Source organism: Glycine max, chromosome 7, assembly GCF_000004515.6.
Source record: "Glycine max cultivar Williams 82 chromosome 7, Glycine_max_v4.0, whole genome shotgun sequence".
Classification (NCBI taxonomy): Eukaryota; Viridiplantae; Streptophyta; class Magnoliopsida; order Fabales; family Fabaceae; genus Glycine; species Glycine max.
The window spans coordinates 35,760,749-35,832,653 of NC_038243.2; the positions used below are offsets into that span (position 1 = coordinate 35,760,749).

At 32.3% G+C, this 71,905-nt stretch overlaps 8 protein-coding genes across 11 annotated transcripts in view; 6 read left to right on the forward strand and 2 right to left on the reverse strand.

Moving 5' to 3' along the window:
• Positions 1–2,256: 2,256 nt before the first annotated feature.
• On the forward strand, positions 2,257–5,391 carry LOC100803518 (YfcA domain-containing protein). The gene is made up of 4 exons (NM_001255720.3): positions 2,257–3,157; positions 3,905–4,039; positions 4,122–4,268; positions 4,943–5,391. The coding sequence occupies exons 1-4, from the start codon at positions 2,327–2,329 to the stop codon at positions 5,249–5,251; spliced, it is 1,422 nt and encodes a 473-aa protein (NP_001242649.2). The 5' UTR covers positions 2,257–2,326; the 3' UTR covers positions 5,252–5,391.
• A 1,356-nt stretch (positions 5,392–6,747) lies between these two features.
• On the reverse strand, positions 6,748–23,443 carry LOC100780319 (kinesin-like protein KIN-14C). The gene is made up of 17 exons (XM_003528365.5): positions 23,244–23,443; positions 22,931–23,158; positions 22,696–22,840; positions 22,074–22,183; positions 21,863–21,982; positions 21,462–21,665; positions 20,809–21,018; positions 20,643–20,717; positions 20,334–20,480; positions 20,081–20,216; positions 19,861–19,970; positions 18,891–19,052; positions 18,603–18,808; positions 9,520–9,601; positions 9,324–9,428; positions 9,123–9,227; positions 6,748–7,247 (listed from the first exon to the last, which is right to left on the reverse strand). The coding sequence occupies exons 1-17, from the start codon at positions 23,271–23,273 to the stop codon at positions 7,062–7,064; spliced, it is 2,361 nt and encodes a 786-aa protein (XP_003528413.1). The 5' UTR covers positions 23,274–23,443; the 3' UTR covers positions 6,748–7,061.
• Positions 23,444–38,773: 15,330 nt separating this feature from the next.
• On the reverse strand, positions 38,774–40,339 carry LOC100780858 (uncharacterized). The gene is made up of 3 exons (XM_003528366.5): positions 40,172–40,339; positions 39,863–40,068; positions 38,774–39,189 (listed from the first exon to the last, which is right to left on the reverse strand). The coding sequence occupies exons 1-3, from the start codon at positions 40,268–40,270 to the stop codon at positions 38,973–38,975; spliced, it is 522 nt and encodes a 173-aa protein (XP_003528414.1). The 5' UTR covers positions 40,271–40,339; the 3' UTR covers positions 38,774–38,972.
• Positions 40,340–42,899: 2,560 nt separating this feature from the next.
• On the forward strand, positions 42,900–45,451 carry LOC100781391 (protein HEAT-STRESS-ASSOCIATED 32; the record flags this gene model as incomplete). Its single annotated transcript, XM_026129302.2, has 5 exons — positions 42,900–43,028; positions 43,563–43,754; positions 43,984–44,160; positions 44,828–45,091; positions 45,185–45,451. Coding segments are annotated over 5 exons (873 nt in total), but the record flags the coding sequence as incomplete, so codon positions are not given.
• A 1,968-nt stretch (positions 45,452–47,419) lies between these two features.
• On the forward strand, positions 47,420–50,122 carry LOC100306234 (uncharacterized). 2 transcript variants are annotated; one of them, XM_006582776.4, is made up of 2 exons: positions 47,420–47,577; positions 49,491–50,122. In XM_006582776.4, the coding sequence occupies exon 2, from the start codon at positions 49,531–49,533 to the stop codon at positions 49,816–49,818; it is 288 nt and encodes a 95-aa protein (XP_006582839.1). In that variant the 5' UTR covers positions 47,420–47,577; positions 49,491–49,530; the 3' UTR covers positions 49,819–50,122. The 2 variants fall into 2 exon arrangements, with proteins under 2 accessions (XP_006582839.1, NP_001235788.1); NM_001248859.1 differs by lacking the exon at positions 47,420–47,577 and adding an exon at positions 47,735–47,814 and having other exon boundaries at positions 49,491–50,057.
• Positions 50,123–51,053: 931 nt separating this feature from the next.
• LOC100305779 (uncharacterized) lies at positions 51,054–53,547 on the forward strand. Of its 2 annotated transcripts, XM_006582768.4 has the most exons (4): positions 51,054–51,408; positions 51,595–51,716; positions 51,812–51,930; positions 53,178–53,547. In XM_006582768.4, the coding sequence occupies exons 2-4, from the start codon at positions 51,626–51,628 to the stop codon at positions 53,298–53,300; spliced, it is 333 nt and encodes a 110-aa protein (XP_006582831.1). In that variant the 5' UTR covers positions 51,054–51,408; positions 51,595–51,625; the 3' UTR covers positions 53,301–53,547.
• A 7,872-nt stretch (positions 53,548–61,419) lies between these two features.
• LOC102664265 (F-box protein CPR1) lies at positions 61,420–62,232 on the forward strand. Its single transcript, XM_006584331.1, has one exon. It carries the CDS (start codon positions 61,420–61,422, stop codon positions 62,230–62,232), a length of 813 nt encoding a protein of 270 aa, XP_006584394.1.
• Positions 62,233–70,485: 8,253 nt separating this feature from the next.
• Positions 70,486–71,905, forward strand: part of LOC100804052 (uncharacterized) — a 4,589-nt gene continuing 3,169 nt past the window's right edge. Inside the window, exons 1-2 of one of the 2 annotated variants that reach the window (XM_006583725.4) lie at positions 70,486–70,879; positions 71,167–71,905. The exon at positions 71,167–71,905 is cut by the window's right edge and continues 273 nt beyond it. In XM_006583725.4, the coding sequence (XP_006583788.1) occupies positions 70,782–70,879; positions 71,167–71,905 (837 nt within the window). In that variant the 5' untranslated portion in view covers positions 70,486–70,781. The remainder of the gene's footprint in view (positions 70,880–71,166) is intronic. The other variant, XM_003529234.5, reaches the window with a different exon arrangement.

Consider the following 71,905-nt stretch of genomic DNA (forward strand, 5'->3'; position numbering starts at 1 on the left):
AAATATATTATGACAAATATGCTCCTATGCTAGCAATCCATGTTGGCAATCATTTCAGCAACAAATTTATTCTTTATGTCACGTAGACTATTTTACTAACGGCAACGGCAAGACATATTTGTCGCACTTTTTACACTTTGAGAGAATAAATTTTGTATTTTTATCTTTAAGGGACACATTTGTCAACGAATTATACATTAAGGGACAAAAGTGACTATTTATCCTATTTAAAATGTCAAGTAATAAATGAGATCAATAAAAACATATAAGAAAAGTATGAATAATATTTATGTAATTTGATAAATTAATTGTTTTTCTTAATATGTATATCTTGAATTGATAAACAAAAAATGCATAACAGTAGAAAGTATTTCGTGCCTTACAATAATTAATAGTATTTAAGAAAGTATATTTAATTTTACTTAATTTATACAGTTATTGAAAATATAGAATAAAAATTAATATTTAATATATTTAAAACTTGTGATAAATATGATCTGTTATCATTTTTTTTAAAGAATCTACTATGTATCATCAGCTTTTTACACACACGTTCAATATAATTGTATAATTTTACCTTACCATTTTATTCATTAATAATTGAATATGATATAGCAATGGAGTAAATTCTTATTAGACAATTACATTGACTTTGCACATAAATTAAACTTTTCAAAAATGCATCTAATTAGAAATCATGTTGGATATTATTTTTAAAGTGATTATTATAAAATTAACAAGTTTATCGTTTATCATAATTAACATTAGATAATAATGTAAAAAGAATTTAGATTGTAAGTGCATGTAAATTAAATTTTAAAATTATTAATTAAATTCTAAAACTAATAATAGCAGTGCTTCCTCTTTTTCGGTCTCTGGTTAACGCTTTCTTGTCTCCTATCATTTGCTTTATTTAATTCAACTCTTCATCTATATCAAATTATTTGTCTCGTATTGTGACGTTCTTTGTCTTGTATTTGTCTCTTAGATTCCCTTCTACTGTATTTGTCTGCACAATAAAGGAGAAAAAACATTTATTTATGTCAGGACCAAAAAAAAAAAAAATCACTTCTATTTTCTTTGTTTTACCCTTTTTTCTCCGGAGTCAAAAGGCAGCATCCGGTGGTAACTCGTATTTATTATTAGCTACATTTTCATGCAAAATGTTAAATTAGACAATTTGGATCTTAAATACCCAGAGATATAGAAAGAAATTAAAAATAAACAAGTAATACATCTCATAAGTGATTTAATGTACACTAAATTGATTATTTTGATCCTTTATTTTATTTAAAATAAATTTTATCTTTTCAAAAGTTTACTTTTAATCTTTTATCTTATTAACATATTCAAAATAATTTTTATCTTTTAAAAAATTAGCTTTGATACCTTATATTATTTAAAATGTTCAAAATATTCATCTAACTATTTAAATTTATTTAGTTTTATCCTTCGAATATCACTTAAATAAAGAATTATTTTGATTATATTTAAATAGTTGAATGATGATTTTAAAATTTTAAATCAAATAAGATACCAAAATGAATAATTTAAAAATAAAGGATAATTTTAAATAAGATAAATGATAAAAATAATTTTTTTATAAGATGAAGAATCAATTTGAAAAAAAAAATAATCAAAATGATTATTTAACGTTTAATTTAAGAGAAAAAGTGAGAAATAGAAAATGATGGAGTACATCAAAATTGCATCTTCAAACTCGTGCGGGCAGACATCCTACACCACATGTGTACATTGTCTTTTCGGTGCAACCATTGTTTTTATAGTTTATGGTTTTAGGATATACTCATATATTCAGTGCAAGAAGTTGTACTATAGGAGATCAAACGGGCAAAGTTAATTATTACTAAATTTTATGATATTACTTTGTTGAAATATTCATAATTTTTTGTTATTAATTTTATAAAAAAAAACCCTTAATTAGTGTAACTGTAACTGATTTAGTCATAAGAGAAATATTAACAATAAATTCTTTTTGTACACACTATTAATTATTGAAGAAAAATTATTAAAAATTACATAATTTTATAATTAATAGTAAAAATATATTTTAATATAATTACAATATAAGAGAAGCCAACACCCCCCTGCCTACCCTTAACATGTCATTGTTATCCCTTAAGAATCTCAATTTTCTTTTGTTCAACTTTTTCCCTACCATTGTTTTGCTTGTGCATGTGACCCTATTTGTTTTTTGCTCATCAAAAGGCTTGTTACCATTCCCTCTTTATCCCTATATAAAGGCATTAAGCCATTCATCTATTCACAGATACTCTTTACAATTGCTTGAACCTCTCAGAAGCAAATGAGGATTATTCACAGCCTCGCATGTTTGGTTCTCACCTTCATCTCCTTCAATCCTTGTAAAGCAGAACAAGCACAAACTATTTTGAATTCCCTCAGCATTGACCAAATCCTACAGAAAATATATGAATGGGGAAATGGTGCACAAGGGTTCCAAGAAGGCCAGATTCAAATTTCAGGCCCTATAGTGGTGGCAGGAGTGCTGTGTTTCATAGCTTCTTCAATATCTAGTGCTGGTGGAATTGGTGGTGGTGGACTTTTCTTACCAATATTAACTATTGTGGCTGGCCTAGACCTCAAAACAGCTTCAAGTTTGTCAGCTTTCATGGTCACAGGAGGGTCAATTGCAAATGTCTTATGCAATCTTTGTGCCACAAGTCCTAAATTTGGTGGCAAGTCATTGATTGACTATGACATAGCACTTTTGTCAGAACCATGTATGCTGCTGGGAGTGAGTGTTGGAGTCATATGCAACCTTGTCTTCCCAGAATGGTTGATTACTATGCTGTTTGCTGTTTTCCTCACTTGGTCTACCTCAAAGACCTGCAACAGTGGAGTGCTGTTTTGGAAGATTGAGTCAGAAGAGAGAAGGAAAAATGATGGATTTGAAGGGCTTGAAAAAGGACTATTGGAAGATGGGAGCTCTGAAGAAAGGGAAGAGAGAGTTCAGGTGAACAATGAAAAGGCAGGGATGAAAAGTATTGAAGAACAAGTTATGGTTCCTGAAGAAAATATTAGGATGAGGATACCTTGGTTGAAATTGGTGGTCTTACTCTTGGTCTGGCTCTCTTTCTTCTCCCTCTATCTTCTTCGTGGAAACAAATATGGACAGGTTAGATTTTGGTCTTTCTTGTTCATGGTTATATAGTGATGTTATAGATTTATTAAACCACATGCTTAGTTTACTTGACATGTTGTGGTTTGTGATACTGATATTAGAATTGGACTCACAAAAATATGGAACAGTCAAGTTCTAGATTGGCATGAAGAAACGAGTATAGGAGTACAAGATTAGTTCCCCTGAGTTGACCAAATTCAAGATTGAAGGGGGGGTATTTTTATTTTTAATTTTAATTTTTAGTTTTCAAAATGCAAGATTGCTCAGAAAGTTGGTGAAGGGTGGTGTAAGGTACAAAGAAAGGTTTACAATTGAGGGAGAGGTTAGACAGATGAAAACATAAGAAGAATATGAGAAAACATCTCCCAGTTGTTTTTTTGTTTTATTTTTAAAATAGCTATTTTGAAAATAAATTTTAAAACTTAATAGGTTTTGGAGGAAAATTTGTGTTTTTTAAAATCAAAAAGTGAGAAAGAGAATCAGTTTGTGTTTTTTCCCCCTCTTTTGTTGTGATTTTAAGTCCTTTTCATTGTGGTGGAATTTAGTGGAACACTAGTTGCAGAAAATCTAGTGGCGTAGACCATTGTTTTCTTATAGCTGCTAGATGTAATCTCTGAAAAGTTTCAGTCTTTCAGATGTTAATTAATTTTTCTTGTTTGTTTGACTCATAATATATATATATATATATATGCATTTGATGAACGATCTTATGACCATGTATTGCAATTGTTGAAATTATAGAGTATCATTCCAATGGAGCCATGTGGTGTGGGATACTGGATTCTTTCATCAGCTCAAGTCCCTCTTGCTTTATTTTTCACTGCTTGGATTGTATATAGAAAAGAAAGCCATCAAGACCAAAATCTCATGCAAGAGGTTCGTAAAACATTTTACACCGGAAACTAGTTCTTGAATGTTGCTTAAGAGTTAGAAACGCATTCAATCAAATTCAATGCAGGATCCATGCCTATCCTCAAATGGACCATCAAACAAGCTTATTTTTCCAATGATGGCACTGCTAGCAGGGATATTGGGTGGTGTCTTTGGAATTGGAGGTGGAATGCTGATAAGTCCACTTCTTCTACATGTTGGAATAGCTCCAGAGGTAAGTTCCATTATCATAATCCCTTCAGTCTCTTATATAAGCGCACACAAAATAAATCATGATGATTAAGAATATTAATTAACTTTATTTAATTTTCTTAATCTCTTTTTAAAAATGAATTTCATTTTCTAAAGAAGAAAACTTAGATACAATACCTTAGGTGTTTTTTTGTTGTTCTCCCATCAGAATTGGAGGAGTTTCACCTTTATAATCCACATAATCCTTTAATGTAAATCTTTATTTTGCATATTACCGAAATAAAACTCTAAATCTAGTCGGAGAACAACACAAACAACCCCTAAAGTATTGTATCTAAGTTTTTTCCTTTCCAAAACCGCCCTTTATGCTAATGGATGGAAAACTTCAATTTTTGGGAACTTGATTCATTTTGAAGGTTGTGTAGTTGATATCATGAGAATCTGAGTTATTGGAAATAAAATCTGATTTAAATAAAGGATAGTTTAAGAATGATTTCATTAATAAGGTGAAATTAGTTGAGATTTGCTTATATTCTGCACGATTATACTTATTTTTTTTCTTAGACTAGAGAGGGTGAATATCATTAGCTAATTAGGCATTAGTGGCTAGTGTAATCCATCAACTCAGTAATCATTGTAGTGCTTGAGGCTGATAAACTGGTATTGACCAAGCAATCAAATTATTTTGTTGTATAGGTGACAGCAGCAACATGTTCTTTCATGGTTTTCTTCTCATCCACCATGTCAGCCTTGCAATACCTATTATTGGGCATGGATCACATAGAGACTGCCCTCATCTTGGCCCTAATATGTTTTGTTGCATCACTTATTGGGTTATTAGTGGTGCAGAGAGCAATTCAAAGCTATGGAAGACCATCCTTAATAGTATTTTCGGTTAGCATAGTGATGACTTTAAGTATTGTTCTAATGACTAGCTTCGGAGTCATTCGAACTTGGAAAGACTATACATCAGGTAGATACATGGGATTCAAACTACCCTGCTGAAAAACAATTTTGCTGAATTATTATCTGATAGTATTCTAGTCCTTTATCTCGCTAAATTCGCGTGTCAACATCAGAGTATAGTTATCAATGGAGTAAAATTTTTGGACCTTTTGGATTTCATGCAAAACTTGTTACTAAGGAAGCCTGGCATTTTTTGGCTGTTATGATATTCTTAGATTTATGTCGTGTGCAAGAACACATAACAACTTCCAGAAAAAGAGATAAATAAAAAGTGACATCGTTGTTGAAAGAAATTCTCTTGACATGTTTTGTCAAAATAAGAAGAAATGTAACTTAACAAGTGTTAGTTGAAGAAGGGATTCTAATCCCTTACACATGTGGTCTTGGTTCCATTACTAGAGAGTATTATGTCTACAAGGAAAAAATACAGTTGAAAAGGGCCTCACTTTCGTGCCAAACCATCCAAAAAATAAGAAAAACGAGCAAATTGAAGAGGTTATACATGAACCAGCATCCAAATCCAAATTGAAGAACTACGTTTTCAGTCTTTCAATTCAATGCTCTGCACTCTGCAGTATGTTACCGGAAATATCAAAAAGTAAAATACTCTTCCAAAGCCTCTATTGTTATTCAATTATTACAAGATGAGACAAAAGAAAGAAAATCCCGGTAAAACAAAATTTTTGATTTTTTTGTTTTGGTCCATAAATAATTAAATATGCAATCCTTCACATTTTGGACTGTTAGAGAATTATTGTATAGACCTAAATTGCAAATAGTTTTACCTAATTGCAACTAGTTAATCAGTTCCTAGACACTTTCTCAAAAAAAAAAAAAGTGGCCCTATACACTAGAGGATATATGCCATAAAAGAAGAATTAAACCTTTAAAGAGTTAACTCTAAATCCTTAACTACTTGTGTCAACTTATATTAACGTACAATCCTAAAGGGGGGCAGTTTAGAAGAGAGTTACTAAGTAATGTGTTTTGCGGTAATTTAATCTTTACAATCCTAAAAATTATTCATAAATTTAGACTCAATATACACAGGTTTCTTTTATTTACCAATTATTTTATGTTGAACACGGTCTGGACAGCATAAATTATCTATACACCCTTATATATGTATGAAACAATCGTTCATCCATGTCAAATTAAATAATTCCTCATTAGAAAATAGACTAGTCACAGGTCAGATTTTGGGCTCCGTTATACATGTCAAAATTTAGGCAAATTAACCACTCTAATGTGTCTACATTGATATTCTCAAAGATAGCCAAGATCGAGTCCCAACTGCCCCATCCTCAGTGTCCTGTTAGCTTTTTTCAAGTGTCCCTTTTGTTGTCTAGTTATTTTGCTGCTGTCGTTTGTAAATGATGCTGAAAACAAAGTTTCAGCCCAAAATAATGAGGGAAGAACCAGGAATTTGTTAACATTCTGGGAAGAGCTTTGTGAGAAAAGAATCCACTAAACGGTGAAGAGTTTCATTTCATTTAGAATCAACAAGTGCTGAAAGAGAAGGAACAGGAATTTGTTAACATTTTGAGAAGAGCATTGTGAGCAAAGAATCCACCAAATGGTGAAGTTTCATTTCATTTAGAATCAACAAGCTGCTAGCATTACATTGAATGTCACATCTAAATGGTACAAATTATTGGCAGTACCCTTGGAGGCTAAAGCCAAGCCTCTAAAAACCAATTTACACAAGCTTGATTCTCTAAAATTTTACACTCATACAATTGTCACAGCAGCAAAAAGAATATTTTCACTCTGCCGCTAAAGCAGGACAAATAAAACAATTAATGTTGGTCATGGATGAGCGTATGGCCAGGCAAAGCTCTGTTCCCTTTTAACCATAGCTCAACCGGGACTCTGAGGAGCGTGTTGATGTCTGAGTCTGACGCCGTGGAATCCCAATTTCACAGGCATTGACTCTGGCTGCAAAGCGTAGAGAGCATAGTGATTCGCCAGCTGAAGATTGATCAGGTGAGATGTTGACAAACATCAACGTTTTGGAGTCCCCACCAAGATATGGCTGCCATGCATACAATATAAGTTAAAGAGCATTAGAAGAACAAGTAAATGCAAATTGTAAACTAAGATCTTCGGTGATCAACAAATATAATAGTTTAAGCATAGAAGAATCCATAAAGTTGAGTAGAATATGTACAGCAGCATTTTCCATCACTTCATTACCAAAAATAGAAATGATAGGACACTGCCATTGTAGGTTACGTTAAAATAATTGGTTTTATCCTCGATTCCTAAATGAAACTTTTTTAAAAGTACAGGATATTGTACCACCGGGACAAGACTGTTACAAGTGTCATCCGTTACCCAGACACTCAGATTCTTAGATTATGAATTTATGCTTTATTCTGTTGCATTTTGTGCCTGTAAAGAGGAGACAATCAAACTTCAAGCCTGCAATGTATTCATCACCTTAGTTGTTTTCTTATACAAAGAGTTTTTGTGTGTACATGATACTCACAAATAATATAAGGGAGTTTAGCTAAATATATGATCCAATTTAATCAAATTTAAACAGATTGATTTAGGTCAGTTTTTAAAAAAATTAAAAATACAACACAACCCAAACCAACTCGTTTGTAAGCCGTTTGGGTTAAATTGGATCAACGGGTTAAACATTTAAATTTGTTTACTATTTTTTAAAATCCAATATTTTTTATAAGTTAAAATAGATGGAATACCAAATACATTACTTATAATTGTTATGTGTAGTCAAATAGTGGAAAAAAGAATCAGGAGAGAATTTGCATTATCATCATCACCACATAGGCTAACATACTATGTTAAACTTGAAATATAATAAACAAGTATGACATTCATTAAGTAAAAAAAATCCAAAAAAAAGAAACTATTACGGTATAGTTTAACAATTCCAATATTCTCAATTAGCCAAATGAGTAGTGTCAATAGAAATTCAACTAAATCTAAAATAGTTTGAAATAAATTAAAAAGCAAAATAGATGTCCTACAACCAACCTTGCTATAATAAATTTGAACTACAAATTTGAAGCATAATTGATTTTTAAAATTTAAAAATATACTATATATTATATATAAAAATAAAAATCATAATAATAATTTAATACAAATTAACATGTCAATGGACTGCATCAATGAAATCAGGTATTAAAATCCATGACCCATCTCAAAACTCAACAAATTTGAATGTGTTGGATCAAGTTTGATCCAAAAACAAAAAATACCCAATTCAAACTATTTTGGATTAATTTGAATCAATTCAAATCCATAAATGATCCATACATGAACACCCTCATAAATATGCACCAGGACTCAAATGTTGAACACTGCGGGAGATGATATAATGTTGAACACTGCTGGAGATGATGGCCAAGTAGCTAACTATGGCCATAGTTACGATATTTGGGTAAATTATTATGCACTTCTTTAAGGAGAATTTGCCAAACACAATTCTACAAAAGCTCTAAAAAATAAAAAGTTTTTTAATTAAAAAACAGAAAAAGTGCTTTAAATAAGATAACTTTACTCTTCAAAAAAAAATAAAGAGAACTTTAGAAGCTGCTTATTATTATTACCCAAAAAACAAAACAGAATCTTCTCATTCTATTTCTCTATTCTCAATCTTTATGATTCAAGAATACACTACCCAAAAACTTTTAAAAAATCTTCAACTTAAAAAGTAAAAAAAGAAAAGTCCAACAATGCCACCATATCAATCTTTATGCCTGTTTCTGATTATTCAATTGATATAAACACTGGATCAAGCATATTAATGCCACCATATCAAGACATGCGCCATTACATTTTTTAGGAGTGTAACACATTTTTACTTTTTCATATGAGTGACAAGAACCCCACCTGCTAAATTCATCAATATTGAAAATTTTAACAATAAGCATACCTGGAGAAAGTGTGTCAGCTTTGAATTCCTAAAAGGAACATGCTCCTCTTTCTTTGCCAAAGCAAATATGACATCGCTCAAGGATGAGAGACTTTTGTTGATAGCCTGAATGTGACAGCAAAGCAAATTACTGTTATTAAAAGAAAATTAGAATTGTTGACAGAGAGCTCAAATTCATAGCAACGCAAATTAAATAGATACCTGAGTTTCCTTTAACCGGTCCCCAGTTGCCCCACTCCTTGACAGTCTTTCACTTCCAGCCAGATCAATCAGGTTTAGCACACCTTGCACTTGTTGTTCAGTTTTCTACAAAATAGAGAGAAGTGCATCAAGAAATAATGTCAGGAGGAAAAAAGAACAATAACAAAATATGCTAATGTATTACGAAAGCATGTACCTCATTTCTCCCGCTTATACGCAATTTAAAGACAAAGTGGCTTCTGGATGACCGTTCGTTCATCTGTGTTCTTCCCACTGACCTGAAAAAACATAAGTGCCACAATTTCTTATTTTCTTTGTTTATTAATATGATATGATCAAGTTATTGTTGGAGTAAGTAAAATTCTTCACACATACTCACACTATGTACTCACTCACTCTATGTTAGAGAATAAGAGAAGATGAAAGAATTGATTGAGAAAATAGAGGAAATTTAGAATTCTGAATTAAAACTTTTGTACTCTCATCTTTTCTCATTCATGATCATTATTATTTTTATACACACTGCACATGTAACTACAACAACCTTCATAGCTGTCAAACTAACTAACTCCTAACTACTAACTAACTGAATTACAACATACATCAACATCCCTCCTTAATTTAAATTTGTCAAGGATGTCACTCCTAACTTGTCTCTCAATTCCTTGAACTTGATAGACTTCAATGGCTTAGTTAGTATGTCTGCAACTTGATCTTCAGACCTACAAAACTTCAATTCAAGCTTCTCCTTACTCACTTGATCACGCAGAAAATGAAACTTGATTTCAATATATTTACTCCTGCCATGTGCCACAGGATGCTTACCTAAATCAATTGCTGATTTGTTATCCATCAACAACCTCATAGGACTGCAATTTCTCAAGTTTAGTTCTTCCACTAAAGCTTCCAGCCATAGAGCTTGACAGGCTGCCCCATAGCAGCAGCAATATATTCTGCTTCACATGTTGACAAAGCAACTACACTCTGCTTCTTTGAGCAAAGAGATTGGTGATATTCCAAATTTGAAAACATACCCAGTAGCTTTTCCTATCATCCTTATCACCACACCAATCTGAATCACTATAATCAAACACTTCTCCTTTAATATTCTTCTGATTGTAAGGATATAAAATGCCAAGATCCAATGTTCCTTTCACATACCTCGGAATCCTCTTTGCTGCCAGGAAGTGAGGTGTCTTTGGTTTCTCCATAAACCTGCTTATCAACCCATCACAATAGACAATATCAGGTATGGTGTTACATAGGTACCTCAATGAGCCTACAATTTGTTTGTACAAGGTAGGATCAACTTCTTTCTCATCCCCATCTATTTGCAGCTTAATTCCACTTTCAGTTGGTGTGATAACAGAATTGCAATCCATCATATTGAACCTCTTTAGGATGTCTTCTGCATACTTCTTTTGATGCATGAAAATCCCTTTACTGGTAGAAACAAATTCAATACCCAGGAAGTATGATAGTTCACCAAGATCAGACATCTCAAATTCATCCATTATTCTTCCTTTGAACACTCTTATATCTTCTTTACTACTGTCAGTCACTAGCAAATCATCTACATAGAGACATATTATCAAAAACTCACCAGAATCTGTGTTTCTGACATAAACTCCATGCTCAGTAGTGCACTTGGTGAAATTCTGCTGGACTAGGAAGCTATCAACTTTCATATTCCAGGCTCTAAGAGCCTGTTTGAGGCCATATAGTGCCTTATTCAACTTATAGACTTTATCCTCTTGTCCTGCAACTACATAACCAGGTGGTTGAGTTATGTAGACTTCTTCTTCAAGTGGCCCATTCAAAAATGCTGACTTCACATCTAGTTGATATAGAGAGACCAGTTTTTGTTGCAAGCCGCTGCCACAATGAGCTTAACAGTTTCAAGTCTTGCAACTGGAGCGAACACCTCATTATAATCCAAGCCATGTTTTTGCAAAAATCTCATTGCTACTAATCTTGCCTTATACTTGAACACATCTCCATTAGGCTTTACTTTAGTCTTATAGACCCACTTCACATCAATTGGTCTTTTTCCTTGAGGTAAAAGGACTAACTCCCAAGTCTAATTCTTCTCAATTGATCTCAATTCTTCTTTCATAGCTGCTCTCCAATGTGAACTTTGTGAGGCTTCATCATGACTCATTGGTTCTGATTCAGCAAGTAGAGCAAAGTGCACAAAATCCCCTTATGCAGTGATTGCTGTATCAGGATACAATTCATATTCTCTGAGTGTTTGTGGTATTTGTCTCTCTCTTTGTGACCTTCTGAGTTGCTCTCCACATGATGGTACATCCTCTTCACTTTGTTTGTCTTCAAGGTTCACAATCACCTTTCTTTCACCATTGTCAACAATATTTATTTTCCAATTCCAGCCCTTTGTTTCATCTATCAAGACATCTCTGCTAATCACAACCTTCCTCATTCTAGGATCATACAGCTTGTAGGCACCAGTTGGATGATATCCAATGTGTATCATTGGTTCAGCCTTGTCATCAAGTTTCTTTTTGTTCTGCTCAGACACATGCTTAAAACACAGTGAACCAAATATTCTGAAATGACTCACACTAGGCTTCTTTTCTGACCATGCTTCTTCAGGTGTGTATCCCTGCAATCTCTTAGTGGGACACCTGTTCAGAATATACACAGCAGTAGAAGTTGCCTCTCCCAAAAAGTAATGAGGCATTTTCTTCCCTTTCATCATGTTCCTGGCCATGTTCAGAATGGTTCTGTTTCTTTTCTCAGCAATACCATTATGCTGAGGTGTATAGGGAGATGTCACTTCATGAATTATCCCCTCTTCATCACAAAATACTTGAAATCCATGTGAGTTATACTCATCACCTCCATCTGTTCTAAGCACTTTGATTACCGATAAGATTATGGGTGGCTTAAATGATGCTTCTTCTGAAGGCCAAAATACCACTAAGTTACAGGTTGTTGAGGGGACTATTAACAAAGAAGGAAATCATCTTGAAGACTGCGAAGAGGCCAAGCAGCAATGGATTCTTGCGAAGTCCATGGGCCTGAACCATGAACTAGATTCTGAAGGTATACACTCTTTCTCAGCTATGGAGTCTCGGGACAGGAAAGAAGCTTTGAAGATGAGAAATACATATATTCAGAGATGAATATCTTGACCTACAACATTAGGGGGCTAGGTAGAGGCCTTAAATGGGCTTCTATTAGGAATTTGGTGGATAAATATAACATAGATCTTCTGTGTCTGCAAGAAACTAAAAAGGATGTGTTAGACAAAGCTTCGTGTCAATTCCTATGGGGGCAATCTGATTTAGACTGGGAATGGCAGCCTGCCTTAAATGCTGCAGGGGGTCTGTTATGTATTTGGGACAACAACAAATTCCATGTTGATTTAAGGATTTCAGATAAAGACTTCATTATGCTGGGTGGAATATGGCTACCTCAAATGCAAAGAGTTGCAGTCATTAATATATATGCCCCTTGTGATCATGCTGGGAAGAGACAGCTTTGGCAGAATCTTAGCTCCAGAAAATTACAATTCCAAGACTCCTGTTGGTGTTTGGCTGGTGACTTTAACTGTATTAGGCACCCTCTAGAAAGACAGGGAACTAACAACACTACTTCAGATTCTCAAATCATTCAAGACTTTAATGAATGGCTTGCTGATATGGAGGTGGAGGATGTCCCTTGCCTGGGTAAGCCTTTTACTTGGGTGAGGCCTAATGGAACTTGTAAAAGCAAGCTTGATAGAGTGTTGGTTTCAGATGGGTGGCTTGAACTATGGCCTGATAGCTCTCAACATAACCTTGAGAGGAACTATTCTGACCATTGCCCTATTATCCTCAAATCGAAGATTTCTAACTGGGGCCCCAAGCCTTTCAAGGTTTTTGATGGCTGGTTGCAGATAAAGGAGTACAATCAAGTAGTCAAAGATTGTTGGTCTGTTTATCGACCCATGGGATGGGGGGGTCTTGTCTTAAAGAACAAGCTTAAGAACCTTAAACAAAGGCTGAAATTGTGGAGTAAGGAGAACTCAGCAGACATTTGCACTCAAATAAAGCAGCTCCAGCAGCATATGAATGAGCTGGAAAACTCTATGCCTTCTCAACCTTCGGAGCAACAAATCAAACAGCTGAGGGAAGTTCAATCTAAGCTTTGGGAGAAGGCTAATCTCCATGAGTCCATCTTGAGACAGAAAGCTAGAAGTAGATGGGTTAAAGAAGGGGACAGCAGCAGCTCATATTTCCACAAACTAATCAATTACAGCAGGAGGAGAAATGCAATTAGGGGTTTGATGATTGATGGTTCATGGGTTGAAGACCCTCTCTTGGTCAAGGCTGAGATCTTACAGCACTTTCAAAACAGATTCCATGAACCCCAGCTGCAAAGACCTAACTTAGATGGAGTTCAATTCAGTGTACTGAATGCTTCTCAAAGGGACAGAATGGTAGAGCCTTTTTCTGAAGAGGAGATTACTCGAGCTGTGTGGAGCTGTGGCAATGGGCCTGACGGGTTTAATTTCACTTTTATCAAGCAGTTTTGGCAACAGCTCAAACCTGATTTTCTTAGGTTTCTTGATGAGTTCTTTGTTAATGCCTCCTTCCCCAAAGGCAGCAATTCCTCCTTTATCGCTCTCATTCCTAAGCTGAAAGATCCCCAAGCTATCAATTATTTCAGACCTATATCTCTCATAGGCTGCATCTATAAAATTCTAGCTAAAGTGCTGGCTAATCGGCTGAGAAAGGTCATGCCTTATCTTGTAGATGAAAGGCAGACAGCATTTATAAAAGGCAGACATTTGCTTCATGGAGTATTGGTGGCTAATGAGGTGATTGAGGAGGCTCGAAGATCCAAGAAGTCTTGTATGGTTTTTAAGGTGGACTTTGAGAAGGCTTATGATTCTGTTTCGTGGCAATTTCTCATTTATATGTTGAAGAGAATGGGGTTTCATGAGAGATGGATTAGATAAAGACATGCCTCTCTTCAGCTTCCATCTCTATTCTCATTAATGGAAGCCCTACTTCAAAGTTCATACCTCAAAGAGGGCTGAGACAAGGAGACCCCTTGGCTCCTTTACTCTTTGATTTAGTGGCTGAAGGCCTGACAGGGATAATGAGGCAAGCAGTAGCTCAAAACTGCTTCAAAAGCTTCCTGGTGGGGAAGAACAAGGTTCCTGTGGATATACTGCAGTACGCTGATGATACGGTGTTCTTTGGAGAAGCTTCCATGGAGAATGTCAGGGCTGTGAAGGTCATTCTCAGAAGTTTTGAGATGGTATCTGGTTTGAGAATTAATTTCTCAAAAAGTCAGTTTGGTGCCATAGGTCAAGCTGATGGGTGGTGCAATTCTGCTGCTGCTTATCTTAACTGTGCTATGTTACAGCTTCCTTTCTGTTACTTAGGGATTCCTATTGGTGTTAATCCAAGAAGAAGGGTGGTTTGAAATCCAATTATTAACAAGATTGAGGCAAAGCTGAGCAAATGGAACCAGAGGAATATTTCTATGGCTGGAAGAATCACTCTTATTAATGCTGTTCTAACAGCATTACCTCTGTTTTTTATGTCCTTTTTCAGGGTCCCCTCAGCTGTTATTAATAGGATCTCTGTCATTCAAAGGCAATTCCTTTGGGGAGGTAATCCAGAAGGGAGGAAGATTGCTTGGATATCTTGGAGTCTTTGCTGCACTCCTAAAGATAAGGGAGGTCTGGGGATTAAAGATATTAAAACCCTCAATAAAGCCCTCCTTTTCAAATGGAAATGGTTGTTGTTCCACCAAGCTGATCAACTCTGGAACAGAATTCTGGTATCTAAATACAATGGCTGGAGGGGATTGGGCCGGGGACCTCCAAAGCATTCATTTTCTTCTTGGTGGGCTGACTTAAGGGCCACTACTCAACATCAGAGTATGTCTGCTGCTGCTAATCAAATCTGTTGGAAGTTGGGTAGAGGTGATCAATTTCTCTTTTGGGAAGATCCTTGGGGTGATGAGGGAATCCCTCTTAAAGATCAATTTCCTGAGCTATTTAGAGTTTCTTCCCAAAGTAATTTCAGGGTGGCTGAGATGGGATCTTGGACTGAGAATGGTTGGGTCTGGAACTTGTCTTGGAGAAGAAATCTCTTCGATAATGAGCTACAGTTAGCGTCTAAATTCATTGATCAAATCCATGCTTGGAGTCTAAATATCTACCTGAAGGACACCTGGACTTGGAGAGCTGAAGCTAATGGAGAGTTCACAACTAAATCTACTTACCAAGTTCTTCAATCTCAGTTGGATGATCAAGGTCAGTTCGAGGGGTTCCAGCAACTCTGGAAGCTAAAAATTCCTCCTAGGGCTCTTTCTTTCGCTTGGAGGTTGCTTTGGGATAGACTCCCTACCAAGGATAACCTGGTCAAGAGACAAAGTCAGGTTGAAAATGACCTTTGCCCTTTCTGCCACAGTCAACCTGAATCTGCACCTCACCTTTTTTTCAAATGTGATAAGATTATGCCTATATGGTGGGAATTCTTCTCTTGGGTCAAGGAAGACAAGGTTATCCACTGCAGACCAATGGATAATTTCCTTCGACACTATTCTGCAGCAGCTTCAAAGGCTTCTAACAAAAGATGGAAAATGTGGTGGGTAGCAGCTACAAACTCAATTTAGAGACTCAGGAACGACATGATATTCCATAATCTATCCTTTGACATCTCTAAGTTGACAGATAGCATCTTATTCCTTTTATGGACTTGGCTGAGGGGTTTGGAAAAAGATTTCAAGACTCCTTTCCATTGCTGGTCTTCAGGAATGTCTATAGCTTTTACCTAGTGTGACATCTAGTAGGGTGTTGTTTTTGTAGGGTGGTTTTTCTTTCCTGTTTTATAGGTCCTATATGTATCTTGTAGTACCTCTGGTACTTTTTCAATCAATATATATATATCTTTGCTTTCCAAAAAAAAACTTTATTTTTCACTCAACAACTTAAACTTCTTAAAAATGTTAAACACTTCACTTTTTTGCTTAATGAGATAGATCCACATTTTTCTAATAAATTCATCAATGAATGACACAAAGTAACTGTTACATCCTAGGGATTTCACTTCAAAAGGACCACACACATCAAAATAAATCACTTCAAGCTTTCTTTTGGATTTGATTGGAATTTCTGACTTGAAAGAATTCCTTGGTTGCTTTGACACACAACACTCAACACACAATTGTTTTGGTATCTCAATTTGGGGAAGACCATGAGCCATTTTCTTACTTTTCAATTCACTTAAACTCCTGAAATTTAGATGACCAAACCTGTGATGCTACATCCAGCTTTCATCACTTATAGAAGCAGCCAAGCATTGAAATTCTGCAATCTGAATTCCAATCTTGAATGTTCTATTTCTTGACAAAGGGGCCTCTAGAATCAACCTCCTATTTCTATCAAATATCTTTATTTGATTGTCCTCCATCTGCATTGAGTAGCCCTTTTCTAGCAACTGTCTCAAACTCAGCAAATTATTCTTCATATTGGGAACATATAGCACATCATTGATAAATGAGTGTTGTCCATCCTTCCTCTGAATCATCACCTTTCCAATGCCTTCTGTAGTTACAGAGCTGTTATCTGCAAACTTGATCTTGCTCTTCACCTTATCATCAATGTTTACAAACCACTCTCTATGTCTAGTCATGTGATTGGAACAGCCTGTATCAAGATACCACAGATTAACATTGTCTTCTTCTGAGTTTATTGTTGCCATTAGTAACACTTTATCAGAGTCAAAATCCTCATCTTATGCTAATTGAACCTCATCTGCATTTCTTGGAACCCTTTTATTTCTGCATTCATCTGCAAAATGTCCCCATTTCTGACAGTTATAACACTGAATCCCTTTCTTGTTGAATTTCTTCTTGCCCGCTTTGTGATTCCCTCCACTTTTCTTGTCAATTTCTTCATTCTGGTTATGATTTCCAGAACTGCTGGAGCCCTCACCTGACACCTTCCACTTATTGTTCTTCCACTTTCCCTTTCCCTTCTTATTCTTGCCACCATCATAGTTGTTCCCTTTGGTTGTTTGGGCTTGCATAGCTTGCTCAGCTGATCTTTGTGAATTTCTTTCATTGAGCCTCATCTCTTGAGTTTTAAGTATTCCTTGCAGTTCTTCAATCTTCATTTCTTCAAGATTCTGGCCTTGCTCAATTGCCACCACTATATGATCGAATCTTGGTGTCAAGGTTCTTAATACCTTGTCAATGATCCCCAAGTCTGATTGCTTGTCACCATAAGCATTCATTTGATTTGTAATTGCCAAGATTCAAGAGAAGAACTCACCAATGCTTTCTTGATCACTCATTTGTAGAAGTTCATACTGCCTTCTCAAGGTCTGCAACTTCACCTTCTTGAGTTTGCTATCCCCTGCATAGGATTTCTCTAGAGTATCCCATGCCTTCTTTGCAGTATCAACAGATCTAATTTTCTGAAAATTGTCTGCATCTACACACTGATGAATAATGAAAATTGTCTTTCATCAAATCACGGTGAGCCACCTTCTGTGCATCAGTCGGGTTCCTGTCAAGTTCTTGAACCCCTTCTTGCACCACTTCTGTCACATCTTGAAATCAAAAGATTACCTTCATCTGAGTACACCAATCATCATAGTTCTTGCCTTTGAGAACAAGCATAAATGCTGAAAAATTTCCATTCGAGGAAGCCATCTCAATTTCGGTATCCAAGGATCTTGAACCTCAGCTCTGAATACCAGTTTGTTGAAGCAAGTAAAGTTCTTCACACACACTCACACTATGCACTCACTCACTCTATGTTAGAGAATAAGAGAAGATGAAAGAATTGATTGAAAAAATAGAGGGAACTTATAATTCTGAATTAAAACTTCTGCACTCTCATCCTTTCTCATTCATGATCACTATTATTTTTATACACACTGCACATGTAACTACAACAACCTTCATAGCTGTCAAACTAACTAACTCCTAACTACTAACTAACTAACTGAATTACAGCATACATCAACAATTATATTACATAAGGACGGTAGACCAATAACAAGGGCACATTGTCTATCATAAACATTAAATTTCCAGCTGAATCGAGTACACTAATATTATTCCAGTTATATCATAGACAGAAACTTGGAAGGTTAAACTGATTAGTTGAAAAGCAATAATAAGTCATCTAAAATTCATGTGGAAGAAAACATGCATTCTTGCACATATTCATCCTGAAAGTTCATTCAAAGCATTAACTTCAAGCGAGAAAGGATTAGCAGGATCCAAATTCCTAAGACCATATACCTGCTTTGTGCAGCCTGTTGTAGAAGAGAGGAAATCTCCTCCGCACTACAAACTTCCAGTGTTGCGAGGTCCGATTCATGTTTAATAGTGTGCTGCTTGCTAGGAGTGGGAGCACTATTTTCTGTTCGTGTATGATCATTCCCACTTGACCGATTTGATGATAACAAATCTCTGATGGTCTCATTATATATTTCATATATTGATACCTGAAAACATTTAATTAAATTTCAGTTTCCATTTGTAGATGTGGCCACATGAAAATTGAAAATCAGGATGAAGTATACTAACATGCATTGTGTACTTCCACCCTTGGTCTTTTAGAGACTGGCTAGTCTGGAATATCTGTTCTAAAGAGCGTGGTATCAATCCTTTCAGATCTGGCGCATCAGGCCTACCCATCATAGTATAGGTTTTGCCTGAACCCGTCTGTCCATATGCAAAGATGCACACCTGCCATAACAAACAATTGCCCTCTGTGTCAAGACATGATTTAAACCCAAATCAACACAAACAAAAGCAAGAAAAATATGAAACAAAAAGATAAACCCCCAGCAACCGATGTTTATAATGGTATAATCTATTTCATTTCTGTTCTGCATCTCAAGACTGAAACTACTTTTCATGGTATAAAAAGTATAAACACAACTTTGAGTTGTCTTAAGCCACAAAAACATCCAAGATATTAAGCATGATAAAGTCAGAAGTAGTCAGACAAAACCACCTATTTGAACAAAATACTAGGCTAGATTTCATAACAAATAACAAATTTAAAGAATATGAACTTCAAGCATTGATAGTTGAATTTCTAAAGATATGGCTATACTTAATAAAGAAACAAAAAAAGAGGACAGTGGATACTTAACGACAACCAAAATAATTATTAATTAATGATCATTTCCTATAATAAAGGGCTAAAACAGATAATCATACACTACATACAACAAAAATAACAACATTAACCTTGTCCCACATGGACTGCATACATTTAAATCAAAAACAAGTATTCCAAAGCTACTAATCACATAATTTTGACTTTACCACAATTGCACCCAAGAAATTTGGTAGGAAAGCAAATGCAAGAATTATCAATGGTATTTTACAAATGAAACTCATTGTCCAACACACCAATGGCAAGTGTTTGTTCTATCTTTTGGGTTACAATATTATCTTGTTGCTAACCATTTTGATACCTATTTTCCTGTTTACCGTTTTCTGCCAGGCACATACTGAACCAAAAGGAGGCAAAGTAGAAATTTACCTTGTAGCCATCAAGTGCACTTTGAACCAGCTGTGATATCTCTATGAAAATGTCCTGCTGAGAAGCCTCATGATTAAACACCTTGTCAAATGTGAAATTGTACTTCTGCCCTGCTGAACATTAAAGGATGGGATTATGATACTTGACATAGCATGCAAACTACACGAAACTCACAAGATAAAATAGCAACGGAGAGGTTCAAAGAAGTTTGTCAATATACCGCTTTGTACCAAATCAATGCCCCGATCAAGCACTTCTGTTGACGTAGGGAAAGAAACAGTCATGTCTGTTCCCAGACTGTCCTCTGCTAGGAGAGGACGCACACGGCAGAACACACGAATATTTCCTTTTAGCTCCTGGAAATAGAAATTAATTGGATACCATTGAACTGTAATGCCTTACATCAAAGTGTAAGTGGAGATTTATGTTATAACCACCAAATATATGTGTGTGTGTAAAGCAAGCAGCAATACCAGGATAGTGTTGTGCAGTTTTTTCCTTAGCCTCTCTCCTTCAATAACTTGAAATTCTTTATCTGCCAATCGATCCTGTAGTTCACGTATAATTATCTTTTGCTCTTCAAACATTGTTCTTGTTTCTGAAGCAGATAAATCAGCATTCTAACAGAAAGAAAATAAAGTTTTGTGTCAACTCTAGTTGTCAAAAACATTAAATCACCGCAAGAAAAAATCACCAAATAGCATTTCGACATTTATTTCTAAAAAAAATTTAATAATGGTAAGCAACTGCTCCATGTTAAGAATAAAAGTCAACTGCATTACCTTTAACTTTTCCTTTTCAGCAAACAACTGCTGCTGCATGATATGTATTTGCTCCTTCTGTGATGAACAAGTCTCCTATAAAGAAACCCCACATTACATAAATCAGTGGATTTATGTAATAAAAGAACAAAATTATAAAAGGTAGCAACAAAACAAAACAACAAACCTCAAGAGCATTTGTTTTAATCATCAACGTATCCAATTGTGTACATGTTTTCCCTGTATATTCTTTGTACTTTGCTATTTCTCCAGTTAAAGCATTTACTTGACCCAATTGGTGATCACGATCATCTCTAATTTGTTTTAACTCTTCACGAAGGCATTTGAGCTCATTTCCTAAAATTTCTTTCTGCTTTATAGCCTCGTCTTGTGAAACCTGAAAACAGATATAAAAAAAAAAGGTAAAAAAAGAGGCAACAAACACAAAAAAGATAGACTATCAAGATACTTTCAATAACAACAGGGAGTTAATGCTAATAATGATAGTTTTAGTAAAATAAAACAGTCTTTTCACAACAAGGTTACTTGTGACATTTTAAGAATTAAAAACAAGTTAAAATTAAAGTGCTAGCTTGAAGAAGAATGCCAGCACATTGGCATCAAAAGACTGCAAGGTAAGCTACCAATATCCGGTTATTCACTTCCATTCCACACCTATTGTAGCAAAACAATTTTCAAAATGTTCACATATTTCACTTAATTTTAAATATTTCTTAAAATTAACAGAAAAATTCATGAAACAACACTCTCCATAGACAAAACATCATTAAACACTTCATAGCATGAGAAAAAAAATATTGATAGTTTGATACAACTTACTTTAAGAGATACCAATTGATCCTGCAATGCCTTATTGTGGCCTCTTACATTGCTAAGGCTCTCAACAATGGTTGCTTTCTCTGATTCAAGTCGTTTATGGGCCTCATTAGCAGTTTCAAGATCTGACTGAAGACGACTATTGTACTGCTGCAGGCTCACATTATACTCTTGTGATCGCTTGTACAAGTCCTCATTTGAAATGGCCTGCAAAACACAACAGTTTCAAAAGCAAAAGATAATGAGGAAATCTGCAGGAATCAAATAACAGAAAACGTGAACATCTTTTAAGTATAGTGCAAAATTCACCCAAGAGGGCAATAGATAGTTTCAGATAACTCGGTGGTAAAGCTCAATAGTTTGATATTTTACCAATAACTATACAGAATATAACATAGTATCACCTTCTTCACAGCAACTGATTTCTCATCCCGAACTTTCTCAAGCTCAGCTGATTTCTCATCCAGAACTTTCTCAGCTTCAGTTCTGGCTTCCTTTTCTTTACCATAAGAATTAATTGCTTCCTAGTTGTGGTGCCACAAGGAAATGGGGCCATCAGACAATAAAGTAACATCTCTTTAGATATTCAATCACAAAGCTAGCAGGCAACCTTACCAACTTATCTGATTCTTCCTTCACAATTCTCTCTTCTAGAGAAGAAATTGTCTTCCTCAAATCAGATACAGTCTCTTCCAACTCCTCAATCTTACTCTTCATCTCAGTCTCTGAGAAAACAAAAAAGCATGTTGATACAATAAAATAATTGTTCTTTCAAATTCGACATGAATTTTTTTAACTGTCCACCAAAAACAATAGATACTATGTGGGTATATAGAGACAACAGAGTCGAACAAGATAGTTTAAAATGAAAACTATAGGGTCATTCATCAAATAGAGCAATTTCTTCTACAAAGCTCTTAACACAAAAACATAAAACTCAACTAGCTTTCTACATCACCAAATCACTACAATCACCAGACTATTATTACACTGAGGAACAAAGTCAATGAACATCCCTACTTACGAGTAAACTACTTCACCTAAATCCCTACCTGCTAGCTATGCAGCATACGATACAACAATACACAAATAGCTTTTCCTGCTCAACACAATAAGTACAACACAAATCATTGCAAACAAGCTTCTAAACACATTTTTAAGATATTTATATTTTCAATAGCATATTAGCGTATCCACCCAAGTTATTCTAAAAAATCTCCAAAGAGAGAAAACGCACCAGTATCAGTGCACTTCTTCTCAGCAGCCTCCAGCTCAAACCGAAGTTTTTCCTTTTCTTGCACATACCCTTCTTCAATCCTCTTAAACCACCGAACGCAGAGCTTAAGGCGCTTAATAAGATCCGTCATCTGCTCAATCTTTTTCTGCAAAAGCAAACAATCACCTTTTAAGAATGCCTAAAAAGGGTGATATTTTTATTCACTAATTGATTAAGTGAAGAACATCTCAAATACCTTATTATCATAAGTATTCCCCTTCTTCTCATTGAGCAACGTCTCCACCTCATCCTTCGTGAAATCGACGACGACGGCGGCGCCTTCGGCGGCGTCACTCGTTGCTGCGTTGTTGGTGACAACGGAAAACGGCGTTCTGACCCTACCACCCTGCTGTCGGTCCATCTTGTCAGCTCCGAGGATCCGGCGACGCTTGTCGAGAGAAGCTTCTTCGGGACCCACTTTTTTCTGAAACCGAAGAAAACGAAGTCGTTGTTGAGAGGGTAAAGCTCCGTTTGGATTGTGAGAAAAAATGAATAAAAGAATTACTTACGTTGGTGCTGCTGTGGTAGCGAGAAGCCATTATGTGTGGCTTCGGAATTTGAAGAGTGGAATTTGGACTGATTAGGTAGGTTAGGGTTGACGAGAGTGAGGTTCGTGGAGCGTGAGATTTTGAATTTGGATCTGGCGGACCCAGGTTCTCTTCCGTTCCTCTGGTTATGGAAGTTCTGTCTCGTTTTTTCAAATTAACAATTTTGAAACCAACGGTCACATTCGATTGTGCATAAGGATAAGGAAATGTACTTATTTTTAATTCTTAATTAACCCGTATTTTTATTTATTTATTTTATTTACCATATGATATTGGTATCTTTGTGAATAAGCCTGCACGCACAAGTTGCATATTTTCATTTTGACACGTTTTATTTTATATTCAAGAATCAAAATTCAAATCATAAATTACATAATTAAAGAACATGATTCTCATAAATACTTTTGAATCTTTTACATGTGAAAGACTTTTTTTCTTCTTATAATCTTTATAAATTTTAACGTTTTTAGAAATAGTTTTTATTATCATTCATCAATTTCAATATAGTTGTTAATAACACCACATGTTTAAACCATATGTTTAAATGCATGTTACTACAAAATATTGTTAGGTACTAATTAAAACTTTTTTAAGAATTACAAGAATCAAAATTAATAAATAAGAGCTTATCATTAAAGTTAATAATTTGTATAATGACTAAAAGTTTACTTAGACCTAAAATAAAATAACACCCCATTGATTTGTAATTTATTAAAGTAAAAATTAAAATAATAAAAATATATAATTTATCATTAATTGTTAAATTATTTACATTTCCAAAACAATTTAATGATATATAATTTATAATTTTCTTGCTCAAATACATTAAAATACTTTTTATCTTTATTTGTATATTTGGTCTTAATTATTTTTTAATCTATCTTCTTCTAAATCAATACCAAATTTCAATTTCAATAGCTTTTTTTTAATAAAAAAATATCAATGGTAAAAATTATTTTATATCACAACATAAATTATTTATTATAAATTTAAAAAAATTTATATATTCAAGAGTTTTTATTTATTATAAATTTTAATCATATAAAATAAATATACATACTATGCAACATAAGTATTAAAACAATACAACAGAATCGTAATTTTATCATGGTTGTGGAAAACAATACAACGAAATCATGATTTCGTTGTGTGTTTCATCAAAAAGCACAACTGAATGGTGATTTGATTATGTTTTTTCCACAATTGATTCCATTATGCATTTTGATGAAACACACAACGAAATCATGATTTCATTATATTTTTTATTTTTTATTACTTTTAGACAAATATAATGTTTTTTATTGTCTTATTTAAATATAATTATTTATTATGATGACTTATTTTTTCTTTTTTTTTTCAGACGACTCGCATGAAGTAGACGTCACATGTTATTAGACATGACCCCTTTCCATGAAGGTCCATCACAGCAAAGGAAAGGTGTTGCAAAGAGTCATCGTAGAATGACTGTGTCGACGCGTCAACACTATGATGACATTTCTTGACAGCATAACTAGAGCCACAGTCAGGGCCACCTACTGGTAGGATCATTGGACCTCCATTAGGAAGAGGTTCAATTGATTTGTCCTTTTTTCAGTCGCAAAGGGACCACTGTGTTAGACAAGTGGCCTCAGATATCTTAAGAAGGGGGGGTTGAATTAAGATATTCCAAACTTTTCTCCTAATTAAAAATCTATCTTACTTTTTACTTAAGTTATGAATTCCCTTAATGACAATCTTCTTAAATATTAATTCAAATGAAGCAACTTGAATTATGAATATAAAGCAATAATAAATAAAGGAGATTAAGGGAAGAGAAAATGCAAACTCAGTTTTATACTGGTTCGGCCACACCCTTGTGCCTACGTCCAGTCCCCAAGCAACCCGCTTGAGAGTTCCACTAACTTGTAAATTCCTTTTACAAGTTCTAAACACACAAGGACAACCCTTCCTTTGTGTTTAGAGATTCTTTACAACAAGAGACTCACAGTCTCTTAATCCCTTAGAGAATGAGAAGAAGAAGAGGAACAAATCTCTCTTGAAAGAGATGGATTTTACAAATTGAGCACTCAATTAATTCCTTAATGAATTGCAATTGAATTGGCCAAGGAATTCTTTAAGAGGATAAAATGAAATTGCTTTTTGAGAGGATAAACACTTTGTTGTTCTGAAAATCTCTAAGCAATTTCGTGTTTAAGTCACATATATATAGACCATTGGTGGTCATGAGTAAAGCCTTTGAAAAGTTGTGACTCTTGAAATTATTTTTCTGAAATTCCTGTCTGGTAATCGATTACAGTAATTGTGTAATCGATTACAGCTTTTAAAATTTGAATTAAAACGTTTACTAACTGCTGGTAATCGATTACCCATATTGTGTAATCGATTACAGCTTTTAAAATTTCGAATTCAAATTTTTATAGCTGTTATAAAATGTATTTGGCCACTGGTAATCGATTACATCCTCTGGTAATCGATTACCAGAGAGTAAAACCTTTGAAAAACACTTTTTATTTTAAATCAATTGGCCAAACCTTTGCTAATTCAATTAGGAATTCCCTTCCTAATATTCTAGTGATCATCTTCATGTTGTGCCTTGTAATCTTGAAGTATTGTCTTGAATTTTAATCTTGAAAAGCCCATTTGCATCAATTGCAACACATCATCATGATCATCATCAAAACATCAAAGTCAATTGCATCTACAATCTCCCCCTTTTTGATGATGACAATACAATACCTGAAATCAAGATTCAAGCAAGCAACAAACAATTGTTTATAGATAAAATGTGCATCCGTTTTCTCCCCCTATATTTCGGAATACATGATCACTTGATTTCTAAGCTTGTTAAGCTTTTTCTTAAGCTTTTGCTACAACCTTTTTCTCCCCCTTTGGCAACATCAAAAAGCCAAAGAACTCGGAAATCAACACAGTTATAACAATGGAGTAGCAAGATATAAGTATCAGAGTATTAAATACAATAAGCCAAACTCATAATCAAGAAATAATCAAACCAGAATTCAAATAACATAAAATGTCAACAACCACAAAATATCCAAGACTGAAATTTAAAAACACAAGATAAATAAGCAAAGTACTTAGCATAATAATGTAAATTCTAAGAAACTAAAAGCCAAAATACACGGCTTATAAAAGATAAATAATCAGAATCTAAAAGCTAAGAAGACGGAGGAGGTGGTGGAAGATCGAAACTCTGACGAATGTATCCGACATCCTCTTCAAGCTGTGTAAGACGAATGTCCATACCGGCAAAGCGTGAATCTAACGAGTCAAAGCGGTCACCAACATACGAACGAAGACCCCGTAATTCGGAGAGGACTTCATTCATGAGAGCGGAATCCTCACGTTGAGGAGGAGGTGAAGGAGTACGTTCATCTTGAGGAGGGAGTGCATCCTTCTTCAGCCATTGTCCATTCCGATCTTTACGATACCCAAAGGAGGTCACTGCACCAGCACCAATTGCAAAGGAACGCTTGACTTGAACAAAGGGTTCATCGTCAAGCGGAATTTGAAAATGACGCAAAAACAGAGTAATCAAGTGTGGATAAGGAAGAGGTGCATTGGCCCGTAATGCCTTATGCATTCGGTACCGAACCAAATGGGCCCAGTCGATCTGACGACAGGTTAGAAAAGCCCACATAAGAATCAAATCCTCCTCAGAGGCTTGTGCTAAATTTGAAGACTGAGGAAGCAAAATTCTAACAATGATATAATGCATGATGCGATTATCAAAAGTTAATGACCCGGCCAACAATCTACCGGTCATGTCAGCTTGATCATTGCAGACCATGCGACGAGCATCATGACTCGAATAATCGAATTTCCAGTCATCAACAATGGTGCCCTCAAAAGGTGCACCTTGACTGGGTAAATGAGTCAAAGAAAAGAAAAGTGACTGATCAATGACCATAGAAGTACCATGCACCTCAGACATAATAATACCATCCTGAATTTTTAAATTGCAGTAGAAGACCTTTACAAGTTCAGGATAATATGGCAATTTAAATGACATGAAATCAACAAGACCAGAATTTTGAAACACTTGATAGCAATCAAACGTTTCATCATTAAAGAACTCTACGTCTAGGTACTTAGGGTCTAAGATTATTCTAGAAGAAAACTGAGAAAGGTACCGTAGACGTTGATCATCGGATGAAAACAATGTTGATGATCTTGGAGATGACAAAGAAGGAGGAATAGGTGCTGTGGGTGCTCCGGATGGGCCGTGACGGCGATGGGCAGCAGCGGTGGTGGTGGAAGATGATCCCTTTCTCTTCTTTGATGGCTCTGCCATTTGATGAAGTTTTTCTGGATTTTGATCGGTGGAAGTGAAAGAGGAGTGAAAAAGAGGAAGATTGGGCTTTACGGGACGTGATTTGGTGAAGAATCGAGTGAGAATCGAAGGTTTGAAGTTCTAGGTATGGAGGAAAACGTGGAGGAAGCTTTGGCTGCGCACGAGCTCCGATTTCGTGAGTATTTATAGAAGATGACGCATTGTAATCGATTACAGGTATTGGTAATCGATTACAGGCCCAATAAGCCTTCTGGTAATCGATTACAGGATGTTGTAATCGATTACAGGCTGCCTGTTCATGTGTAATCGATTACACTGATTGGTAATCGATTACCAGAGCCTATCCTAGGCTAGTTTCTAAGAGAATATCTATATTTATGCTCAAATACATCCTATATGTCTAATTTTCACTACTAATACACTAAATTCAATCATTCAATTACTATATACACAAGAAATCATAAATTCTATCATAAAAACAAGAATTCAAACAAGATCAACCAAAATAATCTACAATCAAAAGGTAAAAAGTAAATCAACCAATCAATCAACCAATCAATCAACCAATCAATCAACCAATCAATTCCTATTTTTCTAAATCTCTTACATCTAAGAGACCTAATTCTCTTCTAATAGAGAAAAACACTTCCTTGGGGAGAGGTTTAGTGAAAATATCAGCAAGTTGATTCTTAGTATCAACAAATTCTAATACACAATCTCCCTTTAAGACATGATCTCTAAGAAAGTGGTGTCTAATCTCTATGTGTTTAGTTCTTGAATGTTGAACTGGGTTTTTGGATAGATTTATGGCACTAGTATTATCACACTTAATAGGTATGCGATCAAGAATGATGCCATAGTCAGATAATTGTTGCTTCATCCATAAAATTTGTGCACAACAACTACCGGCAGAGATATACTCCGCTTCAGCAGTAGATAAAGCAACACTGTTTTGTTTCTTACTATGCCATGAGACAAGAGCCGATCCAATAAATTGACAAGTTCCACTTGTACTTTTTCTATCAGTTTTAGACCCGGCAAAATCAGAATCAGAATATCCTATTAAGTTACATGTTGAATTCTTAGGATACCATAATCCTAAATTGATTGTTCCTAATAGATATCTCATGATTCTCTTTACTGCACTTAGATGTGATTGTTTGGGGTTGGATTGAAACCTAGCACACATGCATACACTAAACATAATATCAGGTCTACTAGCAGATAAATAAAGAAGAGATCCGATCATACCTCGATATTGTTTTATGTCTATAGACTGACCAGATTCATCTTTATCTAAGTAACAATTAGTGCTCATCGGTGTAGACATGTGTTTTGCACTATCCATCCCAAATCTTTTGATCAATTCCTTGCAGTATTTGGATTGATTGATGAATATACCTTCTTGAGTTTGCTTGATTTGTAATCCCAGAAAGTACTTTAGTTCTCCCATCATTGACATTTCAAATTCACTTTGCATATCAAGGGAAAACTCCTTGCACAATGAATCATTAGTGGATCCAAAAATTATATCATCAACATATATTTGAACCAACAAAATATCATTATGCCTTCTCTTTATGAATAATGTGGTATCCACTTTACCTCTGGAGAATTCTTTTTCAAGAAGAAAATTACTTAATCGTTCATACCATGCCCTAGGGGCTTGTTTCAAACCATAAAGAGCCTTTTGTAATTTATAAACATGGTTTGGTTTATCAGAAATTTCAAAACCAGGGGGTTGTTCAACATATACCTCTTCTTGAATTAAGCCATTTAAAAAGGCACTCTTAACATCCATTTGATAAAGTTTAAAGTTCATTATGGATGCATATGCCAAAAGCATTCTAATGGCTTCTAATCTTGCAACAGGAGCATATGTTTCTTCATAGTCTATCCCCTCTTCTTGATTATACCCTTTTGCTACTAATCTAGCTTTATTTCTAATAATTATCCCATGTTCATCTAATTTATTTCTAAAAACCCATTTTGTTCCAATGACAGGATAATTTTCAGGTTTTTCTACTAATTTCCATACATTGTTTCTTTCAAATTGGTTTAGTTCTTCTTGCATGGCAATGATCCAATTATCATCTACTATGGCTTCTTTTATATTTTTAGGTTCAATCATAGATACAAAAGCCATATTATTGCATAAATCTTTAAGAGAATGTCTAGTTGTTACCCCTTTTGAGATATCACCAATAATATTGTCGAGGGGATGATCTCTTGAAGTTTTCCATTCTCTTGGGAGTGCATCATTGGATTTGCCTTCTTCTGGAGGATCTTCATTGTTTCCTTTGTCATTTCCTTTAGAATCTTGTTCATGAATGTTCATATGTTCTAAAGAATCTGCAATGTCATCTAGCATATTCTTTGTTGACAATATAGCATTAGATTCATCAAAGGTAACATGAATGGATTCCTCTATATTCATAGTTCTCTTATTATATATTCTATATGCTTTGCTTTGTAAAGAATATCCAAGAAAAATGCCTTCATCAGATTTTGCATCGAATTTTCCTAGATTATCTTTACCATTATTAAGTACAAAGCACTTGCACCCAAAAACATGTAGATGAGAAATATTAGGTTTTCTACCGTTAAATAACTCATATGGGGTTTTCTTTAAAATAGGTCTTATCAAGGCTCTATTCATGATGTAACATGCAGTATTGACAGCTTCAGCCCAAAAATACTTTGGAAGAGAAGTATCATTTAATAAAGTTCTTGCAATTTCTTCCAATGACCTATTTTTCCTCTCAACAACTCCATTTTGTTGAGGAGTTCTTGGTGCAGAAAAATTATGTTCAATACCATGTTCATCACAAAATAATTCAAAATCTTTATTTTCAAATTCACCCCCATGATCACTTCTAATGGATGCAATCTTGAGATTTTTCTTGTTTTGTATGACTTTAGCAAGTTTCCTAAATGCATGGAATGAATCACTTTTATGTGTAATAAATAATGTCCAAGTATATCTAGAGAAATCATCAACTATAACTAAAGCATAGTAATTTCCTCCAAAACTCATGGTTCTAGATGGACCAAATAGATCCATATGCAATAACTGTAATGGTCGAGTGGTTGAAACAACATTTTTAGATTTGAATGAGACTCTTGTTTGTTTGCCCTTTTGACATGCATCGCATAATTTATCTTTTTCAAATTTCAATTTAGGCAAACCAACTACTAAATCCTTTGAAATTAATTTATTTAAGTGATCCATGTTTATGTGAGCAATTCTTTTATGCCATAACCATGGATCATCATCTTTACTAAGAAAGCAATGATTGTTTTCTTGTTTTATGCTTAAGTCTATCATGTAAACATTATTGACTCTATGTCCTACATGCTTTATATCAATGTCATGCTTATGTTCTATAAGACATTTCTGAGAATCAAATGATACTAGATAGCCTTTGTCACATAGTTGACTAACGCTAAGCAGGCTATGCTTAAGACCTTCAACAAGTAGAACATTTTCAATGGAGTTTGAAGAATTTGTACCTATTTTACCCACTCCAAGAATTCTACCTTTGTTGTTGTCACCATATGTTACATGCCCGCTTTTCTTTGGAGATATGTGTGTAAAATTTGATGCATCTCCAGTCATATGTTTTGAGCATCCGCTATCTATGTACCACTTCTTTCTCAAAGATACCTGCATAATCAAGTTTTTGACTTAGGTACCCAAATTTTATTGGGTCCTTGCATGTTAGTATTAACTGAGGATCCTTTTGGGACCCATATCATTTTAATATTACTGTAATTTTTCTTGAAGTAGCAAGTTGATATGCCATGTCCTCTTCTTCCACAGTAAAAACAAGTGATAGAATTAGAATTACATTTTTGTGTGGAAGTGGAAAAGTTTTTATGAACCTTTTGTAGTTTTTCAGATTTATACCCTAGTCCATTTTTATTAGACACATATCTTTGTTTACTTAATATAACATCTAAATTATTTCTACTATATGAAAATTTTGCAAGTGAATTTTTTAACTCTTTAATTTCTTTTACATATTTATCACAACAACTACAAGAATCTGTTATTTTCTTGTCATTTATAGTGGAGATATTAACTTTTTCATTTGTTTTAGAGATTGAAACTTCATTTCTAAGAAGATCTAATTCTTTGTTTAATTTTGAAATTTCATTTTCTAAATTTGAAATTGTTTTCTTTGATGATGAAACTAATTTTGCAAGTTTAATTGATTCTTTATGCAAATCAGCAAATGCATCTTGCAATTCATCAAAAGAAATAGATAAGTTGTTTGAAGATGTTACCTCTTCATCACTTTCGTAACTTTTTGCCATAAGGCAAAGATTTATCTCTTCATTTTCAGAATCATCAGAGGATTCCAAATCATTTTCATCCCATGTGATGTATGCTTTCTTTAGTTTCTTCTCACTATGATTTTTCTTTTCAGATTTTTCCATCTTTTTCTTGAAGATGGGACAATCAACCCTCAGATGTCCAGGTTGATTGCATTCAAAGCATTTTAGAGTAGAGGATGAATTTTCTGTCCTTCTCTTTGATTTAAAATTTGGTCGCCTCTGATTTCCTCTTACTTTAAGAAATTTGTTGAACCTTTTTACAAAGAAACTTAGATCATCATCATCATCTGCATCATTATCCTGATCACTTTCTTCTTGAATTGAGGATGATGCTTTAAGAGCAATTCCTTTCTTTTTCTTGTCATTTTCTTCATTTTGGTGCAATCTCAATAGTTCCATCTCGTGTTCCTGCAACTTACCAAATAAAGTGGCAAGAGACATGTTAGACAAATCTCTTGATTCAGAAATAGCCGTTACTTTGGGTTGCCATTCTCTACTTAAACATCTTAGCACCTTGTTTATAAGATCTTCATTTTGAAATTCTTTGCCTAAGGCTGCTAGATGATTTACTATATGTGTAAATCTCTTTTGCATACTCTGAATATTTTCATTTGTATTCATTCTAAATAATTCATACTCATGAGTTAGTGCATTTATCCTAGATCTTTTAACATCTGTAGTTCCTTCATGTGTTAATCGAAGAGTGTCCCACATTTCCTTAGCACTCTTGCAATTTGAAACTCTGAAATATTCATCCATTCCTAGGGCAGATGTTATTATGTTTTTGGCTTTTAGGTTGTATTGTACTCGTTTTCTATCCTCTTCAGACCATCTATCTCTAGGTTTTTCTATGGTTATGCTTTCACTTGATGAACTACCATCTATTAAAACTCTTTCTACTGTGGTGGGTATATAAGGCCCTATTTCAATGGCTTCCCAGATATTTAGATCTATTGCCTCGATAAAAATTTGCATTCGGGTTTTCCAGTAGTGGTAACCCTCTCCATTAAAGATTGGAGGTCTATTTATAGAATTCCCTTCTGGAAACAAGGAATTTGCTGAGGCCATCTTTTTCTTGAAGCTTCTAAACTTTGTACAAGAATGAAGCTCTGATACCACTTGTTAGACAAGTGGTCTCAGATATCTTAAGAAGGGGGGGTTGAATTAAGATATTCCAAACTTTTCTCCTAATTAAAAATCTATCTTACTTTTTACTTAAGTTATGAATTCCCTTAATGACAATCTTCTTAAATATTAATTCAAATGAAGCAACTTGAATTATGAATATAAAGCAATAATAAATAAAGGAGATTAAGGGAAGAGAAAATGCAAACTCAGTTTTATACTGGTTCGGCCACACCCTTGTGCCTACGTCCAGTCCCCAAGCAACCCGCTTGAGAGTTCCACTAACTTGTAAATTCCTTTTACAAGTTCTAAACACACAAGGACAACCCTTCCTTTGTGTTTAGAGATTCTTTACAACAAGAGACTCACAGTCTCTTAATCCCTTAGAGAATGAGAAGAAGAAGAGGAACAAATCTCTCTTGAAAGAGATGGATTTTACAAATTGAGCACTCAATTAATTCCTTAATGAATTGCAATTGAATTGGCCAAGGAATTCTTTAAGAGGATAAAATGAAATTGCTTTTTGAGAGGATAAACACTTTGTTGTTCTGAAAATCTCTAAGCAATTTCGTGTTTAAGTCACATATATATAGACCATTGGTGGTCATGAGTAAAGCCTTTGAAAAGTTGTGACTCTTGAAATTATTTTTCTGAAATTCCTGTCTGGTAATCGATTACAGTAATTGTGTAATCGATTACAGCTTTTAAAATTTGAATTAAAACGTTTACTAACTGCTGGTAATCGATTACCCATATTGTGTAATCGATTACAGCTTTTAAAATTTCGAATTCAAATTTTTATAGCTGTTATAAAATGTATTTGGCCACTGGTAATCGATTACATCCTCTGGTAATCGATTACCAGAGAGTAAAACCTTTGAAAAACACTTTTTATTTTAAATCAATTGGCCAAACCTTTGCTAATTCAATTAGGAATTCCCTTCCTAATATTCTAGTGATCATCTTGATGTTGTGCCTTGTAATCTTGAACTTGAATTTTAATCTTGAAAAGCCCATTTGCATCAATTGCAACACATTATCATGATCATCATCAAAACATCAAAGCCAATTGCATCTACACACTGTGTTAGGCATGTATGGATCTGTCAAGAGTGGCCAAAGGTGAAACTTGTAAGCCATTATGGCCACGTGCTACCACCCTTACTCATCCACGAGTTCGGGCTTATGTGGACCAATCAAGGTTAGTAGTCCTTGCTACAACGCGATGTCATGCCATGAATAAGGGCTTGGTGAATGCGATTTTAGAGAAGTGGCACTATGAGACGTCTTCCTTTCACTTGTCTGTTGGAAAGATGACCAACACTCTAAATGATATGTCTTAGCTGTTGCACTTGCCTATGACAGGCAGACCCATTGATCATGTTCCATCACTCTTTGACAGAGAGGCAATGAAGATCTTGGTGATGACTCATCTAAGCATTCCAACAGAGACAAAGGCTTCTGTGGTGACAAACGCAGGTGCTAGAGTGAGGTTAATGTGGCTAGAAGACCTTTATCACCGCTATGTTGAGTCAAACCCTTATGTTTGGGTTGCGATGACTTATCCCTTGCACTTGATCAATAGTAAAATACTTGTCGACAAGTCCTCGACTCACGTTCATATTGCTTACCTCCAATACCTCGACAACCTAGATACTTGCCACGAGTACGCATGGAGAATAGGTGTACTAGCGTACCTATATGACCATCTATCCTATACAAGCCAATATAACAACAAGCAGTGTGGAGGTTATATGACATTACTCATGGTAAGAAAATTATTTTAGTATTTTAATTTTTTATTTAATTATTGTAATATTTTTATAGTCATGGGTATTTGTGCATCTACCCATTGTTGGCTACTCAAAGGCAAAGGATTATGTTGTGGACAACCTAGTAGCCACCAAATGGAAGCCATTGAAAAGTTCTAGGCATGCCCTTTCGATCAGGGAAAGACTCGATGACCTACAAATGAATGTTGTCATGTGGTGTTCATATGAGAACCATAGGGCAGTGAGGCCTTTCACACAACAATCATTTTTCTCTGGCTTCATCAAATGCGAGACTAACGTTAGGTCTTATCATTCGGAGGGGGTGCTGAGGTAGTTTGGCCATGTCTAGATGATTTCATGCGAACCCACCTCATCATCCTATGTATTAGCTTTGTGATCAGGCGTGAGTGGAGTAACAACAACATATCATTCCCCTTAGCAATGTTATGCCACCTAGGAGTCCTTAGGATTGCACCTATGACTATCTGCCTTGGTTTTACAAGGTTTCCCATCCCTATGTCATTCCATTGGAGGAGGGACAACCACCATGTGGTCATGTACGTTTACCGCCTGTCAGAGTAAGCCACAACCTAGGCAGCCACTGGCAGACTATATACTAAGTGGAGATTACTTTTATCAGGTAATGCAAATTGAATTTTGTTGTTTTTATTTTTGCATTGTCACTGAAAAATAGTTACTAATTATAATGTAATTGTTATTGCAAGATCGATGTTGGATAGCATTAGAAGCTATGCAAAACTTGTTGGATTTCAAAGTCGTGCCAAAAGGCACGAGTTATCATCAGGTCATACAACAAGCTTTAGAATTGTTGTAGGAGGGCTTAGCAACTGGGTGCCTAGGAAGAGTGTTGACAAGGATGGTGGAAAAGGTAGTGGAGACGGTTGACTTTTTGTATTGTTCTAATTATTAGTATATTTTGATGTATCATGCACAATTTTGTTGTTTTGACATTTTTTAGTTTATGTTGTGGTTGAATTACTTTTTTCTTTTTATGCGTTCAACAACGATTTAAACAACACGCGCCTAGTAACAATTGTTTCTTCAATTGATTCATAAAATAAACATCAACATCAACAACTAAAGAAACACTAATAATACATACTTTTCTTTAAAATGAAAAAACAACCAACGTACAATGTACTATTTTTATAAAACAAAAACATGACTACACAAATTTATCCCGCATCATAGTAATGATCTTATTAGTAGATGGTTTCCTTGATTTACATGTCAGGGCAAGGACTTGATTTGGAGATCAGCTAAAAGTTACATTCAACTTAATCAGACATTTACTACTAAATTCCAAAAAGATGAAAAATATTTTTTCCACATCATTGTCACATTTAAGCTCTATACACTTGTATTAAACACAACCATCACCTATATAAACAAATTAACAGTAAAAAAGGTCAAGTAAAAATTTGTTACATTTGATGACGTTTGTCATTGTTTTACTTAAAGCAACATCAAGTCACATATCCTCACTTATTCTAATGACTTTAGAACCACTAGGAAATTCAAATAATAGTCTTTCGTATGATGAAATCATGTCACCATCACAATACACAACAGTAGATACACTTTCCATATTTTTAACAATATGGTAAATATTAGGGCAAAAAAAGCAATTGGTACTTTGGAAACAGTGGTAGCCAGGCTTCTAATCCAAGCAATAGCATTGGTACTTTTGGAGTGTTGGGAATGAAAACAAGAATTCTAACTGGACTTTTAGAGATCCTAGAAATAAAGATTCTAACTAGGGCAAGAAAAGTAATTGGAATTTTGGATCTGGTGATGCAAATCAAAACACCACTTGGAGAAGTAATAACAATTGGAACACAAAAAATGCCTCAAGCGATTATGGTGTAAATGAAGGTTCAAATGAAAATTTTGATGGAATAGGTGGTTACCAAGATAGAAGTGGCTCAGACAGAGGTGACTTTAGAGGTAGAAGTTTTTGGGCTAGGGGACAATGTGATGACTTTGGTCCGACAATAGAGACAGTTTAGATATCGTTTATATTTAATATGGTTGGTATGCATATAAAAAAAAAGTGTTCAATCCATACGTCTCACAAAAAAACAATGTTTAATCAAACGTCTCAAGAAAAGGAGTATTCAATCAATACTTCTCAGGAAAAGCAATGTACAATCAATAAATGTAATGCTCGATCAACAAAAGCACAAAATGTATTTTTTTCTTTTTTATTCATTTTTAAGAAAATAATACAACAAAATCTCAATCCTATTGTTTAAGTTTTTTTCTATCACAACGAAATCATGATTCCATTTTGATAAGGGGGTGTCAAAAAAATATAATAAAATCACTATTATATTGTAATAAGGTAGCGTGAATTTGGACATTTGACGAAATCACGATTCTATTATACATTTTATTCAATAGAATCATGATTCTATGAAAAATATATTGTTGAAATAAAAAAATTGTGTCCCTTGGTAGGAATAAAAACAATTTCAATGGGACCAATAATAATCCCTTATTTAAAATCTGTCCAGTCACCATTTTCTTTATTGACGTGTCATTTAGTGGTGTGTTGTAGGTTTATTTTCTTTTTCTTCTTTCTCTCTTTTTTATGTTTTCAATTTTTCTTTCTGTTGGTTTTTCACACGTTACTAGCTTGCAAAGCAGGCTGGGCCCACGCCTAGTTACTAATGAAAGGGCATAACCTCCACTCCCTCTATTGGCTTTCATAAAATTTTAAATATTTAATTTAATAATGGTTAATGCCTAATGCCAAAGATCCTCAGTAGCAAGCAAACAATTTGATTACACGGGATCATGTGTTTTCCTCTACTTCACAAGTAGTGATTATTTTTCATGTGCTATTTTATGTTAAGATCAACACGTACTTTCAGGCTTTCAGCAACGCATTAAGGATCCCTCCTATCTCTTCTCTTATCGATCCATAGAAAAAAAAATTTAGCAAAAACATGATTATGTTTTACTGTGTCAAATGCTTCCATTGGGCACAACATAACAAATATATGTTTCACTGTGTAGTTTGGGGGTGAAAAATATATACATAAAAAATATGATTTTATTGTATATGTTATCCAACATAGTTATGTTTTTGTGGAAAAGACACTTTTAGAATAACTAAAAATCTAAACCACATGGGTAGTGTAAATATAAAAAGTGGTAGTATTAATAACAGCTCCCGATATATTTTCATATCCCTAGAAAGGGTTTAAGTACCTTGAAGACCTAGAACAACAGTGGAACCTTGGGGATCCTTGAATGCGTACAATAGCTGGAAAAAACACTGTTATCATTGACAAACCAATTTACATTGCCCCAAGTGAATTAAGGATGGATAATAAGAATATGTTTGATTTGTCGTTTGCTTTGTTGCCACGTGTTTCTAGACAAATCTAAGATGAATGAAGAAGGGCGATATGTTGGTCAACTTATGTACTAAATTAATCTCAAAGCTTAAGTCTAGAAAGACCAAATGAATTTAACTTAGTTGTTGAATTAAATGTGTAAATTGTTATAAATCTTGATGTATCTTTGATTTTGATGGATAAAAAAAAAAGTCTAGAAAGACATATATTTTCATGTCAATGAGAAACTATAAATATAATAAATAGTTGAATAATTTCTCTCTCAACTATTTTAAATTATGTTTATTTATATATTTGATCTTTTTAATTATCTTTCTCCTTCAATCTACTCTCTTTGATCTTTATCTCTGAATTGATTTTTTGTAAGAAAAAAAATTAAATAATTTGTCAATAGCTAAAAGTAACTATATTATAATTTGAATTGTTCAATTTAAATGCAAAATTAATTTATATATTAAACAATATTTATTTATTATGAATTGTAATTATATTATAATATATATTAAAAATATGTATTTATTATAAAAAAAAATAACTATATAAAAGGAAATCATGTGCATCTAAATATCCAAATGCTCTCATTTGCTTCCATCCCAAAAGGCTAAGTAATATGTGAAGAGTGAATGAGAATGAGAGAAAAAGAAAACGAAAGGTAAATAGTTGTTCATTTCTTATCTAATATAAATTGAAATGGCAGTTGAAATCCTTGATGGAATAAATCTGAGTCACATCATGGTAACAAGGTGAATAATGATTAAGTGTGGCCTACAAAGGAGTTTCCTTGCCTCTTTTCTTCCCTTCTTGTTGCCGTTACAGAAACATAATAACCAATAGTGAACAAGCCGTGAATGAAGCATAGAATCCCTCCAATGGATAGAAACCGACGATTTGATATCCCACACGATTCTCTTGATCTTGAGTTGGCTGAGGAGCCTAATATCAGCAAGGAAAAAGCAATCCCTAATAATATCCTGCAATAAACACCAATTCAGCAACTTATGGCATCAAATTTTATTCTATTTATGCGATGATTTGGTAAAGAAACGTTCAACACGAGGCCAAATTGATCGATAGGATTAATCAATGAGTATTGTCATGGATCAAAGTGCAATTTATCGAAAAGGATAAAGCCTCGTGTAATGTAAATATAACTTTTTAAACATGATCGAAATATTCATCAATTTTATTAATAATTAATTTTTATTGAGAATTTGACTGATTATTTAGTGAAACTTCTTCGTACAATTACAATTACGTTTTTCACGAACAAGATTAGAACATGAGACTTTGTTTAATATTAAAATTTCACCTTAATAATTTTGGTTAATTTTGAATGCGAACTTGTATTACGAAAATGACTGAAGTGAAACTTCAATCTTATTTAGAAAATAATACCAAAAATACACAAGGAACTATATCTAACTTTTATTCTTCACTGGGTAAATGGAATTTTGAGGATCACGGGTGAATATATCTGAATATCTACGACAATGGGTAACCTAACCAAAACAATGACACATTGAAATGTTGGAGGTGAGTGCAAATGTTAATTGATGAAGAAGCAACTTGTGGTACCAAATGACATGACAAGTGTATATTTGAAGCACCAATCAACAGAAATGAAAAATGTTGAAAAAGACTTACCAAGATAAAATGAGAAAAGTCACTGCTAAAACCCTATTGGCTGTGGCTCCTTGGCATTCTTCTTTGGATTGCATGCAAATGCACCGACCAAGCAAGTGAGCAATTGCATGAGCAAAGACCAAGAAAATGGAAGCAGCAACTCCTAGCTTGAAAGCTTCATAGCTTGGATCCCTACACTCAAGTGCCCACACCTTCAAGTCCTTAACCTGTTCTCATCCCAAATCATGAAAAGAAGAGGACTCATTAATTAATGTTCTCACCAATATTGAGAGGTACATATATATCTTTGGTCTTAATTAGACTGAGTACCTTGTTTTGAGCAATTTCTGCTTGAATTCCAAGTATGCCAGCAGCAATGTCCAAGACCAAGACAAGAATGCAGACAAGGAAGCCACAGTTTTTGGCCATTGTCACAAAATTCAGAGGCAACAACGCAGTAAGGCTAATATGTTAGTTAATTAGATAACTTAACTTGTTCATAACTCTTTTACTTTAATAGTGGAGCTAATGGAGGAATAAGAATAAAGGGTTGAGCCAGGTTTGCTGCATATTATTATCATACATGAGAAAAATTAGCTGTGATCTATGGTTAAAAGCTGCTTTCCTCTTCACAGTCTACTTTATTCTTCGTTTTTCTTTCCCTTTCTAATATTCCTTCCATCAGGGACACGGAAAGCAGAGTTTCATCACCAAGGAAAGGTCACAACCATGGCTTCGGATTATGGTTGTTAAATTGGAACCAATGTATTGCTCAAGAGCTCCCGATTTTTAATTTCATTATTTTTTCTTATTTGGTCATCGGAGTTATAGCCAAAAGATGATAAATGAAACCGAATTGCTGCCTCCAAAATATTGCTTCATCATAATGAATTGATATATATCATTCTTTTTACCAAGTATTTTCCAGAATTTTAGATTGCACTCTATATTTATAATTTCAGCTATAATAATTATGCTTTGAGTGGCCTCTTCAACTGTACTTATATCATAATTGCAGTTGCATAGATTGCATTTTACCCATAATTTGGGCAACCAAAATGCTAATCAAAACTTGCATTCTGTATTATTTATTTATTTTTATCAAATTAAACTTGTTTTACACTTTTTAAATTTTTTAACTAAGAATTATTTTTAAAAATATTTATCCACATTTTTAATTCGTACATTTCGTGTTCCTTTAATAACGAATATCACTGCTGCTCTGGCAATTACTGTTCAACTGCATCTTAGTTGGCAATCTAAAATCATAATTATAAAATATTGTCCCAGGGCCTAAACTGTTTTCTGATCCTACTCTTTTGAGTTATTTCTAGACCTAACGTTGTCTAACTATTTTTGCTTTTGAAAATACACAACTTCTTTCTTAGTTTCTACATGGATCAAGAAATCAAAAGTTTATAAATGGATCAAAGAGATCTCCACCTTTCATTATTTTAATTTAATTTAAAGATTATAAATGATAAATGATTAAATTTGCAATTGCACAAGTCTTCAGAAGTATTTGTCAAAAAAAGGGGCTCACTCCACTTCAGAAAAAATAAGCCCTTCAGAAGTAAATTGCACATAATATGATAATGTCTGTGTGCTTTTATATAGAGAGAGGGAGGGCATATTATATATATATATATATATATACTCACCGTTCAGTGTTAAGGATTGGATAGTTTTAATTTTGTTTTTAAAAAAGTTAAACATTTTATTTTATTATTTTCTTCTCTCTCAATCTATTTTTTTTTTATTAAATAACTGTGCATTTATTAACGAAATGACCCGACTCTAGTGACTTTTATTTTTACATTATTACTATTTAGCACGTGTGTTGCATAAAATAAATGTTTATATTTTATAACCAAAATTTATAATTTATGATAAATAAATATGTTTAAATATATAAATTATATTATAACTAAAATCTATAATAAATAAATATTTTTGAACATATAAATTATATTTTAAATTTATGATCAATTAATTATGTTATAATACATGTTTATTAATAAATATTTTAATTTCGACAATTTCTTATATTTAATTTTAATCGAACGATTGTTATTGATCGTTATCATATTTTTTTACGTAATCAATTAAGTGAGCAAGAGGGGATTTTTTATCATGAGATTATAAAATTGTTTTCCTATCAAACTTATTACATGATTTCTACACGAGATAATGATGAAAAATTTTCTAATTAATAACATGTATTGTTTTAATAAAAGTTTTAAAGCTAGATTAGATCGGTCCCGACTGAACGGGAACTACTTTAATGACCAAATTATTAATCTTAAAAATCATATTACTATCTCGTTTTTTTATATATAAGAAATAAGTTATAGTGTAAAATTAAATTAAATAAGTCCTTGATCGAGAATTATTTCAATAACCAAATTAATAACCTAAAACATCATATTACTATTTCTAGTCCTTTTTATAAATAAAAAAAATAGTTGTAGTAATATGATTTTTTTAGAATCGGTGAAAACTAGTTAAACCTGCTTAAAATTGATAACAAAAATAATGCAAAGAATTAATTTAAACCAGTATTTTTTTTAAAAAGAATTCTTTAAATTCAATTTAAAATATTTTTAAGATAAAAAAACAAATTTAATGAGAATTACAAATAGATATAAATTATTTTATTAATTATTATTAAGTTTTCAAAAAACATATAATTTAATCATTTATATAATTTACAATTTTATATGTCTGATTTCTTATAATTTTATATTATATTATTATATCATATTATTTTTATTAATATGCTATAGTGTTAATTATTATATGTATTTATTAAGGATAAAACATATTTTATATAGTATTTTATTTTTGTAAGACTAACTAAATAATTAAGTAAACAAGTGTTGCAATGTGGTGAATGCAGACAGCGTCGTGCGGTCACACTTGAGGAATAACGAACTGCTACAGAAGCCTTTCCAGCGTCTTCTAAGCTCGTTCGGTTAGGCCGTGTTTGGGAGAAAGAAAAGGTAAGGAAATCGAAAGAAAGGAAACGGAATAATCCGATACCCCTCTCGTCTCGTAACTAACGACGGCAGCGTTCCGATGGAAGTGCTTCGAGGAGAACGAGGATCGCCCCGCCAAGCCTCGTTGCTTTGGCGTCACCGAGATTCGAAGACCCCACTACACTCTCTTCTCCCACAACCTTCTTCAGGTAACACAGCACCATTTTCCTTTCGCTTCATCACTTTGTCTTGATTGAGCTTAAAAGATAATATAGTATTTTTTTAATGACTAGTAGTGGTTATCTTGGTGGATCATCTTTACTACATTATCCTTAATTAATCATCACATGGCATGTAATAATACGTTATAAATTGTTTTCGTAAATTGAAAAACTCAAATACGGTTCCTATAGAAATTAATTCAAACTATAAACACTTACTAGTTCTGGACTACTTTAGAAGTTTTGGTAGATAATCGAGAAATTATTATATAGTTCGGATCACACATTTTTTTTATTTGTAAGAATTGAAGACTGAGGTACCGAGAGTTTACAAGAACTCGTGCACCTGCTAATCTAACTGAGTTAGACTCCATGCAATACTTAACCAACTTTGTTTGATTTTAAGAGAAAAAATTACTATCATGTCACGTGGAGATTGGTCAAGATCAGGTCTTATACTACTATACAATAATTTCTGGTGGATCATGGGTGTATTAATTTAGTTTGGAATGTTTTGTGCAGGATATTTTTGAATCTGTGGGAGACTATGTTGATGGGTTGAAGTTTTCTGGAGGTTCTCACAGCATGATGCCAAAGGCTACTATCAAGCAAGCCATTGACATGGCCCATCAGCATGACGTGTACGTTAGCACGGGTGATTGGGCTGAGCACATGGTTAGCAAAAGTCCATCAAGTTTCAAAGAATATGTAGAGGTCTCTCTCTGCCCACCTGATTCAATATTAATATTAGTACTAGTAGTAGTATTATTTTGTGATGAACTTTGGTTTTTCATCTCAGACTTAATAATATTTCTGAAACTTTGGTTTTTAACAGTATTGAATGACATCGTCGTATGATTCATGTATCCGATCTCACCTAATGAGATAAGGCTTTGTTATTATTGTTGTTGATTTGGTTGCATGGTTTTTTGTGCTGTTACAGGAATACAAGCAGTTGGGGTTTGACACAATTGAGCTCAATGTGAGTTCGCTTGAGATTCCTGAAGAGACCTTTTTGAGATTTATCCGCTTGGTCAAAAGTGGTGGTCTTAAAGCTAAGCCTCATTTTCAAGTGAAGTTTAATGAGTCTGATATCTCTCCTTTAAGGAGGAACTTAAACATATTTAGGCCTTGTGGCAGAGGCTATATTCTGGAATCTGCATTGTACTAGAAAAAAAATAAGTAATAAAAAATACATATAACAAGTGACGTGACATAATCTTAATAAATATGTTCTTTGTTTCAGACAATACTACTTGCTCATATAATTTTTGGGAACGTAGTCAGAGGATACACTAATCTGATGTTGATAAGCCTGATATGATATATAATTGTTTAATAATGTACTATGGTATGTGGATTTGGTTTTTTCCTTTTTTAAAGGGAATGACAACGCAATGTTTTGAATTGAAGCTTGGTTCCCAATCATTATGCAAAGACATCCAATTTGGATAAATTGCTCAATCAGATGGATGAATGTAGAAGAGATGCTTATTATGTACTGTATTCCTTAACCATAATTACTTATATAAATCTGCTGAGAATGTAAGTAGAAATCGAATTGCTGGAGGGGGAGGATAGGGGTTCAGTACACCTATGAGGTATCTATATGTATGAAGACATTGATGATGGACTTATTAATTGTTTTAGATGCCACTATTTTCTGTTTTGAATGGTGCTTATAAAATTCTCAGGCACTAATCACTGGTACATACATTATATCTAATCCTCTGGACAAAAGGTTGATTGCCATTTGCCAATGAAAAATGTAGAATCAACACAAACACAAAATATTGGTTCACCATCCCTTTGTAAGTTTTTCCGCAGAATTTGTAGAAGATGTGAATCTCTTGATCAGAAGGGCCGAGAGATGTATAGAAGCAGGTGCAGACATGATAATGATTGATGCTGATGATGTTAGCAAACATGCAGATAACATGCGTGCGGATATCATTGCCAAGATCATAGGGCGCCTTGGTATTGAGAAGACTATGTTTGAAGCATCAAATCAGAGAATATCCGAGTGGTTCATCAAACAATATGGTCCAAATGTAAATGCTCTACTAAACAACTTAAATCTTGTCATAGTTTCCCTTTTCGCTTATGTTACAGCTTCATTGACATTATTATTTGGCTTTGTTCAGGTGAACCTCTTTATTGATCATTGGAACGTGGTGGATGTGGAGTGCCTCAGGGGACGCAACTTGGGTAAAAATCTTGCTTCTGTCCTTGGTTCTTCAGATTTCCTGTTCTGAAGTTATGGCAATTTTCGTATAGCACCAAGTGGGGATTGATTTGTTTGTGTATAAGGCAAGACTCGAGTTTTGTGTCACATATTTCCTTTTAGTGACTGAAGATTGGGAAAATTTAGATGGAGAGACTGAAATAAATGAAACATATCTTTCATTTAATTTATTTCCCTTGTTAAAATTGTCTTGGATCATTTCCATTGCACACAAGTTAAGGACAGGATTGCGTGAGTGGCAGATCCACACTTGAATGAGGGAGTGCATATGCTGCCCTGAGTTTAAAAAAGATACATATAAATATATATTTAAATGTGATGGGAGATAATTATTAATTTTATTTTTTAAATAGATTATCTCTAGACTGAGGATCTTAGATCCCTCACCTGTTACATTGGATGCCTGAACTTACGTAATCAAATTTTTTTATACTAGTACCGTGCTACCAGCTCACACTCACCTGTATGTATCTTGCACCATTAGACGGATCCATAAATTTGTATGTTTCTTATTTTGATTCAATTTTTTCCTTTTTCCAAAAATACTCGCGTTCATTCGTCTCATTAATTGTTTTGCCACTTGAGACGAGTTTGGTTTTAGAAAATGTTTTCTATTTTCATTTTGTGTTTTTATTTTCCAAAAATAATTTTCATTTTTAAATTTTTAAGTTTAGAAAATATGTTTGATTTTATTTCTTGTTTTCTATTTTCAGAATCTCTTAAAAAATAGTAATCAATGTTTTCCTCCTAAGAAATGAAGTGTAAATGCGAATTATTTTACTTATATATATTTTTGAGAATTAAAATGATACTTTTTAATTTAATATGCTTGTATTTTAATAATTAATCTAATATTGTGCTCCTCATAAAATGATTTCGGTGTTATTTGTGCTTTTTTTAACGCAAAAATTTGAGTGTGGCAGAGCTGCTGGTGTATGTGTCTTGTCTCTAGACTGTAATTTGTAAATTATGGTTTTCTTCAATTGAAAAACTTATTTTTGTTAACTTTTGCTCAAATAATAATATAAAATATAAAAATATGTTGTACTACTAAAAAGAAATTACTATGGTCAAATACAGCACAATAGTGATTTTTTCTTCAAATATATTATCTGTATATGAAATTTAGTTTATACTGTCGAAGAATGGATACTGCTAATTTATGATTTTCTTTGGTAGAATTGACTTTCTCTATTTCTTTAATAAAATTACAGTGTTTTGGTACATTGAGAAATACAAATACTAACAGTGTTCTTAAAAAATTAGTTAAGAAATTAAAAAAAATTATTGAAAAACATAAAATTATGTTATTTGCGATTTTTTTACACTCTTCTGTATTTCTTTATCATAATTTTTTTTTCTTTTAGTTGCTTAATCAGACCTATAAGAAATTTTCGGTTGAAGTTGATCTACTAGGTCAATAAATTATTACTAATAAGTAGTATTGATAATGGTAATTAAATATGGTCTTCACCGACTAATATGGTCTACAATAAATTATAGTGCTACTAGCTTCTACTAATACGGAGTATTGACAATGGTAATTAAATATTAATATTAATTAATAAGATTCTGTAATTTATTGTCCAAATACTCTAACTTAAATGCGTTAAATCATAGTACAAGAGTTTCGATGGGTACCTTACGTTGAACTAATTTCATTATAGGTAGATCTAGCTTGGACGGGACCACAACAATCTTTCAAAAAAATTCCAAATCCTTTTTGACCTTAAATAACCTTTTCAATTATATTTTGATGACTTAAATATCTTGTTAGTTTTTTTACTGTTTTTTTTACTTATAATCTTTACAAAATTATTTTTTTTCCATACAAATTAAGTTTATTTTATTTTTTATTCTTATAATATTTTAATAACACTTTTTTTACCGTTTAAAATACTACCTAAAATATTTTAAGAATTAAAAACAAAACAAATATAATTTGTAATAACTAAAAAAAATTGTATAGATGAAAAGTATAAAAAAAATTGAATTGTAAGAACAAAAATATATTAAATCTATTTTTATTTATGTGAAAAATTTTCTTTAACATAAATTTCTTCAAAATTATATTTATTTAATTTAAAATATACTGAGTCATGGAACCATGGAACTGCCAGTTGATTTATTTAGCCAAGCCGTTTAACGTTATTGGTTGCGGATGGTTCGTTCCTCTCACATGGCATGACACCAATAATAACACATTCCCTTTTCTCTGGTTGTTACATTACAATACAACCTTCAGCTCTTGTTCACGAAACACGCGCTTTTTCACAGCCTTCGAAGTCAAAGGTAACGCCTTTTTTTTTCTTCTCTTTTCTTCACTCCAATAACCTTCTCCTTCATCATTCTTAGCTTTTATGTGCGGATTTTTCGATCGCTGTGTCTTATTATTAAGCCTTTCTATCTTGTTGTGTATGCATTACCAACGGGGAAAAAACCGCTTTTTCCCCAACGGGTATTAGAGCAATTGAATTATTGATTTTACCCAAGCAAAGTATTTTGGTTTAGGTGCTCTATTTGTACCAGGTAAAGCTTAATTTTCAATATGGTCTTCACCATTTTAATTTTCTGAGCTTGTTGTGTGCATTTTGCATAATTGGGTATTGTGTTGTGTAATTGGGCTATGGGATTCAGTAGATTCATCAATGGGGTTGATATAACTAAGAAACATCAATAGGGTTATGATCTGAGTGGGTGAGGTTGCGTTGAATCTTAGTATGCTGAGGAATGCAACCAGGAAGAGGCATTTTATTTCATGCTTTTGATTTTCCTTGGGTTGCGTATCTTGGTTTTGTTGAATGTTAATTTGATTTTTTAACATGTTTTTGCAATTGTGGTTTTGCACTAGGTTTAGGATAAAAAAATATTGGTGAAATAGCAGGAAAATAAGGTTGGGATTTGTTGAAGATGGTTAAATGTGGATGCAAGCATCTTGATGTTGTTCATTTCTGAGATTGCTATACTACCAATTGCAATGGTTAAATGTGTCTACTAGCCGTATTTTAATGAACTCAGGAGTACCAAACGTCCGTGTCTTTTGCATATGCTATACCACCAATATTTTGAATATTTTTAGTGAAATTTTTTGGCTTTCTATTGATTTATACAAAATGAACAGCTGCTGAAGTTCTCATATCTCATCTTGTATATGAGGAAGAAAAATTATTCTCATTTATAAGTTTCTCATTAGTCATTACATTTGATTAAAGACCTTTGTTCTTGATGTCTTTAGGGGTAGCATTGGTTTAATGCTTAATTTTCTCTTTTGATTTTGTTTTGATTCTCTACCAGCCATTGTAGTCTAGTGGAATTCTGAATGCTCTTTTTTGTAGAGGGATTGTTTGCTAATTAAAAATTTGCTAAGGCTATTCAATCTATGATAGTTTATGCCTTCCCATCAGATTTTTTCTAGGTCCTGCATACCATCTTGTTTTGTGTTGAAGTGGAAGTCTGCAATTTGGTTGGTGTTTTACATTTATTCAATATGTGGGATTTTTCTAATTCTATATAGGATTTGCCAAAGAGGTGGATGTGTAATTTGTAGAAATTATTTTCAGCATACACTCTTGTATTGAGGTGACACAGTTGATATTTATTAGTGGAGTTTTGATTGAGGATTAAATATAAATTCACCAGAGAAACACTTAGGTTTTGCAATTTTGCCACTTGCTTTCTGAGTCTGATGAAATGAGAGTCAACTTATGGCTTTATTTACTACTGAGTTGTTTTCATCTTGATGATGAATTAGCATTTGGTTATTCCTTATTGAATTTGAGGAGTAAGATGAGAAAAAAAAACTGCCTTTTGTTTGAGGGAAGACGTTTCACTACATTCTGAATTTCTTCTTAGGTTCTGCATTTAATGTGACTGATTTTTATCTAGACATATAGGGAGCATATTAGGTAAGACCATAAGAGTGTGAATGGAACTGATCTTAATCACCATGTATGGTTATCTGGTAGTAGATCCTTTTATATGCTTTCACTTGATGTGTCCCTTGTATATATTATTTGCAAAGTATCTGCTATTTCTAGCCCCCCAACCACAATATAACCTTTATATTATATTTTTTGATTGAATCTCATGACGTGTGATTCATATAGTAGATTTCACCTAATAGGATAAGGCTATTATTGTTGGTGGTGCTATTTGCGTTGAATTTCATCAAACTCTTGCTAATGTTCGATTGACATGTTGTACAGATTCTGGCTGAGCAGTCCTAAGTAAGTCATTGTAGAAGTCATGGTTCTAGAGTCCATTTTGTCGTCTTCGAAGTCACCATCTTTCAGGAGGCAGTTTGCAAAGCATGAACTGGGCAGTTGGTCGACACTCTTGAAGAGGCACCGCTTCCTCTTATTTGCTCTTGCTCTACTAACTGTCCTCTGTACCATTTATCTATATTTTGCAGTTACATTTGCAGCCAATGACTCCTGCTCTGGGTTGAATGGACCTCTGAAAGATTCCTGTCATATGGAGCATGTTAAGGCTTCTGTAGCCAAGAGTAAACTGAAAGGTCTGAGACATTTCTGATTCCAATTCAAGTTGTGCTGGAGAGTTTTTATCTTTTCCTTTAGGAGACATGAAATCGAAATATGATTTTTCGGCTCAGTGTTACTATAATATGTATTATTTATCTATACTGTTTATCTTAGTATTTGTGAGCCAAAATGTACAATCCATGTTAGAAAGCAATTTCTTGATTGCTCATTTTGGGGGGCTGCTTTATGATGGCTAATATAAGTTCGGTGAGCATCCTAGCAGCCCAAATCAAATTTGAGTTTTTACAATGTTGATGGTTAATTCAAAACTTTAGTAGATTTCTCATTTGTGAAAATACGGTTGGTTCATTTTTAAATATGAACTTTTTCATGATGGATCATTTTCATTGAATCTTTGTTAAAAACCAGGAAATTGATTAACTTGCACAATGAGTTGGGAGAATGATGCTCTCGTATAACCTAGTGCCGGTTAGGTAATATAAAAACCATATCTCAATAATGGTTTAAATTAACTTGTGTATGTGTATGAATTATTACAAATAGAATTTACTGTAGATGTAAAAAATTATAATCCAAGTTCTGTTTATTATAGTTTTACATTATTATATAAAAAAATAATTATAATAATGACTATTTAAAAGCTAAAACTTTCAATAATGTATCATATTAAAATTAAAGCTTTTAAAGAAATTGTGATATTTAGAGTCTATTTGATTGAGTTTTCTTTTATGAAGGGAGTTTTAAATTAAAAATATATCTAAAAACTTTCATTAAAGATGAAAATAAATATTTTACCATGAAAATAAAATAATATAATAATAATAATGTTTACAAGGAATAAGAGGGTTGTAATGTCAATTTAATTCTTATATTTGAGTTTTGTTAGAAAAAAATTTATGCTCCATAATAATTCTATGCGATTCAAATATAATTGTCTGGTAAAAAATACTTATGGTTGAAACAAAAAAAAAAAGGTTATAATGTTCATTTGGATTTTATTATCCCTTTCATTGAGCCCCTGTTCTTTAATGACAATTCCAAAAAATTTCATATTCTAAAAATAATTATTTTGGAATAGGTTTCCAAATTAGTTATCTTATTCATAATAGCTATTCCAAAATATGAAAAATCATATTCAATAATAGGATACTCTTTTCAGAATGGCCATTACGAAACAAGACAATAGAATGTTGCACAACCCTCAACTTCCACATAACCGGAATAGGTGAAAAATAAAAAGCACATTTAGGTTATGCATCTCATTCATTCACCAACTCCTTACAATTCTTTTCTCTCTGTTTATCATCTTCCTTGCCCAATCCTGTTGGAGTCCCATTGTTGGTGGTGGTGGTGGAGGTGGCATGCTTGGCATGGTGGTGGAAGAGTGGCGCGTGCGCACGATGCAGAGGTGGGGTAGAGGCACGGAGGGGGTCTAAGTGAAGATGTTGAAGGATGTTAGTGATAGAAGGAAGTTAGGGTTACAGAAGGGTATTTATGTCCTCTAAGGGGTGCAGGAAGCAATTGCCGGTTCATTTTAGCGGGTTCCTTTGGCCCAATCCAATCCTCATAATCAACCTCTCTCTCTGACTGTTCACTCTGTGTTTGGAGGTGGAAACTTAGGGTATGATTTCTGATTCCCCTTCCTTCTCGCTCGTTCTCTGCTTTAATCCATCAACTATCCTTCTAACTCATATTTCTTCACTGATTCAAGATACGATCAAGTTTCCTTATCATTTGCTCCTAATTACGTTTACCCTATACACACTTTTCCAGTTATTCACCAAAACCAACAAATAACAAATTTCAGGTTGTTGGAGAAATTGTTCTGTTGGGGGGATATGATGTCGATGGAGAAGGAAGCTTCAAGCTCCACACCTACGCGCAAATTGTCGTGCACTGCATGCTTCGACGCTGTCTATTTCTGCTACTGTAATACCCATTGCCCTAAAACCTGAAAAACCTTTGTCTTTTTTCAATTGGGTCATCCAAATATTGATGAAGTTTGTGCCTTTTAATGTTTGCAGCGCCGGTTCATCAAATGCAGCAGTATTACAGGCTTGGTAAATTTGACAATTGTTCCGGCAAATGGAAAGCGATGGTTGATTGCTTAATGCTCAAGACCAAACCCACATCTCAAGTCCAGGTTGGTCCCCACTTTTTCCTCATTAATGGGTTTTCAACAATTGTGTATGTATGCTGAGAACCTTTTTAGATGTTGGGTTGGTATTTTTTTTTGTTATGCTTCATTATGTTGGTGTTGCACTTGTGATTTTAGGACATGTTATCTTCATGATCTTTTTGGCTATGTTATGGGCTTTTGAAGAGGGTGGTGGGGTTTTGAGATTCTCACCTCCCAAGTCTAGTTTCATGGAAGTGAAAAAAAGGAAGAAAAGCTCCTTTTAAAATGAGCATGTAAGGTCACACTACCTACCCTTAAATTTTAGGGAGTTAAGATATAAATGTAATGCATTTCAATTTTAATTTGAAACAAACACACTTTAGATGCCATATCATTCTAGAGTAGTCGTATCAAAGACGAAACCACTACACCATTGATCCGTGCTCCCTAACTTAACCAAACTGTCTCCTTAGTCTCCATCTTTGTAGTATCACTTTAGTCCTTAATGACAATATAAAACAAGTTAGAAAAGACTAAAGTGAATGACTTTTGTAAAGCTTGAGACTGAACAAGAGTTTTATAAAGTTAGAAACTAAGGTGATCAACGCTTACAATCTCATTACCAATGTGGGGTTTTACTGAAAATGTTAGTTGCTCATCTATTTCATTTTTAAAGTTACATTGTTTTTTAACCGAACTTTCCAAACTGTTTTGGCACATACAAAAAGGGAGAGGCTCCTTATGTTATGATGGAAAAGTGATATAGAACAATGCTGTGCAAATATTTGTGCTAAGCCTAAGCATAATCTTGAATATGCTTGCAAGTACTTCTGCTGCTGGATTCTACCTCAATAGAACAACTGATGTGTTGTATTGTAGTGAGAGTAAGACTTAAGAGGAGTCTGATTTATGATTTGTGTACTGGTATATGTGTATTTCAAATTTGGTTCTATGTTATTTCACATTTATGACTAGGGAATTAAGGAACCTGCCCTACCAACTCTGTCTTACAATTTTCATTTCATATGCCATAAAAAAAAATGATTTTCTTCAGTTACTTTTGCTTTTCTACTTGATGCCCATTTTGCAGTTGTATGAATTGTGAATAACACAGCACCATGAAATGAGCAAGAACTTTTGGTTATAAATGTTTTTTTTTAAAATTCATTATGTTACCATGAGCAGTTGCAAAGCTGCATGGCTTAACTGTTCTGGCATGAAAGTTTATCCGGTTTTTCCTTTGGGTAACACATTATAATTCCTGCATGCAGGAAGTTCTGGATACTGAAGAGAAATCAAAGTTTAAGTCACATATCTGGACTTTTCGGACACCAGAAGAAGCTTCTTACTACTGGCAAGAACTTTATGGTCATTTGGATGAGCCTGAAGAGTGAAAATCAAATTGTGCAAATAAATATTATGTATTGCCTTCTGATTTTGCTAATGATTAGGATTTTGAGGAAGGGGCTATTAGAAACCAAAGAAAGTTCATATCAAATTGAAGATCCTAGTTAGCTTGAGTTTTCTTATTTTCTTTTTTGTGTAGTCATCACTTTGAATATTGCGTTCGAATGACTTAGCACATTGGGTTTGTAATAATCTTTTAAAATTTTAATGACTGTTTTAATGGTTCTTTCTTCTGATGGAAATCTTTTCACTTGATTCCTGGCTCCTCTATGATCATCTATACTTCAATGGTGAAATTTTGGGATCAAATGGCCCTGAAAGATTAGTGAGGCTTAATAACAAAGGCGAGCTGCTCTAGTTTCACACTTGTAATATTACGTTTTTCATAAAATAAATAAAGAGTTTTATTTAAAATTAATAGAGTTTTAATGAGAAAAATGATTTTTGTTAATTAAAAAAAGGGTTTCATAGTATTAGAAAATAAATAAATTAAAATGATGTTTGAATTAGTTATTTATTTAATGAATGAGTAAAATAGTTTTTTTATAAACTAATAAAAAAAGAAAAATAAAATAAATAATAGGCTCATAATGAAATTGAGGCTCTAATCCATTCCCCTTCTCTCTAACGCTTAACCCAAGTAGGAATCATGAGAATCATTAGAGACGCTGCTATAGTTGTTGGACTACAATTGAAATTACAATGAACATGTGTAGGGATCCTTAGATTATCAAATTGAGATTTATTTTGGGATGTTTATTGTATTGTAATTCTGTCTTTATGATTATAATCATGAGATTGTTATGTTTGACGGACCAATTGATGTCCTAATACAAATTGGTTGATAAAATTGAGGGCTCACAGTGTTTTCATGTTTTTGAACCTATGATTTTGATTCCTTTGATTTTGATATAGTTACATGAAAATGTTTGAGGAGTTTTATTTCTCATGTTGTGAGAAACATTTATGTATAGTTCATTTGTGTTTTGGACAAGATTTACTAGATTAGTATAAGAATTAGATTGTTGGAAACGTTTTTTGTCATGTTTTAGTCTCATAAGCTTATTACATGTTGATGATTATAACACATATATATGTATATGAATTGTTAAAATAAATTAGGAATTAATAGTTTAAATAATAAAATTAAATTGAAGGAAATTAATATATTAAGATTCAACGATAAATACTTTCAATGCTTTTTTAGTTTAATTATTTATTAACTCTTTTTAATTGAAAATAATATAGTTCGATTTAATATATACATGTTTTGTGTCATGTAAATATTAATATTATGTGATGTTTATATGATTCACGAGGTGTAGTAACATGTTGTGTTGGGATTATAATATTGTGATTGAGATTAAGTTTATGTGATAAATTGAGTATATGTTGAATTGTAATATACATGCGTATTGAGATTTTGTACGCATTGAGTTGTGAGCTATGAACTGTACAATTACACAATTGTAAGACCCTTTGATGACGATGAGTTAATGCGCGACGAGTATTATGATGAGATTCACTGTGTGAATATGATGAGTTGAATCACTTTGAGACACGTCGAGTTAAAATGATTTTGAAAACAATTAAGTAGTTGTGTGTATTGCATAGTTCAAACCCTAGTAGCACATATATTATTTTAAATGTCTGTTTTAATGAGACGATTAATCATATGAACATAACATATTAATATTATTATTGTGTGATATGTATATGATGCATGAGGTGTGATAAGGTGATGTCTTGGAATTATGAGAGTGTGATGAATTGTGTATAAGTGACAAGGTGAGTATGTGTTAAATTGTGAGATCACATGTGTATTGAGATGTTGTGTGTATTGAATTGTGAGCTACGAATCATACAATCACATGACTGTAAGACCTTTCAAGGGTAACGAGTTAATGCACAACGAGTATTGTGATGGGATCCACTGTGGAAATCTAACGAGTTAAATCACTTTGAGTCACAACGAGTTAAAAATATCTTAAGAACAATTGAGGAGTCATGTGTTTTGTATAGTTCATAGATAGAATTTGTGTGTTAAATTTTTTTTTAGGTTGGACCTGAATCAAAAGGGAAAAGCCCTGACGGACTCTTCGGAGTCCAGGCCTTGGGGGTAAATATATTTGATTTGAGTGCTCTTTTAAGTTTGTGTCAATCCCACATAGTTGGAGCATTCTCGTAAAACAATGTGACCCTGAGTGGTCTTCCTATGATTTTTTCTAGTGAGAGTGATTTGACTTACCAATATGTGGTCTGTCTTGTCATATACTCTTGATTCTCGACGAGATTTTTCACTGATATGATATCACATTGCATATAGGATTAAGTCTTAGTGTATCTGTTGCATAACGCATATATAATGATCATTGTGACTTGTTATGTGATGATGTGTAATGAATTGTGTAAGTGTGAGATGTGATATTGTATTTGTGATGTGTTGTCTAGAATATGTGATTAATTGAGAAGGCGTAAAATGTGATTTGTGATTAAATTCTATGACAAGTGATGTTCCATGTTAAGTGTTGAAATAATGTGAACTGAACCAAAGTTTAGCCTTGTTATAACTATATTGTTGTTATAATTATATTATTGTTATATTTATATCATACTTTTATGCTTTTGTTTATCTCTATTCATTGATGAATGTGATGACTCACTCCCTGCGTGTTGTTTGTGTTTGGATCTTGTGATGATCTAAAAACTTATGTTCGTGAAAGTAAATAACTAGATTGATTGTTTTAAAGAACCTCATGCTAGAGTACGTCAGGACATAATGTTGTGATAGAATGTGATATTAGGGTATGAATTTCTGATTTAATTGCATGATGTTCCGAACATTTTATTTTATTTTGTTGTTTAACTTGTGTTCTTTTGTAAATTTAAACGACCTTATTTTGAGTCAAAAATATTTCTAAATTTTATTTGATAACAGTGAAGCAAATGTGAATCTTCTAATCATGTAGATTTACTTATGATTTTATTAAATAAAATTGATTTAATTAAATTTTATATTTTATATATTTTTCCTATGCATATTAAGTATTAAGTAGAGGATATCACAACACACATGAATACTATATGGATACATTTGATGTAAAACAACATTCTGTCGTGTACAGAGAAAGTTTGCTGTCACTCCCCGGGGACTTTGAGAAACCATGTGAAGATGAGCAACAGGTGATAATAAAGCAAGAAGAATTAATTTAAGTAGTGTTCTCCAAACCTTTTCACTATTGTATTACTATTCAGCATGCATAATGGAAAATGTGATACATGATTTGACAAGTGCGGTCATCATTAGACACAGCTCAGTAGATTTATCCATATATGATGCGTGTGAATCTTTAATTTTATTCGAGGCTATGATGAATTGTATACATGATAAAAGTCACATCAGTGTTTTATTTTACAAGTTTACTGGTTTTGCTCACGAATGAATGAAGATTGAAGCATAATGTGAGGCATTTACCGTGGAATGTGCAAATATGATTTAACCTAAAAAAAAGAATGACATGAACTACAACATTGATAGCTAGCATGACAGGGACCCAAGCTCTTTCTCGTGTATAGACCAATGGTCCATAAAATATATCAATATAAACTACAAAGTTTCTGATTATTTGTAATCAGGTAGATCAATTCTAATGAAATCTGTTGGATGTTTTTTAATAATTTAATCTGTTATCAAGTATCTGTGTTACTAATAGAGGCAGGTTCATCATATTCAACAATCGCATACCAAGTATGAAATCATTTGTCCCATTTCGTGCCCATGCTTTCTAGCTTGTCCTCTTATTTGTACTGACCCTCTATTATGATGTCAGCTGATGTAAAAAACAACTAATTACCAAGGAAGATGTCGGTTGCTTGTGACATTTTGTAAGAGGTAGCTTGAACTCTACTTTCGATAGTTGCCTTAAGGGGTGTACTGGATTATTATTAAAAATAAATTTACACTATTTAATAATTATATTTCTATAACTTTACTCAAATAGTTATACAATTTTTTTTTTATTTTTTTGGATAAGAAAAATGAATAATTTTGCTGAAAATGTAGCTATATTAAATATTTGAATGAAAAATTTTATATCTTATCCGTCTCTATATGGACTGTTTCCTGTTAGACAAAAATACTAGAATTGATTGAACCATGTAGTCAGATTAAACCAATTAAATTTGTAAAAAAATATTTTTAATTAAATGCTTTTTTATAAGTAAGTATAATTAAATTATGTGATAATTTTTAAATATATAAGACAAAAAAAATGATATGATACATTTTAAATACAAATATAAACCTACCTATAAATTTGGTTTGGATTGCATTGAATTGATTTTCAAAATCAAATCCAAAATAAGATCCCATCCAATAGATTCTTTTTTTATTTGATTGTCAGTTTATTCAGTATTTCATACTTTGGATCAATTTTTTTTATTGAATTTATTGAACTATATCTGTTTATAAATAACCTTAAATATGCATTTACATTTTAGATAAAGAGACTTTATCTATTGTTTTGACCCCAGTCCAAAAATGTGAGGATCGATCCTGCTTTTCATTAGGTTGATCTTTGGGGTTGAAATATAAATTTATATTAAAGATTTTTATTCAGTTAATTCAAATCAGTAACTAAACATGTAATATTTATCTAGTTTTTTTTTAAATAACTATCTAATCCACAGTTTTGTTATTTAGTTTTTTATTGTTATATTTTTTTAATTTCTGAATGATGCATGAAATATTTTACCATCAAGTTATTGGTTGAAGTGAAATCTAACTTACTCCCCTTAATTAAAGTCTTCAGTTTCCTGATATCCTAAAAAAGAATGTGTCCAACTTGAAAAATTGTGAAGAGTCTAAAATTTATTTTGTCCTTAATTAGGACAGCATAGCATCACCTTCATATATAGCTAAAAGATGCAACAAATCCAAAATTTTGAAAAATATTTCATCATCATATCCCTCTACCAATTTAGATTAAAGAACAAAAAGCTTCTGGACAGTGATGTTTTGCTTTGCCTAATGGCGTTTATTGATTGAGTTCGACGTTAATGATCACTTCATGAACAATAGTTGTTTTGTTTATGCTATAGTCTTTGTTTTTCACTCAGCACTAGCGAAAATAAATTTTATCATCATTTCTCATCATTATTAATTACTTACTGTCTCTCTCTGTTCTATGTTTGTTGGATTTTTTTTATAAATAAATAATTATCGGAAACGAAATAATCCTTTAATTTTTTTAAGTCTCCTTTTATTTTACTTGTACAAAAAAGATTAGGATAAGAACGAAAAATAAAAGTATTTTCTTTTTTCTTTTTTGTTCTATATTCATATTTATGGAGATAAAATTTCATGTGGAATATAGTGTAGTATTTATAATAATTTACCTGTTAAACTAATCGAGTTAGTTTCCTTTGACTTTTTGTTTGTTGGATGAATATATAAAATAAAATTCCTTGATGATCTTGCTCGGAAAAAGCTTAGTATTGGATTCACCTTGATTGGTAATTTGCCTGAGTGCTTATAAAATGGTTTTTTTGAAATCAATCTTGGTTAAAACTAATTTTGAAGTGATATATCATTTATGTTTTGTTAGTAGTAAAATTCAATATTTTATCCAACAATGCAAAAGTTGTCAAACATATTGCTTCAACTTAAAATCCAATTACTTTGTTCGAATCCTAGTACATAGTTGTCTTAAATACTTGAAGGGAGAGTTTTGCTGTCAATAATGGTAATCTGATTTGGAAATTAAGGATTGCCTCAAGTGGAAGATACATGTGATAAAAAAAAAAAAAACTTAAAATCTAATTATATATTCATATACAGCATGACATTAACTGGAATGACAAGCAAAATTTTACAAGACAGGCGTACTGGATGAATAAATGAAATTCCTTGTCGATCTTGCTTGGGAAAAGCTTAGTATTGGATTCACTGTGACTGGTAATGTTCAATTGAAAGGCTGAGAAAGAAAGAGGTGTGATATGAATGATCTGGATGTAATAAGAACCGGAAATTAGCGCTGGACACCATCCATAGGAGAAATTAATTTTAAATAGGAGACTACAGAAATTTAATTCATTCTATCCCAATTATTTAATCCTAGATTGATACCGGTGCTTTGTGGAATTTGTGTAATGTGTTCATTATCTGTTCTATAATTGTACCTGAAACATGTTAATGTTATATGATGGAATGGTAGATATGTGGAAAATTCTTTTCTAATTCTGTTTATTTTTATGCAGCCAAGGAGGTTTTTAGCTCATGTTAATGTATAACTACTGTTGCAATTAGATATGGAGCTCTGATAAGACGTGTGTGGATCTTTAATTCAGGCTATGATGAATTGTGACAACTGTGTTTTTCGTGGAAGCTTTTCTTTGTTGAATGGAGCTTAATTCCAGGATGAAATTTAGAAGGCTAATATCCCAAAACCTAGATGTGGGATAATGATTCTGTTTTGGTGCTGCTCAGATTTTGACATATTCAAAATGATGTTTTAAGGTTCTGATATGTGGTTCTGAGGATCTAATAAGTATGTTTTATTTTACAAACTTTACTGGTTTTGCTCATAAGAGGGAGTTTTATAAAATCTTTGGTGTGCTTTCTCTTGAGATGATGGTCTTCAGCTTGTGTCAGTGCTATATGTGCTTTCTTAATTTACTCTTTTTTTTTTACTCTGAAATTTGTTGAAGAGATAAATTTGTTCATACTTAACCATTGTAAGCTAAAATGATATTCTTTAATTTCAAAATTTAAATTTAAATATCTTTAAAACAATATCATATTAAAGATTATTATCTTTTTTTAAAGAAATTTTTTAAAGATCCAAACATCTTGTTTATTTTATTTTTTTGAAAAAAAATCTCTCTTATCCACCATTTTGTTGATTTTTAAAGATTTTTTATGACTCATGGAATACTTGTTGATATATTCTTATCTAGTTTTATGTTACAAATTTTAATTTGTATTTCTGATATTTTTTGTTGGTATTGAAATTATTTTAACTTATTGAAAAATTCTTCTAAAAAATATTATAGAGATAAAGTTTAGAGAGTGCAGATACAAAAAAAATAGCAGTTAGTAAGACCAAATTTATATAAAAAAGTTGCAAAAAAAGGTAATTTGAGATTTTTTTGGGGAAATAATGTGTGATATACACTTTCTAACAAGATGATAGACAAAATAAGAAGAATGTCTAATTGATAGAAAGAAAAGAATGAAACTATGATTGTTTGAACCAACTCACGTGGTTTCCCAAAGTTGAAATTGAATATGTGATATCAATTGAGTTATATTTATTGGGTTTGTGTATTTTAATTTATATCATAATAGTATATTTTATTTATAAATTTTTTTTTATATTATTTCTTGTTTTTGACTTTAATTTTAATTTGATTTAAAAAATTTAAATCTTGATCCATCATATTAAATTGAAGAAGATATTTTTTGTGTAAATGTTTTTTTGGACCAACAACATTCATACACTGTAAGTATATGAGCTCGTGGTTTAGAAAAGATATTTGATCTTTAAACAAGGACAAAAAGAAATTGAAGATATTTTTTTTAGATATAATAGTTTTATATTATCATCTTATCACTAATTATATTTAAAAATTTAATAAACTTATCAATATGATGATCAACAAAACTTTTTATATAGTTAGTGTATAACTAACTTTCTCAACTAATTTTAATACTACTGTAATCTTGAGTTGTGTTTCAATTTCAAACTTCAAATTTTGATGCATCATAAGATTACACTAAACCTTTTGAGATTTGTTAATATTTTAATATTAATCTTAAGATTTAATTTTTTTAAAATAAACAAATATTTGATATATAGTATTAGTCCATATTTTTTTCAATAACAAAAAAAAGTAAATTTTTTTATAATTGATATATAAGTATATTGAAATTTAAAATTTAGGATTTAGGGTACCAGACCATCTATCATATTATAGAAATATATATCATTTATAACTATATATCTTTTTATTATCCTTAAAAAAAAACTCCTTGTTTATATTTTTGTTTGCACTAACTCTATATATACTCGTTCTATATTGTTGAGTGGTTGGCTGGCAAAGAAGATGAAGAGGAAGAACACTCTCCCTGTGACCCTCCGTGATGATTTGACCATAGAGATTCTTTTGAGGTTGCCAGTAAGATGTTTATTGCGTTTCAAATGTGTGTGTAAGTCATGGTTTTCTCTCATATCTAATCCTGAATTCGCCAAATCCCATTTTGATGTAGCTGCGGCACCCACCCACCAACTTCTTCAGAGATGCCATGACTTTTATAAAGCTAAGTCCATAGAGATAGAGGCACTACTACTTAACAGTGATTCTGCGCAAGTATACTTCAACATTCCACACCCACACAAATATGGATGCCGGTTTAATATTCTTGGTTCTTGCAGAGGATTTATACTCTTAACTAACTATTATCGGAATGATTTATTCATATGGAATCCGTCAACGGGTCTCCATAGACGAATTATTTTGTCAATATCAATGTCACATAATTATCTATGTGGCATTGGGTACGACTCATCAACCGATGACTACATGGTGGTGATTGGACGGTTGGGCAAGGAGTTTCATTATTTTTCTTTGAGAACTAATTCATGGAGTAGCAGCGAGTGTACTGTCCCGTATCTTCTCAAGCATGGATCTGGATTCAGGAATGAAGGGTTGTTTTTGAATGGGGCTCTTCATTGGTTGGTTGAATCCTATGATAATCTCCGCATAATTATTGCGTTTGACGTGATGGAAAGAAGATATTCAGTGGTTCCACTGCCAGATAATTTAGCTGTTGTATTGGAATCTAAAACATATCATTTGAAGGTGGTGTGTGGATGTTTGTGTCTGTATTTCATGGGTTACAGTCTGAAATGTGGGTGATGAAAGAATACAAAGTGCAGTTATCTTGGACCAAATCATATATTCTGTCTACTAAAAACTTTCCTCTCTCCTATCACTTTTTTCCCATATGTTTCACCAAAAATGGTGAAATTTTGGGGTCAAATAGTAGTAATAAATTAGTGAGACTTAATGACAAAGGTGAGCTTCACTCACATGGAGATGAGAAGAGGAGATTTGATTATATACGAGATTCTGTCATGTATAGAGAAACTTTGCTATCACTCCCGGGAGGAGACTATGAGAAACCAAGTGTCGTCCCTCCACTGTTAAGAAGAAAAAGGTTCTGAGCAGCGTTGTTTTGATGTGCTTATTGGTGTGTAATGTGTATTGATTGAGTTTGACCTTAATGATTACTTCATGAACAAAATTATTTAGTTTGTTTCTTTGTTTTTTATTTACTCAGGGCTAGGGAAGATAAATTTTTAGCATCATTTCTTTGTTTGGAAAATGTGTTTTTTTTATCTAAACATTATCTAACATAAAAGAACTAATATTTTGGAGATTTAGGTAAGAAATAATATTAGGCACTCTACATTTGCTGATTCTGTTCATCTGTTGTGTATTGTTCTGGGATCATGCCAGCTACTTTTTGGTTGTAGTTCAGGCCACAGTACATGCCTATGCTTTTGTGGCGTTACTTTTGAGACCCACTCAAGTTTCTTCTCTTATGTATAGACCAATAGTCCATGTAATATTATCAATGTACTACAAGGATTCTGATTACTTATAGTTAGGTGGATGAATTCTACTGAAATCTGTTGGATTTTTTTTAATAATTTCATCAATGTTAATTATCAAGTGTCTGTCTTGCTAATCTAGGTAGGTTTATCATAATTGACAATCTCTTATCGCAAGAATGAAATCATGTATCCAGTGTGGCATCCATTCCTCTTATTTGTATTGATCCCTTTTCTCCTTTATAGATTTCTCTATGATGTCTGATGTAAAAAGCAACTAATTATTGTTTAGACTCTAAACTTGGAACATTAGGAAAGACGATCTGTTGCTTGTGACATTTTTGGTGAGAGTCATCTTGATCTCTCTGGATACCTCATTTATGTGGCAAATCTAATGAAATTTTATTATATGGCACTGACATCTCTGGTTGCTTAATGTTGTAATTAGAATAGCTACACTACTGCATCTGCATCTGTTGTGTGGAATTTTCTTTTGAACAACATGAATCCAAACATGCTTTTTTTTACTGCATGAATCCAATCATGTTATTAATCATTTTGTGTCTATAAGCCTTTTATATATTTCGTATACAGCAGTGAGAAGTGTTTTATGGCATAATATTGACTGGCTGACAAGTAAAACATATTTTACAAGACTGTCAAGGACAGAAGTAAAAAAAAGAAAAAAAGAAAAGAAAGACAGTCAAGGACATGCGTACTTTTAAGGTTTATCCTTATTACACTTATACTTCGTTTTTGAACTCTATAGGAAAAAATAAACTTCTTAATAGAAAATGGAGGAATATCGAAATAATATTACTCTGTATAATTTACTCTATATATTGAAATAGAGTATACATTATGTGAAGGTGGGTCTACATATCGTCACTCTCTTAAATTGTTTGTGAAAAATATTACTCTTTAATTTTTTTATTTATTTAGAATTCAAAACTACTAACTTTGAGGTTTTCTAAATTGAGTCATGTTATTCTCATTTGAATTTTTCATAACATTCTTTCTTTATTTTATTTAAAATTTATTTTTTTCTTCACATCATTCACTTGATAAGAATACAAATTGTTTTTTAGGATAAATAATAATTTTCGTCTTTAAATGTATGGTGTGTTTGTTCATAAATTCATTCTCAAAAGATGAAAATTTAAATTTTAGTTCTCAAAAATGAAAAAAATGTCATTAGTTAATAGAAGAACTTATTGAATAGATTGGGCCAAGATATCATTAAATTTATTAACATTTTAGTTCACTCAAAATTTACTATATTTTGATCCAATTTATATTGACAATCATTTTAATGATATTTTTAACCCTATGTGTCACACATGAGTTTCTTAACTGTTAACTATTAACTATTTATGAAAGAAAATGACTATATTTTTTTATGTAAACATAACACTTAACACTTTATGTAAACTATTCAAACTCTACTACTAGGCCAATCCTAATGGATTGAAATAACGGTCCTATTAAAATTTGTTTTTTTAGAAGAGTCATAAAAAATTATTATCCTACTACTTTTAATTCTTAACTTTTATTTTAAATATCTAATATCTATTTTTTAACAGACTATATCTAATTTAAATATCTAACTTAAATATCTATTTTTTAAAAATATCTAATCTCTATATATCTTTTTTTAAAAAATATCTAGCAAATCCACCATTTTGATATTTAGTTTTTCTGTTAATATTTGTTAAGTTTTAGAGACTTTATAAGATGGATGGAATACTTGATATATTCTTATTTATTTCTATAATACAAATTTGAATTTTTATTTTTGAGTGAAATTATTTTTAGTAATTATTCTTATTTTCATAAAGATGCATGTTAACTTTTTCTTAATTTCGTCATCTATGTATCGCTCATGATAAATATTTATGTTATATTTTTAAATATATAAATCGTATCTTAGATTAAAATTGTACAATTTAAATTCTGAAACAAGTTTATTTTATTATAGACAATTTTTAAAAAATATATTGAAATTCAGTTTTAGAGATAAATAAATAAAAAAAAAGAGTATACTCAAAGGATAGGAGGTTTATTTAAGAGAGTAAGAAAAATGAGAAACTCACTCTCCAAATTATGTATCCCTCTCTATAACTATCTCCAACAAGATTGTTTAGTTATTTTTCTTTGAGCAGAGTGATCTTAGAGTTTTTTCTTATCTCCTATCCCTTTTAAATGTTCAATTTATCATTTTTGATATCTTTAGTTTTAACTTAAAGTTTAATATTTTTAAAATAAATTACCAATAATTAAAATAATATTGTATCACAATATAAATTATTTATCATAAATCTAAAATATAATTTATATGCTTAAAAATATTTATTTATTACAAGTTTTAATTATAATATATAAAATTTATATATCCTCTTAAATAATGTAAACGTTTAAATTTATCTATGCTCTGATTGCTCTAAATCTTCATCATATTCATTCTCATTCTTTTTAACATCAGAAAGTATTCATTCTCATTTGAATACGCTCTCTCAAGGACGATTTAGCACATTGTAATTGGATATCAAAAATTCATTTCAAATATATATATATATATATATATATATATATATATATATTATCTAAAAAAATTCAAATATGCCCATAAGATGCATTTGGGATATTATCTAAAAAAATTATCCTTTTCAATCCATCATTTTCAAGATCTTTAGTTCTAATTTAATTTGAAAATTTTAAAATAAAATATCAATAATTTATATGTTCAAATTATAAATTTAATTATAATATCATTTAAATATTGAAAAATATTTATTTATTTTTTGAATTATAAATTGTAAATTTAGTTATATAAAATAGTAATGCAAGGGCTAAAATACTAGTTCTGATTGTAATTTATAATATAAAAGTATGATTTAGAAATACTATTTCTTGATTTAGAGCTTTACTTTAAAATTGATTTAAATTTTAAATTTTGATCCACCATATTAAATTGAAGATAATTTTTCTTGTTTAGATAAACTAGTTTTTAATAATGCTGTAATTTTGATTAATTGATATTTTTCTTATTACAATATTTTGATCCTAAATATGAATTTAGTTTATTTAAAATAATTGACACATCATATATATTAAGACTAGAATATTTAAGATTGATAAAGATTATAATACTAATCTTTTGATTTAAATTATCTAAATTGATTTGTAGTTTATTATTAAGATTTAAAATCTTTATCAAATTAAAATTGAAAATAAATTTAAAAATAGTATTTAAAAATTGATTTGTCATACCCAGAAAACATGAGGCTTTTTTATCGGAAAGGGGTATTTTTTATTTTTTTTGTATTTTTCATACCGGGATGAGTTTCAAATTAATACCTTTTTTTTTTTGCTTTTATGACTTCAAAGTGATAAAAGTTTTTTATTTTTTTTATTTTTTTGGTATTATAACTTCAAGGTTGTAATACACTTTTTAATAAAAGTCATAAATTTTTTAGTAAAAGCTTTTTTTTTAAGTTTTAAATTTTTTTACGATAATTTTGTTATTTTATTTTGTTTTGTAATTTTTTAAAATTCTAAAAAAATTATTTATTTAATTAATTATTTATTTAATTATTAAATAAATAATTTTAATTTTACATGTTATTAGTTTTATTTAATATGGAGTATATTTTTTTATTTTATTTAATATGTTATATTTTTTAATATTTTATTATTTAAAATATATTATATCTTTTTAATACTATTTTATTTAAATATTTTTGTTTATTTAAATATTATTAAATAAATATTCATACATATGCATACTTCACGAGTGCAGAGACTATTCAAGCATACAAAGCTTTACTTTTATAATACTTAAATAAATAATATTAAAAATATATAATATATTTTAAATAAGCATTCTTTATACCACTTCTAGTTACAATAAGTACTCTCTAAGTCATTCCTGATCCTACACTTAATATCTCCCTCATTAAGATTTAAGTATTTTTTGTCACTAAGTCACTTTTAACTTTCACAAACAATATATGTTTGATAGGAAATGTATGCTAATCATTCAATTAGTCTTTACATAGTAAGCTCGAATACAATGAAACTCGTTAACTTTGCAAAGCTAAGATTCATTCAATTTGCTCAAGTTTCTTTTGTCCAATGAACTGACAACATTACACACTTATTCGTTTTGTCTTAGAATATTCTTTTGGGATTCAATTTTTTAAACACAATTATTTTCAAGCTTTATGTAGACTTCGGAGCTTCAATCCATTAAGAGATCCTAGCTAGTCGTTGTCTAATAGCTTTGACGCTTGACATGAGACCGCTACTATGTATAGAGAGAGTGTGAGGGCTACAAATGCTTTTTGCAACATATCTCCATAGAAGTGTAGTTTGTCAATGTTGTCTAGTGTTCAGAGTTGACTTTCAACATATGAATTGAAGGAAACGTTTATAGCATAAGACAACAGGAATTAAGAATGTCAAGACAAGACAATTTAAATATTTCCTTTCATGCACTATGGCACGAGTTTCTTACCAAGTTTATGGACATTACTTTCTTATGATTGCTTTTAGTTCTTAAGAGTCGAGTAACTGCTCCCATGCTTTTGTATTGCAAGCTAAGTGCAAAAGCATTTGTTTTTTCAGGATTGGACACAGAAACAACCGTAACTCATATTTTGTCTATCGTCTAAAGCTTTTTTGTTCATACTTTTTGGCTTATATCTAATAGAGATAAATATCAATCTCTAACTTAAGCATGAAAGATCAATATATAAAATTTATATTTTGTTAACATCAAAACTTTAAAGATTTAATTATTTGGTACAATTCAATGAGACTTGGACGCAGTTAGATTTAACTTTTTTTTTTGTCAGATTCTACTAATGTACCAATATTAATGTTAGTAGAATTTAATTTATATTTACTGGAGCAAATGAGACACTTTGTGTCTCACTTTTACAAAGCAATTGAGGTTAAATATGTTGTCCACTTTCTCGGAATGATAATATTTTTTTTTTGTTTTTTCTTTAGATAGGTAGTAATGAAAAAAGTTAATTGAAGGTAAATTGAAAATAATAAATATATACATCAAATTAGATAATTTTCATTGTAATAATTATAGATTATAAATATAGATTATAAGTTATTACTGTGATACTTGTATACCAAATAATTGAATAAGAATTTACGTTATGACCAAGTAATTTTATTCATTAATATGATCCGGTAGTAAAATAATTTTTTATTAAATGTTTGTATAAAATCATTTATAATACATGTAAATTATACTGATATTAATAATTTATTTTTTAACACATTCTCTAAATATAATTTTTATCGTTAGCTAAATTATACTCATGTTAATAATATTTTTTCTTTATTGTGTTGTGTGTATTGTTTTCCCACTTTTAGTGAGAAAAAAAATCTTCAATTTTTTTTTATAAAATCTTTATGACCTTTTAAAAATATTTTTAGAATTTTTCTATTTGATTTTTCTTCAAGACACATTACACATTTTTTTTTCTATGATAGAGTCTTTAGACTCTCAAATAATCAATTTCACAATTACACAAATATTTTTATTAAATACATGATAAGAATAATGAAATTAGAGAGAAAAAATTAGACCTTGAAATATGAATTCAAAAGGATAACTTTCTCTAATAAAATCTTTACAAGACTTTTCTTGTAAATTAGAACACGAAAGATAATAATACTAATGAGGTCTTAAATAAAATATAACTCATAGTAAAAAGAAAGGTAAAGAAGAGAAAACAAAAGTTTAGAAAGAATAAAAATGATGTATATTCTTTTGAATATGTGTAATCATTTATAAGTACAAAATATAATTAAAAAGTTACAAAAAAATAAATATAAAAAAAATATTCTTTTCAAAATTTGGAATTGTGAGTCAGGATAAACGTGGTTGAATGGTGTTTCAAACTTCACACATTAGCTAGGAGATGTAAGGTACGTTGGGAAGACTTATAAAATAAAGGACCACAACCTCAAATAAAAATTTGAGTGAGGAAAAGTAAACAAGTATATCTAAAACTCATGAGAGAGATGAGATTGAGCACGTACTTGTTGCTCAATGCTTGATTTCTGTCCTAGTTGATCCCGATTCGACATTAAAAGTATATTGATTTTTCCCCAATAACCGAATACTTTTGTCTGATACTGCATATTTTATTCCATTCATAAATCTATTTTCTTCCCTATGAGTTCTAGTCTCAATTAAAATACTAGTTTTTACCGTTCATATGTTATGATTTGAATATACCACACCAATTCGTTATGTATGGATGATGAGATTCCATTGATACAGAGCTACTCGTTCTTTTTTCTCGAGAATTCATACATCCCTTATCAGTATATGGACAGTTATCTCTCAAGCACAGGTTTAGGTTTGGCCTCAATGGAAAAAAACGGAGCACCTAACAACGTATCTTCACAGACCAAGAACTACGAGATCGCCCCTTTCATTCTGGGGTGACGGTGGGATCGTACCATTCGAGCCTTTTTTTCATGCTTTTTCCGGGGGTCTGGAGAAAATTGCAATCGTCAAGTATACCCATTCCAAATTTCATTCCAATCAAATGATCCGCAGCTGTCAATATATCTCGTGGTAACAAAAATGTATTGTTCTGAGGTATATCAAGATTAAGCTTTTGGTTCATATTTCGTTGACCAATCCTTCCTAATTCACATCTTTGTTGAATTTTTTTTTTTGTAATTCTTTACATAAAGATTCAGAAAATACTGGATCTCCACCAACACAAGCAAATTGTCGATAAAACTCCAAAATGACATTTTCTTTTGACTAATGGATTTATTTTAAAAAAAAATTGTTAATTCAAGAAAAAGTTGTATATTGATCCTCAGAATACAACTGATATATAGAAATATATCTCTGTATATCCTTTTCATAAATTTTTTTAAAAAAGAATGTGATTTACGAGTTAATCGAACATTTCTTCTTCTTTGTAATATTTGTAATTTTTTTTTCGAATTCTACCCTTTTACTATCATAAGTTGTTTTGTTTGAATGAATATTTGTCTATGCTCATGTGCCGAGTGTGTCATGAGATTAACATAATTGTCCATTCTTGTTTGTTGGAACGGTTATTTCATAGCTCGTAGGTAATAGTCGGAAGCTTGTAAATAATGTTAAAGATAAACATTTACTTATACATAAAAGATAATAGTACCTATTATGTGATTTTATAGATAATTAATTATCCACTAATAAATAAAATATTTAAATATATTTGACTATTAGAAAGGTTAGAGATATAAGTACTTTGTAGGATGTCATATATATTTTATGAGTTACTAAAAAAATTAATAAAAAATATAATCAATCAAAGATAAATTATTTGTATAAGTCCGAGATTTTTTTTATATATGTATATAAACATTTGTTAGGAGAGACTAGTTTGTATTTAATTCTTATATATGTGTATATAAATTTTTTTTTATAAAAAAAATCAGTCTTTATTATTTCTAGACTGATAAATGATAATACTAAAAAAAATCCCAAATAAAATAAAACAAATAATTTGCCCACAACACAATCATTTTCACACAAAACGCTACTCACCCATCTTCTTCACTTTCTTTCCCCCCTTTCGGTTTCGCACCTCAAACCCGACATCAATCTTAATCGTGTTGCTGTTCCTGTTGTTCCTGCTCCCCATCTTCTCTATTTATCCATTCCCACTCGTGGGGTTACCCTCCTTACTCTCTCCCTTCGCTTACGACAGCAACCACGACCCTGAATTTTAGGCTTTGGGATTGAGATTCTCTCTTCTTTTTTCTTTTTTTTAATTTTTTCTTTTTTTTAATTTGTGAGGGAGAAAGGGGAGAATGTCGAAGAAGAAAGTTAGCGGCAACACCATGACGCTGAAGGACTTCCATGGCGGTTCTATTCCCTCTGATCTCCCTCTACCTTCTGCTCCTGGCGTGTAAGCACCACCCCTTTATTGTTTTATCACTTGTTTTCAATCCATGGTTTTAACTTTTTAATCTTTTCGTGTTAGTTTGATTTGTCTTCGATTATTCGCAAATGGGTACCCCTGTTGATGCTGAGGTTGTGAAAAGAAAAAAAAAAAAAGGTGTTTAAGAGAGGAATTAGATCTGTGGATGAGTGGGTTCTAATTGTGCTTATTTTTGTTTTGTTTTTGGCGTGATGAGGTTTCTTCATGATGGATTTGTTTGTGCAATGTTTTACCCGTTTTTTGGAATTTTGCAGGACTGTGAGGACTTCAGATCGTTCTGGTTTTGATCGGCCGTCGGCGTGGGGGATGCCGATGGGGCGATCGGATCATTGGTCTCGGCCGCACACGTCACCCGCGACTAGACATTATGATGACAAAACCCCGTTTCTGTCTAACACTGCCCCAATTGGCAGGAATTTTGATGAGGATGAGAGGAAGCCCCTTGATGGTGGTTCGGTGCCGCGTAGGACAATCAGTGATGAGAGCATCCGTGGTGGTCCACCTCCTCGTGTTGAGGTGAGGCCACCGGAGTATGGACTGGGAGGGAGTTCATTGGGCAGGCAAGTGGCTCCAGTGTCTCAAACTCCTGTTGGGGCAGGCAATTCATACTCTGCAAGGCTCACTGAAGCGGTGCATGTGGGAATGAATCCTCTAAGTTTAGGAGGTAGTAAGGAGCAGGGAACTGCAGGTGATGGTGGTGGTTATCCGAATGTGTGGTCAATGAGGAAAGAAGTGGCAAGTGCTGTTGAGCCAGAGCAACCGGCTTGGTCTAGTGCTAGTGCTGCTTCCAAGTTGGCTCATGCGAGTGCTCTTGAGAAGGTATCTTCTGGTAGATGGCAGTCAAAGGCTGTACATTATCAGACAGATGCTGAGGTGGTTAGATCTCCTGAATTGGAGAATAGACCACGTGTTAATGGCGTTGGTGCCTATAGTAGGATGGATGCAGTGGGTGAAAAGGAGTATTATGATGCAATGCTAGCTAGACACACTGAA

Excerpts from the sequence above, each read along its gene's own strand:
- LOC100780858 (XM_003528366.5), bottom strand. The coding sequence starts at position 40,270 with ATGGCCAAAAACTGTGGCTTCCTTGTCTGCATTCTTGTCTTGGTCTTG. Across the intron at positions 40,069-40,171 it reads CAGAAATTGCTCAAAACAAG|GTTAAGGACTTGAAGGTGTG; the intron begins GTACTCAGTCTA and ends GGATGAGAACAG. Across the intron at positions 39,190-39,862 it reads ACTTTTCTCATTTTATCTTG|GATATTATTAGGGATTGCTT; the intron begins GTAAGTCTTTTT and ends TGTTTATTGCAG.
- LOC100306234 (XM_006582776.4), top strand. The coding sequence starts at position 49,531 with ATGGTTCTAGAGTCCATTTTGTCGTCTTCGAAGTCACCATCTTTCAGG.
- LOC100305779 (XM_006582768.4), top strand. The coding sequence starts at position 51,626 with ATGATGTCGATGGAGAAGGAAGCTTCAAGCTCCACACCTACGCGCAAA. Across the intron at positions 51,717-51,811 it reads CGCTGTCTATTTCTGCTACT|CGCCGGTTCATCAAATGCAG; the intron begins GTAATACCCATT and ends TAATGTTTGCAG. Across the intron at positions 51,931-53,177 it reads AACCCACATCTCAAGTCCAG|GAAGTTCTGGATACTGAAGA; the intron begins GTTGGTCCCCAC and ends TCCTGCATGCAG.
- LOC100780319 (XM_003528365.5), bottom strand. The coding sequence starts at position 23,273 with ATGGCTTCTCGCTACCACAGCAGCACCAAC. Across the intron at positions 21,019-21,461 it reads ATCAATTGGTATCTCTTAAA|GTTTCACAAGACGAGGCTAT; the intron begins GTAAGTTGTATC and ends ATCTGTTTTCAG. Across the intron at positions 9,429-9,519 it reads GTATAAGCGGGAGAAATGAG|AAAACTGAACAACAAGTGCA; the intron begins GTACATGCTTTC and ends TCTATTTTGTAG.
- LOC100803518 (NM_001255720.3), top strand. The coding sequence starts at position 2,327 with ATGAGGATTATTCACAGCCTCGCATGTTTGGTTCTCACCTTCATCTCC. Across the intron at positions 4,040-4,121 it reads ACCAAAATCTCATGCAAGAG|GATCCATGCCTATCCTCAAA; the intron begins GTTCGTAAAACA and ends AATTCAATGCAG. Across the intron at positions 4,269-4,942 it reads ATGTTGGAATAGCTCCAGAG|GTGACAGCAGCAACATGTTC; the intron begins GTAAGTTCCATT and ends TTTGTTGTATAG.
- LOC102664265 (XM_006584331.1), top strand. The coding sequence starts at position 61,420 with ATGAAGAGGAAGAACACTCTCCCTGTGACCCTCCGTGATGATTTGACC.